We start from the raw sequence: 64,289 nt of genomic DNA, 5'->3' as shown, positions 1-64,289 counted from the left end.
ACAAAAGCCTTAAATATGCACAAATCTTCAGTAGATTTTGGTTTTATAATTTCATTAAAAAATTTAAATAAACCTTTTTTTTAGAAATAATAGCCAAATCAATATGCAAAAAGGGCAAAATGTTTAGTTATTTTATGTTATCCCCTTTGGATTGTAAAATTTTTTTTTCATCTGTTTAATTTTATTTTAAGTTAATTTGTCCTTAACCCAATCTCATATGACAAGGTTTTATATTAACGATGACAGGTAAAATTTGTAAAAAAGTTACATTGTATTTCTATGAATTTTTAAAAATTTTTTTATAAGGTGTTTTGTTTTGTCATATTCTTAATTAGTAGTAATATATGATAACTACTTACCTTACTACAAAGTTCATTATTGCGATTCTTGCATTGTAAGGATTATCTCCACTTTTAACTCTAACTTAGAAATCATGTAGTTCTAAATTGTAAATATTTATGATTATTGTAAAATGTTTAATAGTTTGTCTTTATCATATTTCCTACACTATAGTAATGTCACAAGGGTGGTAATTACTCCCATTTTCCACTTTCTTGTAGAAAATATGTTTATATTACAAACAATTCATCTTGACAACACAACTTACCAATTACTGCTTATACTTTTATTTCACTTTAATTAATATACATGTTATCTCATGTGCAATAGAAATCTACTTTGAAATGTTTAAACAATTTCTTGATAAAGATAAAATAAAAAATTTTTGTTATAGCTGATTTTGACTGTCTTTTTTATTGCAATAAAAAAACTAGAAATGTGTCCGTAGGACACTGGTGCCCCCAATACCCACTGTTTTGTCAATCTTATAACTCAAGGTCAAACATTTTTTGGGCTACATGTGCCACAAGTTGAAAACTAAAAATCTTTTAGTAAGTAAAGGGCAAGAACTTTACAAACACTTAATAAATCCACAAGCAAAACCCAAAGGTGCAAAAGTGCACATGCTGACCAAAATTCTTGTAAACGTTCAAGCCCACAGGTCAAAATTTTTTTTGAGCTATGCATGAACAAGTTGAAAATTGCATTTATACTAAGTCATGGGCAATAACTCACAGTGATATTGATCATTATTCCTGAAAAGTTTGGTTATTTTAACTCAAGGAACAAGTAACACAACATATTTGAATAATTTTTACTAAGTCAAGGGCAATAACTTTAGAAATACTGGATTAATCCACAAGCGAAACCCCAGGTGCACAAGTACACATGCTGACCAACATTCCTGTTAAGTTTCATGACTGTTTGTTAAATACTTCTTGAGCTAGTGCCAAACAAATTGAAACTTGCAAAAAAATTTCAAAGTCAAGGGCAATAACTCTGACAAAGCAGAACAAAATCCACATGAAAAACCCCAGGTGCACAACTTCACATGCTGATCAACATCCCTGTAAAGTTTCATGAACCTAGGTCAAATACCTTTTGAGCTACATGTGACACAAGTTGAAAATTGCAATATTTTAGGAAGTCAAGGGCAATAACTTTGAAAAAAATGAATAAAACCACAAGCGAAATGCCAGGTGCACAACTTCACATGCTGAGCAACATTCCTGTTCAGTTTCGTGACTTGGTCAAATATTTTTTGAGCTATGTTCAACACAAATTGAAAATTGCACATGTTTACAAAGTTAAGGACAATGACTCTGACAAAACTGAATAAATCCACAAGCGAAACCCAAGGTGCACAACTACACATGCCGAGCAACATTCCTGTGACATTTTATGACTCTAGGTGAAATACTTTTTGAGCTTCGTGCGACACAAATTGAAATTGCAAATTTTTACTAAGTCAAGGGCAAGAACTCTGACAAAACAGAATAAATCCACAAGCGAAACAGTACACCAGGTGCACAAATTCACATGTTGAGCAACATTCTTGTAAAGTTTCATGACTCTAGTTGAAACTTTTTGAGCTACATGTGACACAAGTTGAAATTTGCAAATTTTTACTGAGTCAAGGGCAATAACTCTACAAATACTAAATAAATCCACCACGAAAATACTCCGGTGCACAACTACACATGCTGATCAACATTCCTGTTAAGTCTCATGACTCCAAGTCAAATACTTTTTGAGCTACAGTGTATGTGCGACACAAATAAGAACGGACGGATGGATGGACGGACGGACAAGGGTAAATCCCCCTCCCCCCCAAAAAATGGGGGCACAATAAAATAAATGACCTGTCTTTTCTTATACATTTGTAGCTGTTGTTTAAAGATTACTGGGCCTTTTCTTTTTCTCTAACAAGTGGCAAAAAGGTTATATTGTCTTTGTGTTTCTGCATAAAATTGACAGAATATCAGGCTTTACCCAACAGACAAAACTGTTGAAAAGATAAGCTTAAAAACCTCCTTTTCTGAAGAACCAAGGCTTAGAGCTTTGATATTTGGTATAAGATCCTCTTCCAAAGTTGTTCAAATTTTGCCCCTATTGTACAAAGCAGTCTATATTTCTTTGTCTTTGACAGAGGGATAAAATTAATGTTTTTGGATTTAAAAAATAAAACCTACAGAATGGTCGAATTTTCAATAGTTTTTTCTATATTGGTCCCGTAATAAAACGGAGTTGAAAGTATCAAACAAATAATTACCTGGACAAGCTGACGTTTTAGACATACATGTTTGTTTTTGTCCCTGTTGTACGATTAAGAGAACTTTTAGAACCGTACAATAAAAAGTGAGATGATCCTGAATTTTACGTCGCCAAGACAGAATAGGTCATATGGCGACTTTCCAGCTTTACTAGTGGAGGTAGTCCCCAGGTTCCCCTTCTTGCGTTAATTCAGACACAAAGAAGCACCTGAGTAGAACCACAGACGTTTTATAAGCTTTCTCAGATGGACGCTTCCGCGTAAGGAATATGATGCAAATGCAGGCCACTATTTCAAATTCAAGGCCATGTAGATTTCAAAACCTTATGATCAGGTGTAAGAATGTGAGAACGTTCGTGCCATCATGACTCTTATTCTGTAAATCAAGATTTTTTTGTAGAGAAAAACTAAAACTGTTGCCTTACATTATCCAGGCATGCACAAATCAAAAGCTCGCAAAGCAAAGGTAAGTTTTGATCGTGTAATCGGGTCAATTTTGACAAAGCTCGAACAACCAAGACAGGTTACAAGGAGAGGATGTATTAGTGGTTAATGATCTATTACTGGATCAAAATTAAAGGCACATTATGCTCCACAAGTGCATTAATTTCTATTTCTCAAAGCTTTTTTTTTTTTTTTTTTTTGGTGTACTTTAAGTTTCTTTATCACACACCCGTGCCGATTTTGCGACTCCGTAAATATGGTATTGTAAGGCCGTGCATATATTTTGACGTGACGTCATTAGCATTAACAAACATAGTGTAAAGACGCGCTAAATGTTAGCGTTATACTATAGGCGCGTCAATGAAAAATGACTCTTATTTCACTTTAAACGGTCTTTATTTTGAGTATGTGATAAATAGAATATTAAATTCGTGTAAGTTCATTACTGAATTTTTTGCACTCGTTGAATAAAATAATATTATGCTCGCCAAGGCTCGCATAATATAATTTTATTCAACTCGTGCAATAAATTCAGTATTCTAACTCTCGCGTGATTTTGTCACTATAGACAAAGAAGGGAAAAAACTGGTGTTAAACTGACAATAAACACCGGTTAGGGACTACTTGTATATGCGCTGTTATGTTTTCACCCTCGATTGTATAGTTTACAAAGCATTTTAAAGCAACAATAAAAAGCATTTTTTATTTATATTTTCAGTTATTATAATGTTTTCTTTTCATACAATACCGAAATAATATCTCACATTACACTTAACGCCACATATTAGATCCATATCAGTTTAATAAAATACTTTGACAAAACCGGCGCCAATCCGTAAGAAGCGTAAATGACGTCATCGTAAGTAAACAACTCTTTCCTAAACAAGTTGACGTTATTTCATACATACAAGAATGATAAATGGGGTGCACTGATGTAAACACGATACGACGTAAGCTTTAATTGTTGAAAACTTGATAAAATAACGTTTTTTTTTCTTATTATTTCTTTTTGTTTGATAATTTCTATATCTTCGCAACCAGTAGGGTGCGAAAATCGAACAGCGTTTATACGAAAATCGGCACCGGAAGTTATTTCCGCTTGTAAAATTAGTTTAGTGATTTTCCTTATTTTATATACGTGTTAGAATCGAAATAACATCGGCCGGAGAGGTGTATATCGGCTATTTAACACCGGTTTTGTCGTTTTGATGCGATAAAATTAACCACTCAGGCCTACGGCCTTCGTGGTCAATTCTTACGCATCAAAACTCCAAACCGGTGTTAAATAGCCGATATACACCTCTCAGGCCGATGTTATTTCTTAATTGAACTTACACTCATTCAATATCCTCTATTTATCACATACCCGTGCCCATTTTGCGACTCCGTAAAAACGATATTGCACGACTTTGTATATGTTTTGACGTGACGTCATTTGTGCTATACAAACATAGTGTAAAGACGCGCTAAATGCGTTTTATCACACACCCGTGCCGATTTTGCGACTCCGTAAATATGGTTTTGCAAGGCCGTGCATATATTTTGACGTGACGTCATTAGCGTTGTAAAGGCGCGCTGAATGTTAGTGTTATACTATAGGCGCGTCAATGAAAAATGACTCTTATTTCACTTTAAACGGTCTTTATTTTTAGTATGTGATAAATAGAACATTAAATGCGTGTAAGTTCATTACTGAATTTATTGAACTCGTTGAATAAATTAATATTTTCTTCTGTTATTTGGCAATTAGTACACTTAAAGTGATATACATGTAGTATTTTAAATGGAAGTCAAAATTCTATTTGTTTACATTTTGCTACTTTAAATTAATGAATTAATAACTCTGGAGCATGTTGTTTTTAACCTGTTTTTAGCTGCACTTGATGTTCCCTTCACTCATGTAAATAGTCACAATTGTGCGACGATGCTCCAGAGGGGCCCAGCACATTACCCGGAAGAAGAAGAAGAAGAAAATCTCACATACGCTAGCTACTTTATTCAGACAATAAGTATTTTAAATTCCCCAAAACACTATTTAACAAAAAATGATGAAAAACCTTGGAATTACTCAAAATCTAGTTTTTCTATGTTAACACGTGGCCTTTCACCAAAATTTGATGAAAAGTTGTTGTTTTGTGGCATTTTTTAATTAAGGTTATAAAATTCATGTTAGCCCTTAAATTTCTGCAAAGGTTAGATTTAATTCGTTCCTAAGGCATATTGTGCCTTAATACAACACTATACAAGTCAAATCAGTTACAGTTTTCTGTCGTATATAAAGATAAACGGGAGAAACATGCAATTTCGAACTAAACTTGTGTAATTGAATAGCCCAGCTTTGAATTTGAACGATTTCATAGTTGTCAGCTTTAAGGAATTTTAATATCCAAACAAAAGCAAAAAAAAACAAGAGCACCGCTAGGCGGAGCATTATATGCCCGAAAGTAGTCTTTCTTTTAGTGAGGAAGACATGGGAATTAAATATAGTATTACCTCCTTCAAAAAGCAATCCTCCTTTATAGCTGAAGAACATTCATGTATATATACAGTTGCTGTTTTCAAAGCACCACCATCAAGTTGTTATCTTGTAAGTAAAAATGCTACAACGGATGGACACCAAGACGTCAGGGGTATAAAGCTGTTAATCCTATAAAATTTTACAGCTGTAGTTCGATTAATAATTGAGTTATTGAGCGAAAACTGTTTCTAGTTTAAAGGTGATAGTAATCCCTTGATCTTTGACCTTGTGACCCCAAAATCAATAGCGGTCTTCTACCCAATATGAACAATCATCCTATGAAGTTTGAATACTGTGGGCCAAATGGAACTTAGGTTATGCTCCGGAAACCATTTTCAGTATTAAGCTAATAGTGACCTTGACCTTTGACCTTATGACCCCAAAATCAATAGGGGTCTTCTACCCAATATGGACAATCATCCTATGAAGTTTGAATACTGTGGGTCAAATGGAACTTAAGTTATGCTTCGGAAACCATTTTACGTATTTAGCTAATAGTGACCTTGACCTTTAACCTTGTGACCCTAAAATCAATAGGTTTTTTTTTACCCAATATGGACAATCATCATATGAAGTTTGATACTGTGGGCCAAATGGAACTTAAGTTATGCTCCGGAAACCATTTTCAGTATTTCGCTAATAGTGACCTTGACCTTTGACCTTGTGACCCTAAAATCAATAGGGGTCTTCTACCCAATATGGGCAATCACCCTATGAAGTTTGAATACTGTGGGCCAAATGGAACTTAAGTTATGGTCCGGAAACCATTTTCAGTATTAAGCTAATAGTGACCTTGACCTTTGACTTTGTGACCCAAAAATCAATAGGGGTCTTCTACTTAATATGGACAATCATCCTATGAAGTTTGAATACTGTGGGTCAAATGGAACTCAAGTTATGCTCCGGAAACCAATTTCAGTATTAAGCTAATAGTGACCTTGACCTTTGACCTTGTGACCCCAAAATCAATAGGGGTCTTCTACCCAATATGGGCAATCATCCTATGAAGTTTGAATACTGTGGGCCAAATGGAACTTAAGTTATGCTCCGGAAACCATTTTCAGTATTTCGCTAATAGTGACCTTGACCTTTGACCTTGTGACCCTAAAATCAATAGGGGTCTTCTACCCAATATGGGCAATCACCCTATGAAGTTTGAATACTGTGGGCCAAATGGAACTTAAGTTATGGTCCGGAAACCATTTTCAGTATTAAGCTAATAGTGACCTTGACCTTTGACCTTGTGACCCAAAAATCAATAGGGGTCTTATACTTTATATGGACAATCATCCTATGAAGTTTGAATACTGTGGGTCAAATGGAACTCAAGTTATGCTCCGGAAACCAATTTCAGTATTAAGCTAATAGTGACCTTGACCTTTGACCTTGTGACCCCAAAATCAATAGGGGTCTTCTACCCAATATGGGCAATCATCCTATGAAGTTTGAATACTGTGGGTCAAATGGAACTTAAGTTATGCTCCGGAAACCATTTTCAGTATTTAGCTAATAGTGACCTTGACCTTTGACATTGTGACCCCAAAATCAATAGGGGTCTTCTACTCAATATGGGCAATCATCCTATGAAGTTTGAATACTGTGGGCCAAATGGAACTTAAGTTATGCTCCGGAAACCAAATTGCTAACAGACGGACGGACGGACGGACGGGCGGACGGACGGACGGACAGACGGACGCCAGGGGGTATAACATAATATGCCCGAAATTCTTTTGGGCATATAAAAACAAAAAAAAAAACGAGTTACCTACGAACCGAATGTGAAAAGTGGAAATAACGAAACCACGATGTTAAAATAAGTCAAAAGTACAATATGACAACACGAAATTACATTCACCATAATGGTTTCGTCATCATACGTATTTGTAACTGTTGTGTCGCGATGGCCGTAACGAGACACCGTTATTTAACGCATGTTTTGTTGAACCGTTTAATCCGATATTGTTCAATGGACTGAAAATGGCGAAAGGCTTTTACTTATGAAGTGGTTTTAATTTTGTTACAACATGACACTGAGAATGTCCATATTGATTTAGCGATATCGATTATCTATATACATATTAGATCTACCCGTATATATACAAGTAAATCTACAGTTCAGGTTACACGTTATATTTATTGATGTATTTACTTGTAGTATAAATATGACCAAAACATGAGTGTTTTAAACAGGGAATAATGTATAGAAATGGAGTAATACTTATAACATAGGATTGACGCATATAGAGAGGTATGAATTACTTACTATATTATACTAAGTACAAGATGTTAAATACAATTTGTCAGATTTTGGTATTAAACTAATCAAATCTGCTTATTGAAAAGTATGATATGTACATGAACATTAAAAATATGTTATAAATGTTGTTTTATCATATATGTGATGTATTTTAGTTATACTATATACATATATTTATATAGATCTATACGGTCCATTAGCAACAATGTTTATAACTGTTTATTCAGTTGTGCGTTAATTTATGCGCGGATCTAGAGTCGGTTTATGGAAGGGTATCGATTCATATCTGCTACACAATTTCCGATTTTTTCCCAGTGTACAGTTTTTCTTTAAACTCATGGTGCTTAAATAATGTTTGAATTGTAAAGAAATTCATTTCAATGTTTAAGGGAATGACATATTAGATATATCGATCTAGTGTATTGTGTTTATACAGGGTATTTAAAATTCTACAAAATTATCCCCTTTGTTCTATGAATATGAAATATCATCTGACTTAACAAAGTGAAATTTCAAAGGTTCCCCACATAATTATAAGCTATCATAGTAAATGATTTATACAAATTTAAGGAATGAAAATTACATTTTGAACTTTTGTGTGGTAAGTATAGTTTTCCTTTGCTTAAGACCACAGATGTTGGTAACAGTATATGTTTTTTTAGTACTAGGTTTCCTTAAGAACAAATGGGGTCCGGTAGTTCCAAGAGTCCTAAACCAAAGTCAGAGCCTGTCACAAAACCAAAGCCAGACACTGTATCCGTAAAAGCAACGGCGAATGCAGCGTCCATACCAAAGCAGGTCGATGACTCTGATGATATTTTAAAAGATAAAATAAAACATGACGCCGACGAGAAAGGCATTGCTTCCACGGAAACGGGCAAATCAGCTGATAAGGAAAACGAACCGGAAGTGTTTTTAACAGAAGTACCAGAGCCATGGATGGACATTTTAAATGAAGTTGCTGACTGTGAACTATGGCCCGAAAATAAAAGGAGTGAAAGACCAGAATGGCGGGAAAATCTAGCTAAAGCAGACGAACTATTTCGAGCTCCGAAAATACCGATTTCTTTAGTAAGATTTTTACTATAATAACATTTAAATTATTTAAGTTATATAAATTGAACACACATATAATGAGTAACAGAGAAAACAAGAAAAATGAAAATAACATACTCGTTTTATTAGTATTTTCTTTGTTTAGGAACTTTAAATATTGCTTGATTAATATGTTTTGCCACGCATTTATAATACCTTTCGCTACATCCATTGATCTTTCAGAAACGGGCTTGACAGCTTTCTTACATTAAAAAAGTCAAAGGCATTAAATTATTCGAACACATTGTGATATGTCTGACATTTTTAGAGACTGACCCCCAGTTTTCACCATATCTATTGATTTTTTTAGAAAACCAAAACAGCGGTCTACAATGGTGATCTAGTCATTCCGGATTTACCGGAAATGAATAAGAAGGTTCTCGTGTTTGTGAGTTCAACGTTTACAGATACAAAAGCCGAAAGAAATAATCTAATGAAAGGTGAGAAAATGTAACAAATTTTATATACATATAAATACGAGTAATTTATTGTTTATTGTTGGGTATCTGAATCTAATGAAAATGGAAAGAAAGTAATATTTCTCTGTTTTATACATAAACTTAATCCGCATACACTTTACCTATATAACAATATCTGTCATTATTTTACACTGTTTACCCACAAGGACTGATAAGTTTGCATTGCACTCCATGTCCTAGGCAAAGTTTTGAAATCAGTGAAAAGACGGTGTAAACTATATATTATGACGCCGAACTGTTACATTTTTTCTACAACATATATATTATTTATATTATGGACACATCGATTAAATAAACTTACAAAATGAAGGTTTTACACTCATCAAGTGTCTTCTTTATCAACACAATTTTAAAGAATTGCATTGTTTTTTTTAAAGACGTATACCCATATGTGAGAGAGGTTTGCAGACGACTTGGTTTAGAGTTTGGTACCATTGACATGCGATGGGGCGTCACCGACGAGGCCACAAAGCATCATTCTACAGTGAAAATGTGTCTAGATGAAATACAAAGGTAATGGACACGGTCATCGCTATCTTATTTTAAGACAACCTCCACTAAACGACCACTTTTAATTAACATGGGAGGGAACATGTCATTAATGGCATCATTCTTTATATTGCTTTTTCATGCAGTGTAAATGGCATGTATATTTTATCATTTTATTAAGAGAAATAATCAGCCAATAAAAATCACATTTTCAACATTAATTGTGGTCTTGATTTAAGGTGTTGGGTGATATTTTCTGTCTTATGCACCAGGCGTGTCCAATGTTTGGAGGCACTGTAATACATGTATTAATAGTAGATTAATTTGAAGAACAGAAATTTAGGAACAAATTGACTGTTCTATTTGTGTCAATAAACAATGAGTACATCACAATTACACTGTCTGTCCACCCGTACGTCCGAACAAGACTGTAACTTTTAATGTGCACAGAAAGATTTTAAATACATGTCTGTACATCCGGGCATCTCCAGATGTTGTGCCAAATGACGCAAATTTGAAAAGTCTCGTGTTGCGTGTGCACGGAACGGTATGTGAAAGTATCGCTGAGAGATACTTCAAGTACTGTGCTGAATTAAATTTTCAAAAATAGATCATTAGATTATTTTAATTAGCTGTCTTAATTAGATTGTCTCATGTATAATTATTTGAAAAAAAATTAAGAATCTCTATAAAATAACTTTTCAGATGTGTAAAGGAAAGTTATGGGCCAGCGTTTCTTTGCATTCTCGGTCATAAATATGGATACAGACCAATTCCTGCGACAATAGATGAATCCGAATATGAGAAAATTCTTGCTTGCTTGATTAACAACAATCACGACACAAGTTTATTGAAAAAATTCTATCATCTTGATAAAAATTCTATTCCCCCGGAATATGTTCTCCGATCTATGAGCGATGATGAAGACCAAACCAAATGGTGGCAAGATATTGAAGTTATCCACGAGCAAATCCGTGAAGCAGTTGCCGAATGTTTCCAGAACAAACCGGAGATTTACGACAAATATTTCGTATCAGTTACAGAAATGGAAATTCAAGAAGGTGCATTTAAAAATTCGAAACGAGACGATCAATCATATTTCATGATCAGAGAACTTAAAGATATACAAAACAGAATACACTATAATCGTCGATTGAGAGACATGAAAGGTTCGGAAGTAGATTTAGATGCGTATGAAAGGCTTCAGTGTCTGATACAAAAGAAACTTCCGGAAAATATACGGGAAGAAAACAGAAAAACGTTTATTTACGAATCTGCAAACGCTAAAGGCGGAATGCATTATGTGAGTAAATTTTGTGATCACGTGTGTCGCACAATGGTGGAGATGATTTTTGATAACTTTCAGAGAAAAGGTAATGTAGAGGACAACACAGATGTGATGGAAATCGTTCAGCATTTAAAGTTAGCAGGCGACAAAAGAACACTTTTTGTAGGACGTGAAAAAGAACTAATGGAGATAAACAAATACCTCATAGACAAATCGGGTAACGGCAAGCCCCTTGTTATCAGCGGAAGTTCCGGAAGCGGTAAAACGGCATTGATGGCTGTAAGCGCCCAGAAGGGAAAGGCCATTTCTAAAAATAGCGTATGCGTTGTTCGATTCATCGGAACAACAAGTCAATCGGGATCTGTTAGAAATCTGCTTTTAAGCGTTTGTAGACAAATCGCTTATGCCTACGGTCAAGATGTTGGATTAGTTCCTGATTCTACCAGGGAATTGGCAGATTATTTTAGAAAATCTCTTAGCAATGCTACAAAGACCTCACCTTTAATCATTCACTTGGATTCCCTCGATCAATTATCCGCAGACGACAATGGTAGGAAACTTGATTGGCTAAAACTTGACCAGGACTTACCGAAACATGTAAAACTAATTCTCTCCTCATTAGAAGCAGACACTCTTTATGTTCTTCAAAAGCACGTGCCGGAAAAGAATTTCATTAATATTATTAAACTATTACCCGGTGAAGGACCTGATATCCTTCAGAAAATGATGAAGGTCAAAGGTCGAAAGGTTGCCGAGTCTCAATTAAAAGTAGTCATGGATGCTTTTCTGAATACTCCACTTCCATTGTACTTGAGTCTCGCATCTGATATTGCATGTAAATGGAGGTCTTATGACAATATAGACGCAAACGATATTTCAAATACCATTAAAGGCATGATAACATTACTTTTTGAACGCCTGGAGAAAATGTTTGGCGCCATATTTGTCAGTCATGCGTTGGCGTTCATCACAGCTTCAAAAGATGGATTGTCACAGAACGAGCTTGAAGATGTTTTATCATGTGATGACAAAGTATTGGACACCTTGTTTCAATATTGGACTCCACCTATGCGTCGAATACCACCACTTCTTTGGTTGCGGGTACGCAAAGAATTAGGTCAGTACCTTTCAGAACGAGGCTCTGATGGCGTGACAGTTTTCACTTGGTTTCATAGACAATTCAAGGAGACGGCATATGAAAGGTATTTGGAAAAGTCAAACATGAACCACAACGCTCACATGGCTTTGGCAGATTACTTCGATGGTAAATGGACCAATGGCAAGGGATATATTGCAAAAGGTTTACAATCGAATAAAGATGCAAAACCTGTTTTGAAAGACAGGGGAATACCCAAACAACCTTTGACATTTGGCGATGGAGCTGTAGTCAACAATATAAATAGAAGGAAAATAAGGGAGCTGCCATATCATCTTTTAAAAATCAATGATATAACACGGATTACTGAGGTTTTCTTCAATCTTGAATTCATCTTAACAAAATTTACAGCTGGAATGGGCCACGAATTTTACTCCGAACTCACAGAGGCAGCTAAAATTTCTGATGACAAGAACCTTATAAAAATGGTGCGATTCATTGGTGCAAACCTGTCATTCTTACTGAGAGAACCATCTGCCGTTTATCAGCTTGCATCGCAACAGAACAAGTCTCACCCGGCTAGACAACAGCTAGAGCTTCTCAAAGAGCCTCCATTGACCATACTTAAAAACATCACAGATTCCAATGACTCGGAAAATGACGCATGCGAACTAACATTACAAGGGCATGAAAAAAGTCCACTGTCTTGCGATTTTTCACCAAAAGGTAATATTAATGTGCTCTATAGTTTTCTATCGTTTTTATCTAATATGAACGAATAAGTTTACAACTGAAAGATTCTGAACACATTTGTTAGCCAATATACTGTATTTTCTAGGATAAAATGAAGTTATTACACCCAAAGTATTTTGGATTTTCTATGCTCTTTTTACGCTGATACGCATGCAATTTGGACTCTTTTCGAATCAAATTATTATTAATACAGTGTTTTTGTTTGCATAATTTAACTTATGAAATGAGCATCTACGGTGAAAATGCCAAAACATTTTGATTTGTATCACTTCAATTTGAACGTACAATATACATGTATGTTATTTTTATATTTTTCATACAATATCATTTAATTCTATTTCAATAAGGAGACAGGATCGTGTCAACTTCTATTGATGGATGTCTAAGAATATGGGACGTCCTAACAGGTTCAGAAATAGCTGTGAACACGTCACTTCCGTCTCCAATGGATATGGCTAAAAAGGACGAAAGAGATCACGTGATGAATATGCGGGTACATACAGCCAACCCATGTTGTTTTTCACGGGACGGGAAAACAATTGTTGTTGGGACAGAAGACGCTGAAATTGTCCTATTTGATTCTGATGGAACAAAGGTAAACAGATAAACATCTGTCATTTTATTTGCGACTATTGAAATTGCCAAAGATCTGCAGGTATGATAATTGTCATTACATATGCCCCTATTGAACCCTATGAAATTGCCATTACATATAATAACCCTATTTCAATTGCCATAACATATGCCGCTTTGGAAATTGCCAATACATAGACCCCTAATGAAATTGCCATAACATATGCCGCTTTGGAAATTGCCAATACATAGACCCCTAATGAAATTGCCATAACATATGCCGCTTTGGAAATTGCCAATACATAGACCCCTATTGAAATTGCCATTTAACATCTGACTGCTCCTATCAAACTTATAATGAAATCTGCACATACTTAGTATTGAAATTGCCATAATCAGCCCCTATTAATTGTTAATTGAAAATTCCATGACATACATTCCTATTGAAAAAGCCAATAGGTCAGCACCTGGCAAGGCATTTGCGACTTCTGGAATGGTCAACTGAGATAACCATGACTTATGCCCCTATCAAAATAACTGCGACAACCACATTTGCAGACTATTGCAATTATCAAGACTTATACACTAAGCAAACTTACCATGATATTTGTAACTATTAGAATTGCCATGAGATTTGCAATTATAGAAATTGTCATGGGATTATAGGGCATACTCTCCCAAGTAATTCAAAAGTGATTTGAATCTGAAAGGGTAGTGGCTCGTCTAATCAGGGTCTATAAAAATTGTTTGATTGAACACGTGTTCTTTTTCGTCGTTTTTCTTTTTTCACTTAGAAATGAATACATATACTAGTATGTTTTTTTAGAATTTGTTGATCTGATAAATTGAATTCGTATTCCTTTGTAACTTGCTACCAAAACTACTATAAATGGTAGCTATTTATGAGTTTATGCGAATGCCAACATCCGTGCATTGATATGAACAGTATCGTAGATCTAGAAAACTGGTAACCTGAAAGCGTCAACAAAAAAAACAAACAAACAAACAAAAAGACCGGAATCTTTCAACTTTAAGTCAAAATGAATCTCATTCGTTGAAATACTAAACTTTCATGTGACGCCAGTGAATAGCCAGTGACAAAGCTACTTTTTTAATTAATTGAATAAAACATTAAAACACTTCTATGCACGTTACTCGCGACATTTTTTGACAACTTCATGTATATATTTGGTAGTTTAAGAGTGAACCGACAGAAAATGACGCGGTGACATGCCTGCAGTTCTCCCCTGACAATACGTCCGTAGTAGCTGGCTACAAGAACGGGAATATAAACGTGTTCATATTCAAATCTGAAATTACTATACGCGTCAAAGAACCTGTGGGACCGCTTCCCAACCTTATATTAAAATTGGCAAGTGTTTTGGGAGCCTTATGATTTTTCCAAAACGATGGGAAAATTCGGTGGCGGGTCGTAATGCCGGATATGGTGAGATTCTACAATTTACTTGTTCTCTGCGCCTAACCGGATTTGAGTAATCATAAAAAGCAAAACAAGTGGATGCTGACCATTTAAATATTTCTGTTTCTTTTCTGTAGTGTTATTATAATTTCAAGTAGGCCTAGACATCATCTAGGGATCAAAAAAGGACTTCAATGCTTAACGAATCCAAGTCATAATCAACGAGTAAACAATGTTAACATTTTAACAAATGCGCGACAGAACAAGCATATATGCGACCCTTTAATCGCAGCCATTATGTTAATGACCTTTATATTCAAACTGGTCACAATGATGAGATATTTTTGCAATTTTCTCGTTAAAAGTTGAAGGTATCGCAAATTATCTTTTAAAATTGATCCCTATTTCTAGACAACTTTAGTTTCTCTAACATCTATAAATCATTATTATTATCTAAAACATGCACATCTGAGACCAACATCTCAACTACTGCAGCTTGTTAGATTTATTACTTAAATTCAACCTATTTTATTACTAAAATCCATACAGAAGTAGCAAAAATACAAATGGACAATCTGACAATATCATGGATTGAACGAAATGAACCAGCTTCAATGAAACAAAAACAATCACGCCGTGCAGCACGGCCGGAACTTGTGCTCTGTTGTTGCTATCATCCTAGCGGTCGAAATGTAAGTATTTTTACACATTTCAAGTTCATTTATTGAAGGATGTGACAACATTTACTGTTGGAACACTGCTAAATGTCGCCCTTGCCACTAAATGTAGCAATGTCTGAGCGGGCAGGAAAATCGTGCCGAATATTTGATATTGCCATTGCGACAGTTAATGGCAAAAGAATTTGCGACACCGATATACCTATTTAGCGGCAATGCCACAATTGCATTATGGTGTCCGTCATCGGTAAATAAAAGAACTGCATCATGTTACTTCATCAGTGCTGATTAAAATATAAACAAATGAAATAAAATAAAATAGAGCTCTAAATTAAAATTTAAAATAAAATATGTCAGGAACGATTATACATTATTTTTATTAATCGTTTAAAGTTATTAATCGTTTAAAAGTATCCTTCATTAAACGTCCTAGAAAACGTCTAATAGTTTAAAACTCAAATGAATAATTGATAAAATTCACGTATGCATTTTAAATTTTACCTCTGAATAAGTATTTTATAGATAAAATATTGCACGGTAAAACATAAATAGTTTTCAACCGAATATAGAAAGAATTTAGAAAGACCCTTGGGTTTAATTATCCCGTCTCTGAATGTGTAGGTCGCAATACACATGTGTTGAAATGGCATGATACATGACCACCTGTCTATACCGAGCACCTCGATCAAAGGTCATACCAGAATGATAAACCTTCTAACTAAAGTCGCTTCTCTTAACATAACAATTATTTTGTACTTAAAACTGATGCATTTGCCAAATTTATATATAAACATTGCATCATTGATATTGTCTGATACAGATAATGACGGGATCGGCCGATAATCATATAACTGTATGGGATGCAGAAAATGGCGCATGCGCCGATAAACTCGGAGGCCATTCTGCTTGGATATGGTCTATCAAAATAACGAAAGATGGAACAAATATGTTTTCATCGTCTTCAGACCGGAGCATCAAACTTTGGAAGTACACTAAAGATAAAATATGGAAAATTATTTCAACATTTTACGGCCACTCCCATAGAGTTGTTTGTTCGGCCATAAACTCGATGGAGACCAGATTGGTATCATCATCTTTAGACTGGTGAGTACAAATAACGAATTTTATTAGTCATATGTGTCTGTAATCAAATATTCATTCTTGCGTTTTAATATGTTTCGTAGAACATTTCATAACACAGTGTTTGTTTTGATTGACTGTTACATTTTACACCCTCGTAAAACATACCGGATTTTATTTTATTTGGAATTGATTCATGTATTGTTTGATATAAAAAGAAAAATCATTAAAAATCAACGTAACTTCCTGAATTTTTTTAGCACAACCAGTCTGTTGCTATACATAGGTGACAAGAAACGCTTTCTTTATTCCAGTACTCTTAAAGTTTGGAACATCGATGTTATGAAGCAGACGACTTCTAGGAACGTGGATGTAAATACAGAACCTAACTTACATTTTAACACACTGGCTATTTCTCCTTCAACGTTACAAATTGCAATGTCGAACGGATGGTCGCAAACATGCAGCATCCGAAACATTGACAGCTCAGAAAATGACGGCTCCGTTGAAACAGAGAGACATTACGGTTTTATAAAAAAGGCGGAATTCACGAGCGACGGAAGTAAACTTGTTGTAATAGACCATGGTCATACTGGCGACTATTTGGTAAGTTAGATTTAACACTGATTAATATTCTTTACATTTCCTTTTTGGTAGAATAGCATTCTAGTTTATCAGATTTTGTCAGGTCACAGACACTGTGGGTCCGGGTCAAATTTATGATTCCCATTCCAACCGGGTATATGTCTTTAAAGCCAAATAAATTCCATTTTCGTTAACCCCAACCCATACACTTATGATGACTTATCATATATCGACATCTTATATAAAACTTTTTCGGTCTACATTAGTTGAAGAAAAACAAACACACATATCAAACACATTTTTTATCCAGATTAGTTGGAGGTCATAATTTAATGAGACGCAACCAAAACTATCACAAAACAATAATAACCAGACGTACATGCATGAAGTTATATATAGGGTTTTAAAGTCTTGCGTTACTTAGTGACCTAAACATTGAATCACAACCATTGTAAATGTTTTTATATTTTCTCTTTGCAGGCAAAATCAGCCCTTAAAGCTAAGTGTAGTGTGTACTATGCAATGGACTGTAAAAAGTTGCATGAACTAAGTGTAAGCAGTGAAGACGGCCCAACATCATTCTCTTGTAGTCGCTCTTATATAGCTGTCGGTGAGATAGTTTTCCTTTAATTAACCAGTGGCCTTCTGTTTTTGTTCGATTTGCTGTGTTTTAACTTTTAAGTCACGCCATCACTGTAAAGGCTATACATTGTATGTTGAATTTCCAGCTTTTCTTGCAAAGAGAGACTCTAGTTCGTTTCTCAATCTGATTATAATCAGCTCCTAATTAACGCAAGCATTAGGATCTGACAGACACCAATAGGAGATCACCTTCTCGTGACATTTCAAACAGCCAATCATTGGCGAGCTTTTGCAATTTTGAAAGCGATGCGGTTGTTAATTTTAACCGCTGGAAAATCAATACTGAGCAGGTAATTTTCACGATTTCGAGAATAAACATGGCGTTGTCCATAATCATATCTAACAGATAACCCTGCAAAACGATCTTGCCCATTAAAAATTTTGAGTCTGTTATTTTCAGTTTATTTGGTTCAAATTACTTCAAATTAAAATTTTAAAAATCTTTTACTTCCTTGGACAGCGATATTTTGACACTTCGTCTAATGCCTATCTGTAAAAGCTTGCATCCCTTAAAAAGCTTCCTTGGAAAATCCGAATCAATTTGAAGGCGAAACAAATAGGATGACAATCAGATCTACATGCTAGATATAATCTAAGTAGATCTGAACTGAAGTCAGATGGGCTCGTTTCTGTACATTGTTTCATGCACCAGCGGTCACCTGAGAAAAACCACCGACGTTTCCTAAAATAGCTTTAGAATCCAGTGTCTGGCGGGTATTAACCGGCTAATAGCGATGACCTTTGTACACGTAGAGTACCTCTTTTACATCTTAGATTAGTTAACATCACTATTACTATTAGCTGCCATTATCATTCATTTCAGGCACACATTTAGGCAAAGTCTTGTTGTTTAACATTGGTACCTACGACACTATTACGAGCTGGAAATGGGAGCCAAACATCGTGCAGATCGCGTGTTCTCTTGAAGGAGATCACGTGATTACAGCGGCGGGAAAAGAATGCTCTGTGTGGAAAATAAAGTAAGTAGCTTAAAATGCATGATGTATTTAACGATTGCGAATAGTTTTAAACTTTTCAGGAAACAGTAACAACAAACGATTGACGTACACTTTTGCTTGCACTGACTGTCTTACAGACAGACAGACATATTGGTTAGCGTCTTGAATATGGATAATTATATATTTATACCATTACTCGCCATCGGAAGCCCATATGGGTTGGTTGCATTCACAGAAAATCGTCAGACCTATTTTTAGAGTGCAGAATTCTAGAAATATCCGATGATTTGTAACGCGCACTATGTATAATAGCACTAATAATACACAATACCTCTAATACGAAAGACTGTTGGTAGTTGCAAGTGATTAAAATAACTTGCCATCCCTGAAATTTTCACACTTATGTTGCCGCTGACCTACGGTACCGTTCCATAAACTATACATCAATATTTCATCAAATCTGGGGTTTGCATAAAGGCACATTATGCCTGAGAAATTGTGCAGTAATATGTCGTAAATGTAGCAAAATGTAAACAAAGTATACTATACGCAGCATTTTGACTTCCATGGCATACAAAATACTAATGCACTATAACTGTACCAATTGCTATTAAAGTAAAAGAAGCATAGGTAGTTCATCTATAAGGCAACCGAGTATTTTTTGGGAACTGTAGCAAAATTCAAAAAAAAAAAAAAATAGAATGCGTTTGAGATATAAAGGATAGCAGTTCTGAGGCCTTTAATTTTGAGAACATTTTTGAACTAAAACATCAAATTGATAGAGCAATACCATCAACAATCATATGTATTGTGTACGTAATTTGCTTGGATGGTTTGCGGCGATAAAACATCTACTGTCGTTTGGTCCTTACAGTCTGTGTCATAGGTCTTAGTTTTTGCGGGTCAAATATTTGCCTCGTCAGAAAGGTAGGAGATAATATTAGCCATACTTTTTTCCGTTAGAAAGGTAGGAGATAATATTAGCCATACTTTTTCTCCAGTGACATTTTTGCTTTTATTTTCATTTCAGAGAAAACAAACACAGTCTTGTATTGGACTTGCCGGAACATGATACTGACATTACCATTGCAGTATTCTCACCAAGCGGACTTACTTTTATAACCGGAGTAGAGTCAGGAAAAATCTACGTTTGGAATATCTTAAACAGTTCCGTTAAACTGCAACATACCTTAACCGGCCATACTGCATCAGTTAAAGATATATGTTTTTCAAAGTCAGGGCGTTTCATGGTTACATGTGGGGACCTAAGCGCAAGGGTATGGGATGTAGAAAACGGATATGACCAGAGAGGGGTTTACTATGCACCTATAAACTGTGTAGTGTTTAAATCAGAGCAAGAAATACTTACTGGGGATGCAGTTGGAAAGCTGAATAATATTTGCTTCTAATGGAATTTAGTGTGAGAAATCAGGGTATGACTTGAGATGGGGGTTAAAGTGTCATATTTCAAAATATTGTGCAATAAATTAACATAAACCCCAAGGCATAAGGAATATTTCATTTGGTTGGAACCATAATTCAAATATTTATTTAACTTTGATTTTTATAAGAAGTAACTTCACATCGGCTCCCAACAACAGCAAAATAAAACCCTTCCGAAGTATCTAATATATACATGTACAAATATTTATTTACATTTGCACTGTTGATTGCATCCACCATGTGAGGTGCTACTTTCATGGTTAATTGTTAAAATAAATATATCATTATTCTGCTTACGAGAACAAGTAAAGCAACTCGCACTTCCCATGCATTTTTTTTTGCTAAATCTCAAATAAATTCATAACGCTACTTACACTGCAGGCGATATTTTTAACTTTTACCGAAACCCGTTTTCTGCTATTTATAAACTGATCGGTACTCTAGATGCAAATATCTTAGTAAAATTTTGCGAAACAATCTTGATTTCACACTTAATGAAACTAATCAATGGAACATACATGTATATCAAACTGGGGCTTTAAGTTCTAAACCAGCACGTGTCTTTCTTTCTGCTTTCATATTCTCATTTATAATCTATATACACGAATAGGATAGCTTTTTTACATGATAAAATTATAAATAATACGGGCGTTTTTGTATACATGTATTTTATACAAAATGTTTATATAAGAAAAAATGGAATAAAAACTTGTGAGGATCACTCATAGTATTTTGTTTCACGTTTCCGTGTTGGCACGAGTTCTTTATATTAGTCATGCACGAGCTATGCACGTACACTCACACACCGCCGTATTTATTCCATTATAATTGCAAGCATTAATTATTACGGGATATTGGAATGCTGTCTTGCAGACTGTCTTCACAATATATGCAATTACCTTTACAAACCGTACCAGATGTTTTGATGATTTTCCCTTGAACGTATATATATATGTTATCTTAAAGGCACAATATGCATCAGAAATCATATTTTTTTAATGCTTTAGAAATCTCAAACATGTGTTTAACAATGAATTTAGTGCATATTTTATGTTTAATAACTGAAGAAACTTGTGACAAATGTGCAGTAACGTGTCACAAAAGTTGTAAAATGTAATCAAAGTAGTATTTTGACTTCCATACAAAATACTCATTCACTATGATTATTCCCATTGCCAGCAGAGAAAAAGAAGTAAAAGATGGTTAATCTATGTGGCAAATGAGTATTTGTTTTTGAAACTGTAACAAAATAACCAAAAAAAAAAAAAAAAAATAAAAAAAAAATAAAAATGATAACATTTGTGGGGCATAAGGGGCCCTTTTAAAAATTTTTTGGATACGTTTTTCCTACTTAAACGGGGCGTAAACGACAAGAATTTGTACTAAAAAAAAATAAGGACTAAAAGATAAATCGCGGTATTTTTTTTTGATGTATAAATACCAAACATTGTTAAGAAGCGTTATTTAAGACATGCGTGATTTAAATATAGCCATCTGCATCCGGGTTACTTTGTGTAATTGTGGTCTGTTTAAATAATAATCCTTCATTAACGCCAGGAGCAAATAATGATAAGTTTCTTTTGAAATTATAAATGTTTCCATACATTTATTTTTAAAGCTGGAAGCGTGACTTGTACATTAATATAATAAGCTTTTAACTTTGCTCTTGTTAGTACAAAATGATGAAATAGTTTGAAATGGCGAAGTGGGATAGAGATATCCCCAAAAAGACCGGGAATTTCCCGTTTCCGGGCATTTTTCCCCCGTTTTGTCAAGGGGGACTCGATGAAACCCCCCGAAATATTTTTTTTTTTAAATTTTTTTAATTTTAAAGTTATTATTTTTGTTTGCAGGTTTCCCAAATGCGACGGGCTTAAACATTTTAAAATACCACCGAACATAACTAAAGGACCCCGGGTTTGGGGGCTATTTTTTGGGGCAATAGTCCAGGGGCCATTAGTCCAAAAATATTAAAAATTGTTGGGTTTTTTCCCCAACCCTCTTTTTTAACAACCCCTGAAAAAATTTTCAATTTTCGAGAAGAGGGGGGTGGGGGAGGGAAAAGGTTTTTGTGGCCCCTTTTTTTACGAAACAGAAGAGTTATTAAATTTTAAAAAGCCTTTTTTCTTAAACTGAAATTAAAAAAATAAAATCGTTTCTATCAGAGACGGGCGTTTCTTTTCTTACACATTCAGAGACGACTTCTCTTTTTTCATAATAAGTTAATTGGACAAAGTTCAATTACGGAACAAACTAAAAACACTTGATTAAAAGCCGTATTTACTACATTTAAAAATAATGAATTGCTACTTTTTTCCAAACTGCGTACGTGAACACGAAACGCTAGATAGCTTTGCACTTTAATCAGCTTTCCTGTTTTTTAAAGCTCTCGTTTCGTATATTAAGAATAAAATCGATATACACTTTGAACAAAAGTATTTTTCATAAATCTTACAAAACGAAAATTAATGCAATAGCTAGAAAAATCCTTTATTTACTACCAAAAAAAAATGCTGATATTATATTATTATCTAGCATATTTTTTGGAATGTTTATTCAAGCTTATTGCAGTGGAATGTATGGGTGTGTGTAATTTATGCTTAATGATGGTCTATCCGCCCTTTCAGGCACAAAATGCAGCTTTCGCAGTCGAGTACGGACCCCGGACATGTCACCAGTCATGTCATTAAAGACTTAATTTTGAAGCACAAAGTGGTGATAATTTACCTCCATGCAATTTCCACCGATTGTTAGCCAAATATATGAATTTTGATCCAAAAAATGGCAAAAATAGGTCACTGTAGGGCGGTCAATGAGAACCTAAATGTACAGTAACCTGAGACAATATGACAAGGGTAGCCATGAAAAGGAAGGGGTGTTTGTGCCAGCAAAATACCTGCCGTTCAAGCCGTGTAACCGCACTAGGGGCTCACGCACCCTAGCACACCATCCTCGTCGACTAAGAGCCTACTTTGTAGGGCCACTCCCCTCGGCTTTAGTCAGGACACCGGCATCTAGCTTCATGCAAGCTAAGTCGTGCCGCCTTATACGTAACCCCGAGCTGTAGAAAACATGCGAACTTGCCGTCTTACTCTTCAATCATCTGCCGGTGCGACGTACACGTACCGAGGGGAAGAGAGAAGATTGCATCGGAATGCATCCAGAAAAAGCTTTTATACTCCGCACTCTACACTTTTCTGTTCACTTAGACATCCCTTCGCGGCGTGCATGTCGCTCGGAGTACATAGATCACACCAGACTGGTGACCTAGTTAGGTCATGTGATGTGTGTGGCTCTATAAAAGATGCTCCCGGAAGAGGTGCCTTTCAACTTTAGCCTTCCTTTGTTCTGCGATAGGAAGAATTTGGTCCTGGAGTGAAGATCCGGCTCTAGAAGTCCTCCGTTTCGGCTCTACGATCAGCGACATATAGAGGCGATTGAACTAATTCCCCTGTAGCAGCTCTACGACCAGCGACGTGACAGAGGCTGATAGTCTGGGACATATGACATAGCCGGCGCCCAATATTAATAAACTTTAAACACACGCGAGTAACGTACAGTGTGTGATGGACAGTGAATGATGAAAATTAACCAATTGTTTTATGTGAACTTATTTTTCTTTAGCTATTTCAATTTCAAGAAATCCGTTGAAAACATATCTTAGTCCCTTCAATTTGCTTTCAGAAAATTTGCGAGGGAAAAGCTTTAAGTGGGTTTACTCTAATGTTTACACGCTGTTGCGGGAAATTACCTCTTATACTACTTCCTATTCACTTGAATTGTGGTCTAAGTGATTATTTAAAGTTGTGTTTACAATATTATACTACTATTTTCACGTTTGCTCGGGTCATTACGGCACGAGACATTTGTGAACATTTCTCAGTTTTAAATAACAAAAACAAGAGTAGAATTTATTTTTAAGCCTTAGCAGGTAAGCGTTTAATCTTTCGTTGTTTTTTCTTAATTATCTAATTATTTAATTATTTAATTTTATTATGCCGAAATAATGAAGAACAAAATGGTTTAGTCCGCTCATGTTATTTTATTCTTTATTATAGTATTATCAATGTGATACAACATATCATAAATAAATAAAAACAACATATTTATACATATTTAAAAAGCATATTGCCACTCTCTACAGAGTTATAAAAGACTTTTGTATCTTATTATATCATAATATATGCTTAAAGCACCAGTAGAAAATGGGGTATTTAAATTCGCTCGCTAATCTACATCTTGAATATGGTATAATATATTCAACTTTGTGTGAAAACCATTTTGCTACGAGTTATTACATTAACATTTTGTTTCTGTGTATATGTATGTACAAAGGAGCAATGAAACGAAATGTTTCATCATATTTCTTGATGAAATATCTTTAAAACATGAAGTCAAATGGAAAATATCTGAATTACTGAAGGAAAATAGAAAATTATCATTAATTATCATTACTGAAGGTGAATGGCAAATTATCATTCCTGAGTGTGAAAGAAAAATTATCATTATCGAAAGTTAATAGATATTTACTGGTGTATATTATATGTTAGTTTCTGTCTTCTTAGAAGTAGTCATTTTAAAGAAAGAGTCTAAAAGTTCATTTATTTGAATTTCAAATAGTTTTATTAATTTTATTTTCTACAATAAAATCTTTCTGCCTGGTTTTAATTAAATTGATAATCAATTTCTTTCGGATTTTTCATCTTTACAGTATATTCTTATAAATTTATAATTTTGTTCCGTAAGCATTCTCGAAACAGAAAGTAACGGAAAGAGACGAAGTTAACCGAAATTATATGAACTATTACTTATTACTGCAACTGTATCGGCGAGGGGTACCGAGTAGTCCTTCGGTTATTTAGTTAACGGGTAACAAGGAAAAATAGTTGCTTTTTGTTGTTCACACCAGAATAGAACCTCAGCCTGCAGCCTTGTCCTTTAAATATCTCCATCTAAAAGCAACGGATTTGAACCTAGGCAGCTCAAATCCTATTTAATTAACGAGTTAATTAACGAGTCAATCTTGGCTATTATCAATATTCTTATCATGATGCGATTGATTGACAACTTTGTACATTTTAGACTGATTTAAGGTAGCTAAAGTTAAAGTGGTTTTAGGTGGTCATAGAGATTACGTTAGAGGCAATATGAAAAAAAAGAAAACTTTTTTTCTTAACTCTCTCAAATCATTAACTGATAAAAAAATCGCCCAGTTTTATTTACAAAGTGATTTGAAATTTAGCGTGCACTAAGTGTATCCAGTATTCCTGAATATTGTAAAAATAGCATTTTGTCTAAAACAACAAAAAGGTTTATGTTAAAATGTGATAGAAGGTCTTATAACACTCCCAGGAAATTGCACCGCCGAGATAAGACCTGCGTTTTTTATCATACAATGAAAATTAATGTACATAGAAATGAAAGTCTGCTGCTTTATTATCATCCCTGAAATCTGAAGATAATGAAAACGAAATTAATTCATACCATCATATATTTTACTTTCATATAATAGTGCATTGTGATATTGAATGTGTGATATTTTCCTTTTTTTCCAGACATGAATGCCACGCTTGTTGTGCTTATTTGCCTGAGCTTCTTATTCGTCTTGTTCGTGCTTGGTGAAAAAGAAGACTTCGTCAGTGATCGAGAATGTCCGTTTCTTTGCACGTGCCACGAATATGACGTCAATTGTTCGAATACGAATATTTTCCCGGAAGGAATTCCTAAAATGACGGAAAGGTTTTTCCTTTCCGACTCTGTCATCGATTACGTTCCGATTAATGCATTTCTGGATCTACCCTTTCTGCAAGAGATACATTTCCTAGGCTGCAACATTGTAAAACTTCGCGCATGCTCATTCGCTGAATTAGAGAACATGACTAAAATTTCGTTTCAAAACTCTAGTATAGATCAAATAGAGGGAAACGCATTTTCAAATCTTTATAACATTTCGATTATCCAGTTTGCCGGATCAGCAATAGGGGACATGTTCTCGTATTCATTCCACAATGTGAACAATGTTGAAAGCGTTGATTTTTATAATACAAAGATTTCAACAATACATCCATTGGCAATGAAAACTTTTGCACACATTGGTGAGATAGGCCTAGTGGATTGCACCGTGGACAGGTTCCTCGTCAATGGATTCTCAAGTCTCACAAATATAACGCTCATGTACATGAGTAATTCAGTTATAAACGAATGGCAGTGTGGATCAATAGCAAGCGTCCTTGCGTCGGGCTATGACTTCGACATAACGAGATCGAGTTTTGTTTGTGACTGTAAACTAGCGTGGCTCTGGACAAAACATCCAACTCATGCTATTTTTAACGATCGGTTAAACAACAAGTGCAAGAAAACTGACGATGTCTTGTCAAAGGTTGATATCGACCAGTTTTGCCCAACAGAAAAGTCACGTGAGCAAGGCTGCCCGCCGCTGATTCCATCTACACCCCATATCTGTTCTCGAAGTTTTGATTCACCTATGAACCCCATTGAAAAAGTCACCTACCCAGCGTCATTTACTAGAACATCCACCTCATCGGCTGTATCTGTAGTGAAAATAAACCTCAAAGTAATTTTGACTATATTTTTCACGAAATCTTTCCAATGGCTTCTACATTAGAACTCCAGATTCTACAGCATTGCGCTTTAACAGTTCGCCATTAATATTACGTGATATGTGCAGACATATAAGGAACCAGCTCAGATTTGGAAATAAAATGGCGGCTTTTCCGTTTTGAAAAATGGTTCCTCGAAAAGTCATTTAACTTGTATATAATGATCTCCGAAAATTTGAAAGTCAGACTGGTAAAAACTGTGTAAAAAGGTGGAAATCTTTTAATTTGTTGAATTTCTTAAAGAATGTGTCATAATTCAAATTCATCAATATAAGGGAAGTTTAAAGTTTACGTGCCAATAGTATAGAGCCTGGTCAGTCCGGTGTCAAAGGTTTCAGCAGGTTAAGGATTGGTCAAATATAAGAAAGGGACTGACAATCTTTTCAAGACAGAAGAAACCACGACCAGACGTTTCCTTGAAACTCCTCTTCTACCGTTTTTTTTAATTTTTATTTTTTTATTTGACTTCTGAGAGATTTTCAGATCTACAAGAAGAGTTTTGATGAGCTAAATACATGTATTTTTCATGTATCTTTTAAGAGACATTATTACTGTTTCTTCATGACTCTGGGCGATTTTACGGTATGTGACATGAATGATTGATATGAATATGTGACATGAACGTGTGACATGACTTTGCGACATGAATGAGCAGCATGAATGTTTGATATGAACATGTAATATGACTATGTGATATGACTATGTAGAATATATGTGCAGCATGAATTTGTTACGTGACTAAATACATTGAAATGTGAAGATATGAAATTTTTAAGTGTTTATAATATATTTATAAACCATGGACAAGTGTGAATTGCATATATATACTTCCGTATATATTGTATTTACTATTTAGTTAGTGTGATTTTTTGGAATGTGTATGGTACAGTTATTAATAATTGTCACCGGAAACTGCCATACAGTATATACATTTGCAATTTCTTCAACAGTGTGTGTTTAAGTCTTTCAATAATATGTTTAAAAATTGGTAGGTACTGTAAAAGAGAGTGTTATCTATGTTCATATTATATATCAGTGTATTAAACATAAACCTAGCGAAATATCATGGTCGGGCACTCCCATTATATTTCCAAACAACAACAACAACAACAGTTCTCAAAGGTCTTCCTAAAATTTAATGGTGTACTGGTATGGCCAGTGCAATAGTCTCAATATTTCGACTGCAAAACCGACCGATTTTACAAAATGATATTACATAGATGTCGGTCTTTAAGAGCGGAGAGCGACCATCGTCTATATAACTAGAAATGTGTCGTCACGCTACGGATGCCTTCGCATGCAGCCAAAATTTCCGATGTAACAATATTTAGTTCCAAATGTGTATTCATTTTAAGTTCAAAGCCATTAAAACTATTCAATGTAAACAAAACATTTCCACAAAAGTATGAGTGCTGAAACTGAAAACTCAAACTTTTTCCAACATTCAAGAGAGATAACTTTGTCCAAAATCATGACCAAATTCGAACTTGAACTGCTTATTCCTAAGATGAATCTATATGTTAAATTTGAGTTCAATTTGTATAACCATTAGGGAGATAATGAACGGAAACTAAAAAGTTCAAGAGGGATATAATTCATTTTTTTGTAATCTATAACTCTGTCAGCTTTCATCAAACCATGACCAAATTCGAACTTGACCAGTGTATTCTTATGACATATCCATATTTTAAATTTGAGTTGAATATGTACAACTATTGGGGAGATAATGAACGAAATTGAAAATTTCCTATTTTCAAAGTGAAAGGGGCATAACTCTGCCAAAAATCATCGAACCATTACCAAATTCGAACTTGACCTGCGCATTCCTTTTACGTATCCATGAGTCAAATTTGAGATGAATGTGTAATACCGTTAGGGAGATAATGGACAGAAACTGAAAATTTCAACAAGGGGAATAACTCTGCCAAAAATCATCGGACCATGACCAAATTCGAACTTGACGATATATCCATATGTCAAATTTGAGTTAAATGTGTGCAACCGTTAAGTACTAAGATAAGAACGTAAACTGATGATGACGGAATGACGGAGCAGTGTAACACTATATGCCCTAGCCATTTTATGGCGGGGCATAATAATTAAAAAGCCATAAAGCGCACAATTTGTTGGGCGAGCCAGTGTACCAAACCAGTCCGTATCATCCCAACAGTCAATCGCAACTTTTCGGCATATTCCGTTAGTCTTATTGATAATAGCCGAAATGTTCCAATTGCGCTACAATACTTTATCCAGAAATGTTGTTCGTACATCCCAGTTTCTAGTGAAGATAAGTGAGCATTAAAAGGACACATACTTGTAGTAGCTTTAAAATGAATAAAGTTGAACTTTTGGAAGGATACTTTTATAAACACCAATCAATAGGGATACATATGTCTTTTTATTTAGTTAATGTTTCTTTTCAATTAACATTTGAAAAACGTAAAGCGGAAGAAAACCTAATTAATGAGCGGATTAAACAAGAAAATACCACAGAGATAAAAACAAGCTCAAAAACTTAAAAAAAATATTGAAAACAAAACCAAAACTCACAAATAAGAAACAAGTCTATAAATTAAAATGTTAATACTTACATTTTCCTTAATGACAACAGCACTGCATTGGTAGCTTTCGGTATACCAAAATTCATAGTGAAATATATTCAAAATCACTTTATAAAGAATATTTCAGCCGATAAATTCAAATTCACAATAAAACACTTGTCGTTTGTCCGATATCATGCGACAGGTGTCAAAAGCTAGCTTTATGAAATAGACATCATTTCATGTTAATTTCATACTAGAAATAACTAACGCGTGGTCAAAATGTAATTTTTATTGAAAAATGTATTATGAATATATTTATTATGCTGCAGAATCATTACACTCAATAACTGAACGAAAGAAGAAAATAAAAACAAATTTTAGATGGTTAATTTATTTTAATGTCTTGTGATTGTCCTCTGTAAATTTTTAAACAAATATTCACTGTTTATATACCTCATGTTTTTATCATGTATGTTGCACTGAGAGAAATAAAGAATTTGAAAGAGCGAGATAGTTATGTCATGGGTGCGAGATAACATTTTGTGAGTCCAAAAGTTCCATATATCCATATTGGACTCGAAGTTATGTATTCTTATTTTAATACAAATAAACTGTAGGTTTTTATTGCTTTCTTTAATTTAATGTGTTTACTCCAAAAGAATGGTTGTCTGAAATAAGGCTAGTACGATACTGATTCTATTGAAACTCGGACACTGCTGCAAAACCTATATTGGACCCGGCTCGTCAAATAGCCATGTATTTTTTCAACAGAATTCAGTATGTTACGCATCAAAGCATTTAACCTCATAGTATATGCTTAGTTATACCATGGTCTTTCAATAAGATTTATATTTGAAAGACCCTGGGCAGATGTATAATCACATACATGTAGTTAAAATGATCGATATTACTATTTTCTGGTGATGGTTGCACAGTTAAATATGACGTTGCTTTTTCTTGGCAGACCCGTACCGTAACGTCTGATATATTAGACTATTGTACTGCAGAAATTTTACTGTATTTATTTTAAATGTGGATATTAACAGTCATCTTGTAACACATTTTAGTTTTTTTTACGTTGTTAATCATAAGTTGACTTGAATTAAGTGACCCCCTAAGACAGACATTCTGAAGAAGAAAAAAAATGCTGCAAACTTATTTGTTGGTTTCAAACTAAAAATTCATATGAGTTTATTCGTAAGGTAAGCAACCAAATGTTTGAACATGTAAGGGAAAAGGACTAACGCAGGCATGCAAGCATATACCAAATTTTCAAAAGTCAAAAAGTATACAGCCTAAAATTAAATGAACCAATATTGCATCCACTGTGAGGTAATGTGTACAGACTTTTGAAACGATTTGCTTTGGTCACGCGACCGGAATGGAATAGGGATTTTACAACAATCGCGTTCCATAGTATTACTGCGAAATGAGCAATTATGCTCGTGATGGGAAATATAATATGGAAAAGTAATATACTTGCAAAGTTATCAGTTTAATTCATTTATCTATTATCTTAATTCATACAGGTCATTCTATTAAGCCGATATAGGCTACATAAAAATCACCAATCGTTATCAATAATCGGTCAGTGACACTTCAAAATATAGTCTAACTCATTACTTAAAAGTGAAACAATACAGTACTACTTATTGTATATAAACATAAACAAAGAAAAACATTAAAGTTAATTTCAATGATGATTTAGATACATATAAAAAGAAAAGATGATATAACAGTTCGGAAAGATTTAATACGTCATTGGTGGAAATCCAACTTTAATTGAGGTGGTAGTTTAAGATTTCCGCAGTGAACTTTTAAGCACGAAAGAAAACAAATACAAATGTACACTTCTTTATGTGAAAGAAACAACAAATCATATTAAATCGTGTTGTAATTGAAAACTTAACAAACAGACTAGGAATACGTTAGGGTAGAGGCAGAAAAATAAGCGACAGAGATAGACAATGTGAAATACAGACTTTAGAGACTACGAAAAAAAAAAAATACCGACAGAAATAGAAATTAAGAGACCATAACTGTGTAAGCGAGAGAAAAAATACCATTAAAATAAGCGTGAGAAAATAGAAGCGAGTCATTAGTGAAATAAGCGGAAGTAAATACAATAGCGCCAGCAAAAAGAATATGCGATAGTGCCTAATATAGAGACAACAAAATTATAAGCCAGAATACAGTGTCATGTATATAAAACACGAAAAGTAAGCGACAAACGTTCAATAGAGAGCATAAAAATAAGCAAGGAAAATAAGAAGAGAGAACACGAAAATTAAGTGAAAAATAAGCGAAACACAAATAGAAACGGAGAAAAAGCGTAATATAAGAAAAAAAGCAACAAAGACTTCAATAATATTAGATTTGTGTTTTAGTAATGTTATGTAAAAACTCATTACTATGGAAACAAAAATACAAATTATCGTAGCCACTGTAATAGGCATTGTGGGAATAATTGTTGGAGTTTCACTTATTTTATTTGCAGTGCTCTATAGGTAACGTTTCACTTTTATAACATCCATTACTATCTCCCTATATTATACATCAGAATTTTCAGTAAAAAAGTATGCATATTTCGTTTATCAAACTCATCTGAAATACAAAACCGTTACTTGCTATCTAATTTAAAAAGTTTGCAGAATGAAATGGACTTTGTTTTGACAACATTTTGTATACATGTATACTTATTTTAGTTTTTATGATAATGAAATTGCTAAATGGCCATTAACATCATACAAACAATATGTAAAAAGTTTCAGTAATACATGTACCTATTTATTGTTATCGTTATGACAATCATCATCATCATCGTTAAATTAATATTATCATCATCATCACCGTCATCATCATTGTTTGTTCTGACAATCATCAAGAGTGTTTACTTTGATTGTTCTATTTGACCTAGTGACCTATTTCTTATCCTTAATGAGCAATATATGACATTGACCTATTTTCCACCTTTGTTGGCCATTCAGTGTTCGAGCTGAGTTTGTGTTTGGCGTATAACGGAAACCGGCCACAAATTAAGAAGAAGAAAAGAATCGTTTAATATGATATATTATAAAGCTAAATTATTAACTAAATCCATAACCTTATATATGTATAGGTATCTATATTTCAGGCGAAAATTAGTAAAGAAAAGCAATGGATTTGCTGTAACTTACCGGAAGCGTAACCGGAACAGTGGAGCAGACGACCGCGTGAGCATAAATATCGGACAAAGACATATTATAAATTATGACGAATTCTCTTTAGCTAGTAAAAGCAGATGTTCGCGACCAGCTAGTTGGAAAAGTCAAAGCGAAGTACAGTTAAGGCCAAAATTACACCAGGCAGTCTGGAATCATAGATCGAGCAGAATTGGCGAACACATGTCCACCACACGAAAAATTTCTCAAGGACACAATGGCCATAAAATTCATGAAGATTTCAGTGAAAGAAGAAAAAGCAGTAGCAGAAGCCTAAGTTATAGTCCAAGTGCATGCGCAGGTCAAGAACTTGAAACTGTTCTAAGACACCATTCGGACACTGTGGAAATGCGACAAATTCCAAGACCAAATGTTCGGCCATATAAAAATGAACTGTATGAAAATATCGAAAGCGTATACGACCATATTAAACTATAAGTAGATTAGGATGTTGGACACCTCATGAAAAGGGTATTCAAAAGCATACACTTATTTCTGGAATCAAGGGGAGACTATAAAATTGTACTGTGTACATTTGTTCCTTTACATACTATACTTGCTCCTTGCTCCTGAGACAACACTAAAGTAACATATTGTCCATTGGATTACATAGTCCATTTATCAATCTGTACTAATTTTAGCTGTTTTACACTATTTATTAAAAAGATGTGTGATGAACAAATTTTTTTCTACAATTTAATATGATGTGGTCTTAATTGTATCTTTGATAAACTGCGATGTAAATATTGCCTTGTATCTTTTAAGACAATGTTGAAGAACGTTTGTTTTATTTTATTTTACTTATTAAAGATGTAATCTAATCTTAGTACAAGTGTTTTATCCTGATAGAGTCGCGTACAGTCTCAATGTACCTAACAAGAAACAATAACAAAGGCAAGTGGTATTGTGTAAATCATTTTACTTTATACAGTCCGAATTCTTATTGATGTCATTCGTTTAAATATAGAAGTAATTCATTATATAATAAATAAAAATATCAATAGACGGTGACCGAGAAAAGGTTAAATTATAAAATTGATTTTTTCCGGTGAAGCAGTCTTAAATAATCGATTTTGACCTACATTTGTAACAAATGGATTAATGATGCTTTAAAATAATATCAACCATTGGTTGAAAGTACTCTCTTTAACAATATTGCAGATATGATTATGTTTATTAATATCGACTGACAAAAAATAAAAAGCCTTTTTTAAGCTAATTAATATTTTTTTTTTTGCGTTCGATTTTTAATATTATGATTAAGCAGCGACATTCCAGCTTTTCTGTTGGTGAAAGACCTCGCAGACTCTTCTATGCATTATTTAACATTTAGTCTGCTGGTCGTAAATCTACCGTTAATCCGTTCACCCGTGCCGTCTGATCACTGTCTGAACTGTTAGCTCACATTTTGAAACTTTCCTAAAAAATTTGAATGGTTATGTCCAGACTGAAAGACGGACAAGTCCATTGTATGATATTTAGCGTGGTCAGGGTTAATGCAAGAGCGGGAACCTATGTAGCAGGATTCGAACCCATATAGTAAGAAACGGGCAATGTAATGCAGGGACATGTTCAAGCTATGGTGACCTATCGTCATTGAAATAAAATCGCATTATATTGTGAGGCGAAAATTGCACTGAAAATAAGGACATTGTACTCAAATTGCTGACTAACATTAAGCGTCGCGTATGACCTGTAATGAAGTTTGAACCTTACTTATTGTACACAATTACACTCACACTAGTAGTTTATCTCTATAGTAAACAAACACTCCCTATTGTACAGTTATCATTATAATTATCTTTAAAATTATCATTTTATGTTTACATTATCCAGGTGTACAAGTAATTATCACACTATAATCTATCATCTGATAACAAACATTTCTAATTTCATCTGATAATACACATTTTGAACTATATTTTTATAGGGACTGGGGATTGACCAAGTTTTTGACATTTTTTTTTGAAAAACATAAAACAGTTCAACAAAGTTTTAAAAGAGGAAATTCTTTCTTTGACATTGATAAAACGATAAAATCTCTGTGTAACTGAGTAAAAAACAAAACTTTCATTACCTTGATTACATTAAACATTATTAACTGAAGGTGCCCCACTGTGGTTTTTGACATGGGACTGGAAATATTTTTTTGCATAAATGTTCCTTTTGAGGTAGGTTAGACTGATTACTTGTGTGCAAAATATCAGATCATCCGCTCACTCCCTGTATACAGAATATTTACTCCAATTGTGAAAAATGGCTCAAAAATTGAAAAATGTTGCAATGCTTTTCACACAAAATTAGCTAAGAATAGCACAGAAATAACGAATTTCAACTTATTTCTGAGTATATTTCTTAATTATCTTTTACATATATAATATTTCTCCGTTTTAAATATTCCAGCCGAAATTTGTAAAAATTTGTAAGAAGTCCTCCAATACCATTATTTATGGAAAAGCTTTTTATTTCCGATGTCCTGCTTTAGTTTCCAAAGTTACTCATAGACAAATTACCATTCCTGTGGCTTTTTTGAAATTTGTACAGTTATTGAGATATAATATTGAATACTTTGTAACATTTTGTAACTTTTATGACAAATAATTTTGCTATTAGTACCACTTTCTTCTAGTGGTAAGAACATCTAACATGCTCTTTTGCAAATGTTCTTAGTAAAAAAAAAAAGAGAATAATTAAGCAATTTTTAGACACTTTTTGAGAAAGGTTCATATGTTTATATGTAATACAAGAGGGCCATGATGGCCCTGAGGTCGCTCACCTGTATATAGCCCCCCCCCCCCCGGGCCAATTTTTATCCAAGGGCTTTTATTTGTTTATTTGAACAGACTTGGTAGACACCCATAAGAAGATGTTTCATGCTAAACATCTAAGTTCTAGCTCATTGGGTTTTTTAAAAGAAGATTTTTTAAGTTTTTACTATACACATATAGTTAAAAACAATGACACCCCTGGGGCAGGGCCAGTTTTGACCCCCGGGCTTGTATTTGAACAAACTTTGTAGATATTTACTTAAAGATGTTTCATGCTTAATATCTAAACTCTAGCTATTTGGGTTTTTTCAAAAAAGATTTTTAAGTTTTTGCTATACACATATAAGGAAAATCAATGACACCCGGGGTGGGGCCAGTTTTGACACCAGGGCTTTTATTTGAACATACTTGGTAGACACCCATTAGAACATGTTTCATGCTAAATATCTTAGCTCTAGCTCTTTGGGTTCTTTAAAAGAAGATTTCAAGTTTTTACTATATGCATATAGGGAAAATAAATGACCCCATGGGGCGGGGCCAATTTTGACCCCAGGGCTTTAATTTGAACAAACTTGGTAGACATTCACAAGAAGATGTTTCATGCCAAATATCTACGCTCTAGCTCTTACGGTTCTTTAAAAGAAGATTTTTTAAGTTTTTACTATATGCATATAGGGAAAATCAATGACCCCCCGGGGCGGGGCCAATTTTGACCCCAGGGCTTTTATTTGAACAAACTTGGTAGACACTCACTAGAAGATGTTTCATGCCAAATATCTTAGCTCTAGCTCTTTGGGTTCTTTAAGAGAAGATTTTTTAAGTTTTTACTATATGCATATAGGGAAAATCTATGACCCCCTGGGGCAGGGCCAATTTTGACCTCAGGGCTTTTATTTGAACAATCTTGGTAGACACTCATTAGAAGATGTTTCATGCAAAATATCTTAGCTCTAGCTCTTTGGGTTCTTTAAAAGAAGATTTTTTAAGTTTTTACTATATGCATATAGGGAAAATCAATGACCCCCTGGGGCGGGGCCAATTTTGACCCCAGGGCTTTTATTTGAACAAACTTGGTAGACACTCAGGAGAAGATATTTCATGCTAAATATCTTAGCTCTAGCTCTTTGGGTTCTTTAAAAGAAGATTTTTAAAGTTTTTACTACATGCATATAGGGAAAATCAATGACCACCTGGGGTGGGGCCAATTGTGATCCCAGGGCTTTTATTTGAACAAACTTGGTAGACACTCATTAGAAGATGTTTCATGCCAAATATCTAAGCTCTAGCTCTTACAGTTCTTTAAAAGAAGATTTTTTTAAGTTTTACTATATGCATATAGGGAAAATCAATGACCCCCTGGGGCGGGGCCAATTTTGACCCCAGGGCTTTAATTTGAACAAACTTGGTAGACACTCATTAGAAGATGTTTCATGCCAAATATCTAAGCTCTAGCTCTTAGGGTTGTTTAAAAGAAGATATTTAAAGATTTTTCTTTCGGTTGCCATGGCAACCAGAGTTCTGCATGGAATTAAATTCTTTGAACAATTTTTAAAGGTGACCACCAAAGGAACATTCCTGTGAAGTTTGGATGAAATTGGCTGAGTGGTTTATGAGGAGATGTCATTTAAAGCAAAAGTTTACGGACGACGGACTGACGGAGAGACGGACGCCGGACGAAAAACGATCACAAAAGCTCACCCTGTCACTTTGTGACAGGTGAGCTAAAAAGGGGCAAAACTGAACTAAATTAAATTGAAGGTTACCAGCACTTAAAAAGTGCATTCAATTTTAAATAGAAGAAGTATTCCAAGTTTGAAGTGATTAATTTAGTTTTTGCCTTGGCAAATGCAACATGCCAAATTTCTCAGCTCTTGACATTGTACATGTTGTAGTGTCACACAAGAAACCTCAAATGTGTTTTCCATTTACAAGTCTGTATTAAACAAATGATCCTCTGGTGGCACAAATATTGATCCATAGGGCATAATTAATGTAACTTTTGCATAGGTCTACAAGGCAATGCTACATGCCAAATATCTAAGCTCTGGGCATGTAGTTTCACACAGTAACACTTCAATGTGTTTTCCTAGATGAGTCAGTGATCCAACAACCTATGCAGACACATATCTTATTTTAAGTAATACAATGTATTTCTGCTGTAATGAAATAGTTTTAATATTTTTCATATGTTCAAAAGATACAGAGTGAACAGGGAAGTTTAGAATTGAGATATTGTATGTATATGACTAATGTGAAGGTCAAACAAAAAGGTTACCAATGCTTACAAGAGGGTCATGAGAATAGCTCCACTTTTTTCTACAAAGGAGGAACTAAAAAATGTTTTATTTAGGATGACCTACTTTCATTTTTGCTTGATATGTATAACATATAAAAGAAGTATACTTTTTTTTAATCTTTAATATGGTGTGTATAAATCTTCAACATCTCAAAGTATATAATTATGTTTTAGATGAAGAGGAAAACCAACTGTAATCTTGAGTAAATATTTCTTGAAGATCTTCATCAGTCACTTTTTCTTCAAACATTTTTACTTTGTCCAATTTTTCACAAATTGCTGTTACAGTTGTTTCGTTTCTCAATTTATTTTTTGTCTTTTTCTTTATTAAAACTGCTGCCTCATTTTCATCAGAGTCACTTTCAGTCTGTAATTTGCTGTTATTTATAACTTCAACAGACTGTGTATCAACTGTGTCAACTTCCATATCAGATTCCAGACCAGAATCTAGAGACACAGTCTGATAGGGTCTAATATCATCTTCCTCTTCTGATAAGTCATCATCATCACTGTCATTTTGTCCTTGTTTACTGTAATAAAATACAATAACAATTTTTAAACAGTTTTAAATATTTCTCTTATATCTACACAAAATAAATCTATACATATACAAAGCTATACAATTGCCAAAAACTTAAAGTATGTCAGGTCATTTCACATGGCATCATAAACTCACAACAGCATGGTTCTAGTTTATCATAATGCCCCATTAAAGCAAAAAGGTACCAAGCGACATTTTGGCCAAAAATGACTTTTTAACATTTTTCATTATGTTTTAATGTTATCTTTAATCTGTAGAAATATCTCTATGGTATCATGTTTATTTACAGACATATAAGGTTATGTAAAAAGGTACTATGTCAATATTTTCCCATTTAGTAATGCAAAAAGGTACCATATGCACATCAGTTTGAGCAAAAAGGTACCAAGTGCCACATAGTACCTTTTTGCATTGTATGACTATATATGTTTTGAGCATTTATTTTAATGCAAAAAGGAACCATGTGTCACATGGTCCCTTTCTGCACAAAAAAAAAATTACGACCCTTAAGATTATTTTATATATTAAATTGTTTGCTTGGTACCTTTTAGCTTTTTAATGAAAACACAATCTAGATGTTGCTAAGGACATCAATTATAACAATAAATCCCAGAGTATTGTTTCTGTTTTAAATTGAGGAATGATAACAGTGCACAGAGAATGATAGTGTATAAATGACTTCTTCACAAAAACGTGGACATAAAAAGAAAAGTAATTGACTGTACTCTTGCCAACAGGATACATGGGTTATATGGAAGGAAGAGCATGACAGGGAAGCGTACATCTGCAAATAAACTAGGTTATGATATAGTTAAATTGGTGAAACAGCATAAAGAGTAATTTCCTAAAATGAAATCTCATTATACAAGAAAAAAAAACTGAAAGAAACAATACCTATCTCATGACTATGACTTAAACATTAAAAAGATGTGGAAACTGTAAACTATTGAAAGTGAAAAGAAGGAAATAAAACCTGTTAAGCAACATCAATATAGGAAGGCAGTAGGCACACTAGATGGCACGATCAAGGAACATCAAAAACAGAAAGAAAATTCACAAGAAGAAAAGATTTAAAATAAAGTTGTAGCAAAAGGTGACTCATGCGTTTATGTTGCCTGTTTTACGGGGACAAAACAGAAACTGATACATAGCTGCATCTCTTCTTTTATATTATCACAAGTTCCAAGTTTAAGATTGTTCATAAATTTGTTGTATCAGGTCACTCACAGATGGAGTGACAACTTGACTCTTGAAGGGGCAAAGAAAATAATTCCTGTATAATTATGTATCATTCAGTTGTGTTCTCTTTTATCTATGGCCAGAAAATCACAGCCATACATTGCTGTGCCAATGAAATATAACCATGTTTTTGATTTCAAATACTTCATTAATCAAAGCACAGAAGGCGCTGGATTTGTTTAGGTCTCAGAATGTCAGGAAGGTGAAGGTTGTGAGATTATAAACCAATTTGTTTTTGTATAGTGCCACCAATGCTTTCAAGTGTTTTAACTGTAGTAAAAACACTATATTTTTAGTCTTTGGCTATAAGACTAATTGCAACACTGATAGTCCATTCAAAGTTTATTTGACATAAAAAATGAAAAAAACTAGAACTGTGTCCAAAGGACACGGATGCCCCCACTGACAACATATATATGGTATATAGTGAAAAAATCAACAAAGGGCCATAATTCTGTTAAATTTGGTCGCAGCAAAAATTCCTTCCTTTACTACCTTCTACACATTAAGGTTGTTCATCCCTGGAAGTTTAAGCAAAATCTGCCATCCGGTTTAAGAGGAGTTGCGTTCACAAAATTTCTATATGGTATATAGTGAAAAAATCAACAAAGGGCCATAATTCTGTTAAATTTGGTCACAGCAAAAATTCCTTCCTTTACTATCATCTACACATTAGGGTTGTTCATCCCTGGAAGTTTAAGCAAAATCTGCCATCCGGTTTAAGAGGAGTTGCGTTCACAAAATTTCTATATGGTATATAGTGAAAAAATCAACAAAGGGCCATAATTCTGTTAAATTTGGTCACAGCAAAAATTCCTTCCTTTACTACCATCTACACATTAGGGTTGTTCATCCCTGGAAGTTTAAGCAAAATCTGCCATCCGGTTTAAGAGGAGTTGTGTTCACAAAATTTTTACATGGTATATAGTGAAAAAATCAACAAAGGGCCATAATTCTGTTAAATTTGGTCGCAGCAAAAATTCCTTCCTTTACTGCCATCTACACATTAAGGTTGTTCATCCCTGGAAGTTTAAGCAAAATCTGCCATCCGGTTTAAGAGGAGTTGCGTTCACAAGATTTTGGGACGTACGGACAGACGGACGGACGGACGGACAGACGTACGGACGGACAGACGGACGGACAAGTGCAACGCTATATGCTCCCACTCTGTGGGGGCATAAAAATGAGCTGCCTCAACGGCCTGAAGAAAACCATATTATTCTAAATTAGGGTTTGTAACTCTTATTATTTCGACGCTAAACCTGTTGTTTAAGACAAATGTAAATAATCATGCAGCTTACTGTAATTTGCATGTATATATATAAAGAATGAAACAATATTAGAAATATTCGACCATTCGGGAACTACTTTGCTTGAAAATTAATGCGCCTGTCATTTGACAATTCTAACGCATTGATCTCCCCTGAATTTTTCGGCGTTAGTGTACATATAAATGGAAGTAACCACTTCAAAAAAGTGGACTACTTAAGGCATTTGCAATTAACGGCATTAGGCTCTGAAACTTCGCTACCATTATTTGTTTGGTCTGACGACCCAAACAAATAAAAACAGTGTCCGAGACTCAAAACATCCATTGACGGACAAAGAGTAAACTGGTTACAAGTGGAATGGATACAGGTACCAAAAGAAAGCCCAAAGTCAGTATTTGTAAATTAGAGCTTTAATGGTGAAGATTTTATGGTAGTAGAAGTTCAGAATACAGAATCTAAAGTATAAGTGGACAAATGGTGAACAATATATGAAGTTATGATACCAAACCTCCAGTTTCTATTCAAAAGAAAAATAACTTGGTTACTTTGTGTGCAAAGAAAATTATCCAAAAAGAGTTCTATAATTATTATGCCACTTTAACCAACATAAAGGAAAGAAAAGGATTATGTCACAATGGAATTGGATGATAATGATTCTGATTTTGACTAACAATGTAAGAGATTTTGACATAGGCATTGAGATTGATCACAGAGGAAGACTTTCAAAACATGCAGTGTGATAGTTGTATCAGACATTTACTGAAAACACAAGATATTATTTGTATGATTGTAGAATAAAATTGTTACCAAATGATGCTTTTTGTTAATATTGTTGGGACAAAAAGGTGCCAACTGCCATATGGTACCTTTTTTTGATATATTCGACAGCAAATGTTAAAAATCATACAATGCAAAAAGGGACCAAGCGTTCATATGGTACCTTCTTGCATTTGTCGGTCATAATATTTATTAGTGCAAAAAGGAACCATTTCCTTTAATTGATTAATTATCACTAATTAGTAATATATAAGCTTTCCAACTTCTTGAGCATGTACATTCAAATATTATCTAAATATATGTGAAGTTTCTTTGCCATGTTGTTAAAACCTGATTTGATATGGAACTTCAAATCTTTAAACGCGATTTTCTCCAAAACATGAAAATGTCACTTGGTACCTTTTTGCTTTAATGGGGCGATAATACAGTTTACCGATTTTAGTCTCAAGTGCCATAAGAAATTTCTAAAACAACAAGTATCTGTAGTTATCTGTAAACTTGTGTTTTACATCACACCAACACAGTTTAAGTCATATTGCAACCTTCCAGCTTTACTGGTGGAGGAAACCTCTGGTGCCCCTCCTTGCATTCTGGCAGGAACGGGCATCTGAGTAGAACCACAGACATACCAAAAGCTATTTGAATAGCTTCCTCACATGAAACAATCCAAAGTCCCTGTGGGGATTCAAACTCACAGTAGCGAGTGTCAAGTGGTGTAAAGTCAATGACCTTAACCTCTCAGTCAACCCCCCCAACAAGTCTTCCTTATAGCATCACAAATGATAATATACCATTACTGCTCCATATAAGGAAAATATCTGGCATTAAAAAAATGTACCCTTTCTTCCTAAATGATAGTTTAGTGAGACTTTCACTATTTGTTAGACAGACAAAGATATTCAGTATACAAGAAGCGCCGCAATGCGACGAAAACCAGGTTTTCAACGACCACAGCAATCAATAGGTCAAACTGCACTGAAGTTATTGAGTAGAAGCTGAAAATTCTATTGTAAGAAATTGACCTTGAACTTGCTCCCAGATATCTAAGTGGTAATCCAAAGCTGCCACTCAGCAAGTTTGGTGTCAAAAGGTCAAAGCAAACTCAAGTTATAACATGAAAACTAAATACATTAACCTTGATCACAGACACCTGGGTAGCAATCCCAAGCTGCCTCTTGATATAAGCTACCCATTCATCAAGTTTGGTGTCAATAGGCAAAAGCAAACTAAAGTTATTGAGCGGAAACTGAATTTCATTTTTAGTAACAGTGACCTTGACCTTGATCACAGACACCTGGGTAGCAAACTCAAGCTGCCTCTTGATATAAGCTATTCATACACAGAGTTTGGTGTCAATAAGCCAAAGCAAACTCAACTTATTGAGCGAAAACTAAATTTCTATTTTTAGTAACAGTGACCTTGACCTTGATCACAGACACCTGGGTAGCAATCCCAAGCTGCCTCTTAATATAAGCTACCCATTCATCAAGTTTGGTGTCAATAGGCCAAAGCAAACTCAAGTTATTGAGAAGAAACTGAATTTCTATTTTTAGTAACAGTGACCTTGACCTTGATCACAGACACCTTGGTAGCAATCCCAAGCTGCCTCTTGATATAATCTATCCATACACCAAGTTTGGTGTCAATAGGCCAAAGCAAACTCAAGTTATGAGCGGAAACTGAATTTCTATTTTTAGTAACAGTGACCTTGACCTTGATCACAGACACCTGGGTAGCAAACTCAAGCTGCCTCTTGATATAAGCTATTCATACACAGAGTTTGGTGTCAATAAGCCAAAGCAAACTCAACTTATTGAGCGAAAACTAAATTTCTATTTTTAGTAACAGTGACCTTGACCTTGATCACACACCCATGGGTACCAATCCCAAGCTGCCTCTTAATATAAGCTACCCATTCATCAAGTTTGGTGTCAATAGGCCAAAGCAAACTCAAGTTATTGAGAAGAAACTGAATTTCTATTTTTAGTAACAGTGACCTTGACCTTGATCACATACACCTGGGTAGCAATCCCAAGCTGCCTCTTGATATAAGCTATCCATACACCAAGTTTGGTGTCAATAGGCCAAAGCAAACTCAAGTTATTGAGCGGAAACTGAATTTCTATTTTTAGTAACAGTGACCTTGACCTTGATCACAGACACCTGGGTGGCAATCCCAAGCTGCCTCTTGATATAAGCTACCTACACACCAAGTTAGGTGCCAATAGGCCAAAGCAAACTAAAGTTATTGAGCGGAAACCAAAAGTTGACGCCCTCCCGCCCACCGACTTCGGCATTACAATAACCCTGTTTTCGTTGAAAACCAGGTTAATAAAACTGTTAGTTATGAAAGATTATAATATTGTACACTCACCGTCTTTCTTCTGAAAGTATCATCAGAGACTGAATAAATGGTTGACATAGAGTGGTCACTGATGGTTGAACATGTGGTGCTGAACTGAACATCTGAAATATTCATAAATGTTTAAACAATAATTAGAAATGTTTCCATAGAAAACGGATGCCCCACCCATTAAACAGTTTTGTCAGCCTACGGATAGATAGCAGACAAAGGCAAACTATATGCCTCAAGAAAGGCAAACTCTATATGCTTGGAAGAAGTTGGAGCATAAAAACAATAAACAGTACAGAATGTTGTTTTTTTTTTATAAAACAAAGGTTTTTGTTAAATTTTCTTACTATGTTTAATAACATGTATATCTGTATCAAAAGTTCAGTATTCTATGCTGCCATGAATAATACACCATTCCATGAGAGAGTTTAAGGTTTTAACACAGGGATGTTAAGGTTTTAAATTGAAGTAGGTGTAATATCCTAAAGACAAATGGGACTGAAATGTCATTACTTGAATGTAATACTGTACATAACATAATCTGGTACTATTTTATGTTTCTCAAAGAATTTGCTGTAAAGCCAATTATTGTTAAACAAGAGGGCCATGATGGCCCTGAAGTCGCTCACCTGTATATAGGCCCCCAGAGCGGGACCATTTTAAACCCCAGGGCTTTTATTTGAACAAACTTGGTAGACACCCATTAGAAGATGTTTTATGCTTAACATCTAAGGTCTAGCTCATTGAGTTTTTAAAAAAAAGAAGATTTTTTAAGTTTTAACTATACTCATATAGTTAAAAGCAATGACACCCCTAGGGCGGGGCCAGTTTTGACCCCAGGGCTTTTATTTGAACAAACTTTGAAGACACTCACTAGAAGATGTTTCATGCTTAATATCTAAACTCTAGCTGTTTGGGTCTTTTCAAAGAAGATTTTTAAGTTTTTGTTATACACATATAAGGAAAATCAATGTCCCCCGGGGCAGGGCCAATTTTGACCCTAGGACTTTTATTTGAACAAACTTTGAAAACACTAACTGGAAGATGTTTCATGCTTAATATCTTAACTCTAGCTATTTGGGTTTTTTTAAAGAAGATTTTTTAAGTTTTTGCTTTACACATAAATAAATAAAATCAATGACCCCTGGGGCGGGCCAATTTTGACCCCAGGGCTTTTATGTTAACAAACTTGATAGACACTCACTAGAAGATGTTTCATGCCGAATATCTAAGCTCTACCTCTTTGGGTTTTTTAAAAGAAGATTTTTTTTAAAGTTTTTGCTTTACACATAAAAGGAAAATCAATGACCCCCGGGGCAGGGCCAATTTTGACCCCAGGGCTCTTATTTGAACAAATTTAATAGATACCCATTAGAACATGTTTCATGCTAAATATCTTAGCTCTAGCTCTTTGGGTTCTTTAAAAGAAGATTTTATAAGTTTTTACTATATACATATAGGAAAAATCAATGACTCCCGGGGCGGGGCCAATTTTGACCCCAGGGCTTTTATTTGAACAAACTTGATAGACACACTCACTAGAAGATGTTTCATGCCAAATATCTAAGCTCTACCTCTTTGGGTTTTTTAAAAGAATATATTTTAAGTTTTTTCTATCCGTTGCCATGGCAACCAGAGTTCTGGATGGAATTAAATTCTTTGAACAATTTTTAAAGGTGACCACCAAAGGAACATTCCTGTGAAGTTTGGATGAAATTGGCTCAGCGGTTTATGAGGAGAAGTCATTTAAAGTAAAAGTTTACGGACGGACGCCGGACAAAAAACGATCACAAAAGCTCACCCTGTCACTTTGTGACAGGTGAGCTAAAAACAATTGAAATCAAATCAGTCTGATACTATATACAAATAGTTTTAAGATATTGCTCTCATTGCTGAAAGACAAATATTTATGTTATTGAAGATGAATATCATTTTTTATTTGAATGTTCATTATACATGTACAACAATATCAAAGCTGTCTATTTCAAAGATACATGGTTACATCACCTTTACCCCATCATTCATTATATTCCCTCATGTCATCAACAATAACAGAAGTAATATTAATCACTAAATATTCATATCATGAATTACATGAATAGGCAATGAATATAAGAAACAAAGATTAATACTGTATAATCATTTCATAATTTAAGCCATTTCATATAGCTACAAATGTTTTTTTTTTAATTTATCACTCTTATGTTTGATTGTATTGTTGAACTTTGTATTTTGGGCCTGCGGCCTATATTACTAGAAATAAACTGTACTTGAATTTAAATATGCCAAAGAGTTAGGTAAGTCTTTTAAATTAACACCAACACTGCCTAATTGTTGTATTTATACTGAAACTTACTGGTACATTAAATCCACTTGGAAAATATTTATTTTTACCTCTTTCATAAATTTTCCGTCTGGTTGCCTAGCAACTTTGTTTAATGAAGAATGTGGTCTAAGCTTGTTGCTATGGTGCGACATCAATAAACTAAGGGCTGACTGTGGCAAGTTCTGCTCAAATGAAACCTGTATAATAGAAACAAGTCATAATTTTCATAATACATTGTAATAAAAACCTTTCTGTTTTACTTGGCAATACAATGGTACATTTATACAAAAGCCACTGCCTATTGAGGGTGACACCAGTGTTCAATCTAGAACTAATTCCCAGGGGGCCCTTCGGGCCCATAAACTTTACAAAAGGGGGTCATTTGAGAAAAAAGGGGGCCCACACGTAAAATGAACATCAAATTCAAATAAGGTATTGTATCTTTTAAGTTACTTGTTCACGTACCATATTTAGACCAAAAACGGTTGCAAAATTCCAAAACAACTCAACTAAAAAAAATGACATTAGCGTTGATACAGGCTCAATTTTAAGAACTGATTGGTAAAGAAACGCGATGACATACTGATCAAAGAAAAATATGAATCTTATTTTAATGTTACCAGGGATATTTGATAATAATGTTCAGTTTTTTAATCAGCGCCCGATATATAAAAAGGAAAATCATATTTTGAAATTAGCTTTGTTTATGAAGAATATAAACTTACAATAGTCGCTAAAAACATTTACCCTTCTCAATATATCCAAGCGAAAAACAAAGTGTCAACAGGTGCTAAGACAATGTATATTGACATACCGGTACCTTTGATCTATTGTCAGGGCAGCAGTTCTTACGTCACGCTTAAGATGTCTGTATTGATTAATGATATGCACAATGTTTTAGCGCCGACCAGCCAAAGACCAATCAAAATTAATTTACTTAATTGTCAGACACTCCCTAGCCAATCGTGTTTGATTGCTCCATCTTTAAGACTTTTTTAATTGGATGAAGGCGTGTTCGTAATAATTTATGCACACTTCTCTATAATTAACTCGCACTTTTCACAAATATGTATTTTTTTTTCCTTTGGAAAGTAATTACATATTTATTTGTTTTGACCGTGAAAAAACTATAACTACACGCACGTATTGGATTATCTGTGACAATTTGTTTTGCTTATAAAAACTGTGACTCAAAAGTAAGTAATAGTTACGGTACGAAGAACAAGTGTACATAGTATTTACGGACGCGGACCGAGAGAGCGTAGCGACAAAGGTTTTAAATGGGTTACCGAGTGCGGTAAACTATCTTACCAACATGCTCTTGTTTTTCAATACAAACTTCAGTTTTGAATTCAGTATTTATTAATATTATTCACAAGAAACTTCTTTTATGTACTTAATCAGGTTTAAGAAAGCATTCTAATGTCATTTAGGGCATTTTCTATGAGTGCGCCCGTCGGGCCCACAGTTGATTTTGTTTTGCGCCGGCGGCCTTTTCAGGGGGTCAATGGCGCAATGGCGCGCTCTAGATTGAACACTGTGACACTCAATTTTTTTTATTTCTGAAGTCAAACACATCAGGGGAAGAATATCATAATACACAGCATTCCAACAGAAGATAACTTTCTTAACAAAGAAATTTAAATTTCGTATATGACCTTGATGGTCAAGGGCATTCAAAGGTCAAGGTAACATTTGTCATTTTGTCAGTTTAGTAATAAGTGCTCCTTTGTAAAGTTCAAGAATGAATAAAATCCATGAATAAAGCAACAAATACAAAATCCCACATGGTTTCTGAATCAGAAGTGAGAAACAAATGACCATTAGACTAAATTTCTGAGATTGATTGTTGCGAAAAAATGTCGCCTCATTTAATAACCAACATGATGATCCGATGCTCTACCTATGAAGGTAAGTGGGCAGGATAAACAAAACAAAAAAAAGAAACTTACAACATCTTCCTTCTTCTTTGCCAATTTTCTATCTGTTTCCATGGACACTGCCAAAAGTTCTTGGTCTTTGTTCAAGAAATATAACTCTGATTGTGACTGCCATGACAGAGTTGTCTTTTCATACAAGCTCTTCTTTGAGTGAGGTACAAATGCTGCACTGAGTATGGTACTATCACTAACTTCAGCATGGGAGAAGAGAGGTGTTGGATCAATGGGTCTAAACACAAACACTGTAATAAAAAAAATACATTATTTTTTAACTTAAGCATATAAGACAATACAACTTAACATATAACAACAATAGTACCATATATATTATATAGGGTTGTGGATCATCGGATAAGTGACAATACTCAATTTGTAATTTAATTTCGACTTTTAGAGGGTGAGAAACAGTGAATGTATATAAACATATAAGATAGCCATCCATGATCTCTGGACTGACAAATATTAGTACTCAATTTTTCATTTTGATGTGTGATTATTGGAATGGAGTACTCGGATACTTGCCCCCCAGCCTTACATATATATATACCTGGCAATATAGGGGTATGAATTTTTTTTTAAAAGAGTATAATGAATATCTAGTTGAACAATTTGTCAGTATATTTGCCTTGTATGTTTAACATATACAATTGCTCTATATTGCATAGTAAATTTGTTGTTCTTTATTGTACATTATTTGACCTAAATATTGTACCTAAACTATTATAGCAATGCACCTATGTGTATACAACTCTTACTCAGTTCAGAATTATTTCCAAATTCTTAATTACACTACAGAACAGTACAACCTGTGCAGATTATCTCTCTGTAAAGCAATCACCTCTTTACCACAACAGTATTATTTTTTCCTCTAAACGTAAGACTTCACAATGAATTCAACCCCTGTAGAGCAACATCTTTCAGCAGCAACCAAAATGGTTGCTCTACGGAGGTTGTCATGTACTTACAATCCCTTGATGATGTGAAGGCAGCCACAATGTCTGTTAACGGGTCCTTTGTCAGACAAACTATCTGTGTTGATGCACTCCATAACACTAGTAAAAACAGAAAAACAAACATTACAAATATTACATTTTTAACACATTTTCCTGATGTTATCATATACATCATGTATAGATCAATTGTTTGTTTGTTTGGTTTTATGACACACAAACACAATATAGGTTATATGAAGGTGAAAGAGGAAAGGTTAAAACTACCTCACCAACTGGAGCTAAGAGATACATAAGACACCAAATAAATAACTAAAGTTCTTCAAGCAAAATGTTGTTAAACTTACTATGAATTATTACAAAATGAATAACACTTGAGAAGGATGAGTCAAATAAAGACAAAGTAACTTTTCTAGATCATAAGAGATTTGGGCCTTCAACCTAGGCAAAAGTATAGGCCCTGACAGATTATCACAGGGCCAAAACATTTATTATGCAAGAAAAACAACACTTAATTTAATGTTTTATTCGAAGCAACAACGTTCATTTTAACCACAAAGGCATGGAAAATCAGTCCGGCTTACGATCGTTGGATTTCTACAGGCCCGAATGAGATTTTACACGCCTTTGGCATCGGACGTGTAATTTATTTCGCAGACCAAAGATGAAGGATATATAGAGGATTTGTTTATATCAGTGTAAGATTGGAATATATTTCACTGAGTGAGCACCAAAAGGTATATTTCACGAGTGGCGCAGCCAAGAGTGAAATATGGACTTTTGGTGTTCACAAGGTGAAATATATTTCGATCTTACAATAAACTAAACAAATTTTCTTTTTATTATATGCAAAGAAACGTTTTAAAAAGACATTAAACCAAATACTGAATGAAAAGCGCGCCAAATAATAATACAACGTGACATCCTTTACGACGTCACGTCATTAAGTTGGTACCCAGTACTGTGAACGCTGGTATTTCACTGAAACGACGTAAGGGGCTTAAATGCAAAACAGTGAAATTTTATTTCACCAATATATTTCTATAAACCACCGAAAAGCATGTAATAAAAACTTTTAATACCTGAGCAAGATATAAGACTCCAGACTGTCAGAGTTTTCTCTGTTGTACTAACTAGACAGTGACTGCTTCCATGGTTCCCAAATACAACATGTCTGTAATAAACAGTGAATAATATCACATACAACAAGTCTGTAATAAACAGTGAATATTATCACATACAACATGTCTGTAATAAACACTAAAACAGTGAATATTATCAAATACAACATGTCTGTAATAAACACTAAAACAGTGAATATTATCAAATACAACATGTCTGTAATAAACAGTGAATATTATCACATACAACATGTCTGTAATAAACACTAAAACAGTGAATATTATCACATACAACATGTCTGTAATAAACAGTTAAAATTATCCCTGGTGATGATTTAAGTCATATATAAAAGCAATAAAATATACTATCATCTATCAAACATAAAGTGTTAAAGCGGAGAGATGGCCTGGTGGTGAAGATGTGTCAAACTGTTCCACACAAACATGGAATTGCTGGTCTAAGCTCTTCAAGGGTTTCAATACTGAGCCCAAGGAAGCATTAAAATCTACAGATGGAAAGCAGGAGTTTGATTTTAAAACAAAGGGCACATCTATATCTGGCTCTACCCTACCAAACAACAAAGTGAGGGCGGTACAAAAAACAATGAAAAGAACAAAATTAATGAGTGTAAATGTTAATAAATACTGCTAAAACTGTTATGATATATGCACCAGCCAGTTATAAACTTAAAGGACCTTTGTGTAGATCCAAATGACACAAGATTTCTTTAAAGTAACATGAAAAGACATGAAAAAATGCTGCCTGCGGCCCTGGATAAATGAATGAATCCTTAAAATAATAATCTGCTGTTTCTTTTTTCTATACTTAAAACTCAAAAACAAATCTTACTTGACAGTGTCTTGGAGCATTGTATTATGTAACGCCACTTTGAATAGATTATTTTCTGGATTCCAAACTGTTATACAGGAACCAAACAACACAGCAAGCAGGGAACCATCCTCAGAAAACGCTGCTTTCCCAGCTGGCAAGTTCCGGTAAAACCCAACTGACTCGCAGGTCCATTTCCTATTGCTTCCTTAAATAACAAAGTAAAATAAATTAACTTTTATTCTGTGTGGTTTTGACTTACACTGACAATATTTTGTATGGAAACACTTCCTTTTATCTCTTATTGAAAATTCAATGTCTGATTCGCATTAAGACACGAGCTCTCCTTTAACACTGGTATAACAATTTTGATTATTAGGCCTGTCATACTTTAATGTCTGTTAGTTTGGTTTTACGACATTTTTCGTTTATATGTGTTTAGGTTAGTGCACCTAAATGACTTTATTGGATAACATACCAGAAATTGGCTTTTCTTGGATAATTACCCAGTAATTGGCTTTTCTTGGATAATTACCCAGTAATTGGCTTTTCTTGGATAATTAACCAGTAATTGGCTCTTCTGGATAACTTAACCAGTAAATGGCTTTCCTGGATAACTAACCAGTAATTGGCTTTCCTGGATAACTAAACAATAATTGGCTTTCCTAGATAAATAACCAGCAAATGACTTTTCTGGATAACTAACCAGTAAATGACTTTATTGGATAACTAACCACTAATTGGTTTTTCTGGATAACCAACCAGTAATTGGCTTTATTGGATAACTAACCAGTCATTGGCTTTCCTGGATAACTTACCAGTAAATGACTTTTCTGGATAACCAACCAGTAATTGGCTTTATTGGATAACTAACCAGTAATTGGCTTTCCTGGATAACTTACCAGTAAACTAGACCTATCACTGAAGGTGATTAATACCCCCACCAGCAACTTTGACTTTTGAAAAATAAGTTGTCTGAAGAAAAATTTGAAATAAACCTTCAGTAAATAAAATTTCAATTTATTGCAATCCCAACTATCGTGATCTTGATATAAGCTTGCTATACACCAAGTTTGATAACAATATCTCATTCCTAACCCTAGTAATTGTCTGGAAACCATTTTTATATTTTTAGTAACTGTGACCTTGAACCCAGGGAGTCCAAATGCAATACCAAGCGCGGTCTTCATGTAAGCTTGCTAAACACCAAGTTTGATTACAATATCTCATTCCTAACTTTAGTTATTGTCCCAAAACCATTTTTCTATTTTTAGTAACGGTGACCTTGACCTTGGCCCAAGGGGGGTCCAGATGCAATACCAACCGGGGTCTTCATATAAGCTTGCTATATACCAAGTTTGATTACAATATCTCATTCCTAACTTTAGTTATTGTCCGAAAACCATTTTTTATTTTCAGTAACTGTGACCTTGACCTTGGCCCCAGGGGGTCCAGATGCAATACCAACCAGGGTCTTCATATAAGCTTGCTATATACCAAGTTTGATTACAATATCTCATTCCTAACTTTAGTTATTGTCCGGAAACCATTTTTCTATTTTTAGTAACGGTGACCTTGACCTTGGCCCAGGGGGTCCAGATGCAATACCAACCGGGGACTTCATATGAGCTTGATGTACACCAAGTTTGATTACAATATTTCATTCCTAACTTTAGTTATTGTCCGGAAACCATTTTTCTATTTCTAATAACAGTGACCTTGACTCCAAGGGGTCCAAAAGCAATCCCAACCAGGGTATTCATATATGCCATGTACAAAGTTTCATTACAATATCTTATTCCTAACAGTAGTTTTTGTCCTAAAACCATTTTTCTATTTTTAGTAACAGTGACCTTGACCTTGATCCAAGGGGGTCCAAATGCGATACCAGCCTGGGTCTTCATATAAGCTTTCTATATACCAAGTTTGATTACAATATCTCATTCCTAAGTCCTAACTCTAGATGTTGTCCGGAAACCATTTTTCTACTTTTAGTAACAGTGACCTTGACCTTGATCCAAGGGGGTCCAAATGCGATACCAGCCTGGGTCTTCATATAAGCTTTCTATATACCAAGTTTGATTACAATATCTCATTCCTAAGTCCTAACTCTAGATGTTGTCCGGAAACCATTTTTCTACTTTTAGTATTACGGTGACCTTGACCTTGGCCCCAGGGGGTCCAAATGCAATACCAACCGGGGTTTCCACATAAGGTTGCTATATACTAAGTTTGATTACAATACCTCACTCCAAACTCTAGTTATCGTCTGGAAACCATGATGTGGACCGACCGACGGACCGACCGACCGACCAACCGACAAGCTGACTCCTATATACCCCCCCTAAACTTCGTTTGTGGGGGTATAATGACTTTTCTGGATAACTAACCAGTAATTACAAAAGTCTCAAACATACAATTACAATATTTATCAAAATACAACCTTTGTTCCAGTAAATGAACACTTACTGTATATGTCAGTGTCATCAACCAAAGCCCAGATTTTGAATTTTCCGTCACTGCTGGATGTGACTGCCATATGCTGCATGCCTGGTGTTGACGTGGAGGAAACAGGCCTGAATACGAGGGAGTGCACTGTATCTTCATGCGGCATTTCCACAGACGTATTTAGAACAAAACTGAAAAGATCCACCATAAAACAAAATGAAAATAAACAAATGAAAGTACAGAACAAAAAACGATTCACACAGAAATCTGTTAAAAAGGCCCATTATCAGTTATGTTTCTGCTTGTATAACAGAGGCCTATAAAAGGCCTATTCCCAATTGAAATTTTCTTTAAAATCAAGCAGTTTTCAAAATTTAGAACTTACACCAGCTTTTTTACTAATTGTAGCGATGTATACTGCTTGATAATATACCTTTAACCATTTGTAATTGACTAACTGTTCAATTTTTATCATTACTTCTTATATAATTCAGGGATTCAAAAGATTTTTTGAGATAGAAGCTTAAAATCTCATGATCAACTTGATATTCCATGACATATCCATAATATATTGATTTTTCATATATGATAGGCCCATGCCTACTCTCTTAAATTTTTAAATACTATACTAACTAACTCCACTGTCCACATAACCATTCATAAAAAAATCTGTACTTATAACTAAAGTTTGGTTTCTGTTTTGTTTTCAATAAAGTACATGTATAATGCAGAATTATGATTACAACTTTCAATATAAAAGCCCACAAACCTCTGTTTCTCTGTATTAAACTGCCAGAATTTTAACCTCATCTCAGGGGTCATGACCCCATCATTCCAGTATTCTATGGTTGCTAGCCACTCTCCATTGCTATCAAAGCTGGCCTGTATAACCTCAGTTACTTCCAAAGGTGTGTTTAGATTCTCTGGCGAAATATAATTCTGACACACAATGTCTAGCTATAAATAGAAACAATAAACATGTTGCTGTTAACATTAATTGTTGTAATTTTACTAAGGTACAGTATAAGTGGTAAAGTTAGCGATGCCGATATATAGGAGAATTTCACAAATCTGTGATGAAAATCACTAAAATTTCCTCTACCTTAAATATCACATAACTGGTTTTCAGTTTTTGAGCTACTCCGATATCAGTGATTCCCTAATATTTCCACATGTGAAATTTCTGGAATTTTAAATTGCTAAAGGGGAAAATTTTGACATGATATTTATAGAAATTTCAGATTATTGATTATTTTTGCAATGTAAAATATAGAATTGAATCGAATATAATTATGCATCAATCGTAATAGCTTGGTCTTTTGTTCGAAACAGAAAAGCTAATAACAGTAAAGACATCTTTAAATTTGTTTTTTTATGCTAATTTCAACAAATTTTTTGTCATAACTAAGCGGTCAGTCCACCTAAGAGGCTTTTCTGGATAATGAATCAGCGGTGAAAAGAAAATGACCGTTAAGACGCAATGTCCAAGATTATAGAGGAGAAACTTTGCTTTGACGGAAAACTTTAAAAGCAATCTAGCTACCCCTGGATTGCAAATCCTTTATTTTTCTATTGAGTAAAGCAAACAGGTACTTCTTAGAAAATAGGATTGTAATATGTGTGAAATTGAATGGACATTTGCACTTCAACATACAGCAATGAAACTTACATTATATAGTTGTTTGTCCTCTTGCACTGAATAGAATTGTATGTGTCCAGGCTTTCCATTGAGTACCAGGGCTTCTGATCGCGGGTCATAGGTCACACCTGCTGGGAATGGGTTTGACGTGTTGCTTACATGAGGGCTCCTGGTCAGTCCCTGATAGACATTCTGAATGTCAAAATTACTTGTCACAAGCTGGATGACTGAAACAAAGTTCTTCAAACATAAATAATTGTATTCATTATAAGGAAAGAAAAAGAAATGTCAAAATACTTTTATATTTGGTTTTGTTGGGTTTAATGTCGTATCAACACAGTACAGGTATTTATGACACTTTTTTAGCTATACTGGTGGAATAAAAACCTCAGGCGCCCCACCATACATTACTTCAGGCATGAACAGGCACCCCGAGTAAAACCACCGACATACTGTGAGCTAGCCGGATAGCTTCCTCATATGAAAGAATCGAAAGTCCCTGGTGAGACTCACAAAGGCACCTTGAAAAAACAAACTTTTCATTTAGGCATGTAGCATGTAAAAAGTCATCATAACCTTTTGGATATGAAGCATATTAAAAACTTACACAAGGCATGTAGCATAATAAAAACACACCAGTATCATTTAAACATGTAGCATAATAAAAACTAAACATTATCATTTAGGCATGTAGCATTTTAAAAACTAAACAAATGTTCACTTTTAGGCACGTAGCAAATTAAAAACTGACACTAGGCATGTAACATATTAAAAACTCACCATTATCATTTAGGCATGTAGCATATAGAAGATTATTTGGGGAGCAGACAATATGGTTGAGAGGAGCACCAAGCCTCGGCATGTAGTCCTTGTACGAGGACTCGGGATGCCATTTCACTAGCACGCACTCGTGACCTCCACTCAGAAGGTACGAACCTGGAAAACAAGTAAAATTTAGAAATACTAATTTTGATTTAAATATATATATTATTTTAAGGCATGAATATATGGTCCTAGATAGACAAATAAGCTTAATAGTTTTAAAAAGCTTTTCCTTGTTGGATTTTAACATTCAAGTCCTCCCCATACTGTTTAGGTCATAAAGCAATTAACCAAACTTTCCTGGTGGAGGGAGTACAAAGGGTGCACAAATTTTTCATTTTTATTTTTCCAGGCACTAACTGAAACTGGTGTAGTACCAGTAACCTTCAATAAGCATGTCAGATAAATTCCTCACAAGAAATAATTAAGAAACCCACATAAAAGTAGTGATTTAAAAAAATAAATTTAAATTTAATTAAACAAATGTATTTTTATATTATGTGCTTATTTTAAAAGTCTAATAACTTGTTACAAGTTTAATGCAATTGAAATCCTAGGAAATAAATCCTAAACAAATTTAAATACAAAATAGTCTAAGAAATATATTATGGAAAAAAATTATTTACCATCTTGCGTGTAACACAATTCCCTTAATGCCAATGAATGCCAATGAAGTACAGTTTTAACTGCTCGATCTTCAGACAGAAAGTTATACCAAAGAAATATTTTGCCATCATTACAGCCAGTGGCTATACACTGACCATTGGGATTACCTGCCACACATGTGAACTCCTGCTTTCTGTCTATTCTATGTCTGCAATAAAAAAGCATATGTCCGTAAACAAATAAACAAGAGCACTGCAAAGCACCCAAAATGAAAATTTGATTAAGTAATCAAATATATCATTAAATATGCGAATGAACTTGTCACAAAATGTTTATCTTTCATTCACCCTTTTTGAAAGAAACCCCCCCCTCCCACCCTCAGGGATAGGGTCATTTATTTACCCAAAACGCAATTGTTTATAACAATTAAGAATGCACTTGTCTTCGGTACTTAAAATCCATGGCGCAAATTACCAAGAAGAGGTCAAAATGTGCAAAACAGCAAAATGCAGTAGAAATATTATGAAAAATACTGCAAAAATCTCTTGTAATTATTACTTGAATCTAGATTTTTCTTAACATTATATTCTTAAACTTTGAAGTTTGATTTTTATGAAATATTTTTTGGTGCATCTGGAGGCATACAGTTTTAAGATGAAATATTAATCAAACTGTTGTATAAAAGTTTGTATATTGTTCTCTTGTTTAATCATTCAATTAAGTAGTTCAGTGTGTAACAATCTATTACTATATTTCTACATTAGCTGTAAAGATCATTATCTCCCCAGTGATATAATTATGATAGGTAGACACAAATGTGACTTACTTTACAGGCTTGTTTTTTGGCAAATTCTTTACAATCATCTCCTTTTTGTTCACCATCACACAATATGAACCCTGTCAAACAATAATAGTTTCATATTGATTTATACTATACCAGAACTAGTACAAACATGATTCTTTTTTCTGTATATATTCCTCTCTCTGTATAATTTAACCCATAAGCTAAAACCTGGATTTCTAACATATTTTAATGTGAAAACTGGTTCTAAAGAATAAAGAATTCAAATCAAAGGTGATGAGGACCTCAGGATTTCAGTTTATAAATTACTACCTTTGCCACATAGGCCCTTTATATCTTTAAACAAGAACTGTCGGAGGACAGTAACGCTCGACTATTCAACAATTTGTCACAAGGGTGTTTCATTGAGTATAATAATGCTTACCTATATGAATACATAAAATTGTCCGAAAAGGTACAAACTCTTCAAGTTTTCAATACATTCCTTCAGTAGTTATTGAGATACAAGCTTACATGCAAAAACTCTACCAAGAATTCATGAGTCGAACAAGGTCATAATTATGACAAAAAGCAAATCAGAGGTAATGGGACTTGTACCAATCATCTAAGCAATAATCACACAGACCAAGTTGTGTGAAGTTTCATCCATTCCCTCTTAGTTATGTAATGGCAGATTACCAGCTTACAGCGCCAAATAAACTTAATAAGAATTCTAAGTCGAAATAAGCGGGCATAATATGTAAAAGCTGTAAATAGAGTTATGGGACTTGTGCCAATCCTCTTAGATAATCACAAGAACAAGTGTGTGAAGTTTCATTCAATTCCCTACAGTAGTTATGGAGATTACCAGCTTACATGCAAAAACAATGCTAAGAATTTCTAAGTCGAAAAAAGAGGCGATAATTATGCTTAAAAAAAGCAAATCAGAGTTATGGACTTGTGCCAATTATCTTAATAATCACAGAGAACAAGTGTGTGAAGTTGTTCAATCCATTCCCTTGTCATGTAGTAATGGATGAGACCAGTACTGACAATTATATACAAAAACGTTAACCAAGAGATTTCTAAGTCGAAAAAGGCGGCATAATTATGAAAAAAAGCAAACCAGAGTTATGGGACTTGTTGCCAATCATCTTAGTAATCACAGAGAACAAGTTGTGGAAGTTTCCAATCCGATTCCCTTCAGTAGTTAAGCGAGATACCAGCCTTACATACAAAAACTTAACCAAGAATTTCTAAGTGAAAAAGGGGCATAATTATGAAAAAAAGAAATCAGAGTTATGGGACTTGTGCCATCATCTTAGATATCACAAGGAGAACAAGTGCCTTGATGTGAAGTTTTTCAATCGCATGCCCTTTCAGTAGTTAAGGAGATACCAGCCTTAACATACAAAAACTTAACCAAGAATTTCTAAGTCGAAAAAGGGGCATTAATTATGAAAAAAAAGCAAATCAGAGTTTATGGACTTGTGCCAATCATCTTAGACAATCACAGGACGAATCAAGTGTGTCGAAGTTTCAATCCATTCCCATCTTAGTGAGTAATGGAGATACCAGCTTTACATACAGAAAACTTAACAAGGATATTTTGCTAAGTCGAAAAAGGGGCATATTATGAAAAAAAAAAATAAAAAAAAGGGCAAAAAAAAAATAATCAGAGTTATAGGGATTGTGCCAATCTGATCTTAGATAAATCACATGTTAAACAAGTGTGGGAAGTTTCAAATCCATTCCCTCAGTAGTTATAGAGATACCAGCTTACATACAAAAACTTAACCACAGGGACGCCGACGCCGACAAATGGGTGACTTAGCTCGATTATTCTGCAAATAGTCGAGCTAAAAACTACATGTAAATTACATAGTATTTTGTCCATATAATCTAATGGAATTTTAAAGTCATAAGCGGACAACTGCTAAAATTTCATTATGCGCAAACTTGTGCATCGTATGATTATAAAGGATCTCTTGGCCAGGCTATATAAGGGCACGACAACGTACATGTGTTCAGAAGGACATTATACTTATTCATTACTTTTTTTGACATATTTGTCAAAATGTAACTTCCATTCAAACTTTGAGCTGTACTTCTTTTTAAAGTACTTTGTCCAATGTTTTTTTTGATTGCACAACTAACATTTATTCCTGAGTAATGATCATACAGAGGATGTTGTCAAAACTGTTTAAAATTCTTTAACATTGATTCTCTTACCTTTGGACCAATGCAAGCTTTTCCTACATCGTTTGAACATCTTTGAAATAAACATGTACTTCTGGGTGGCCCTTTCAATTTCTTAATAGTCATCATAACAAGGTCACATGCTGTAAATAAAAAAGGTAAAGATTTGTATTACACCACTATTTCATTAAAGGCACATTTTGCCTCAAAAATGAATAAACTTTTCCTCTAGAAGGAGTGCACATAGGTTATTTTTTCTTACATTTAAATAATGGTTTTAGAGCATGTTAGATGCTTATCACCTGAAGAAAGTAGAACTGAATGTGAAATTATTTGCCATAAAAGAAGCCAAATGTAAACAAAGTAGTACTTGACTTCCATAAAAAATCCCTTTATCTGTCACATTGCCAAAAAGCAACAAAAGCAGATGGCTTATGTAATTGGCAAATGAGTAGTGTTTTGGAATTTATAACAATGCATCAAAAATAAAAAAAATTTGAGAAGTGAAAATGAAAAATATTTCTTAGGCATAATAGACCTTTAATGATCTATACACTGTAGGCGTTAAAGTACTGGTTAAAGAAGATCTAGGGTTTCCCTTCAGGCATAATTTCAGTTTATAGCAGGCACCAGACAACAACCAACCTAGATAACTAGCTAACATGAGAAAAATTCATTATCCTTTGAAGAATTCTAACCCAATGCAGTGACTGAGTCATCATGCTTAACCACTCGGCAATCTATAAAACTGTATGTCAACTTGTGTAAAAGACATGCACAACTTAAAAATCATTTTGGAAATGTACATAATTAGTTGTTTTTTTGATAGGATTATAAAATTGAGCAGAAAACTTATAGTTTTGACAGACCAGTAAGAATATGTTTATACCAGTTTTTGTTAAGGGTAAAAGCAATTGTTAAACAGTATTTTGTCATACAAGAAAGGGGCAGATTGTCAGGTCTTTCTGGGAAGGGGGGGGTGATTCATCATATTTTTGAAAACCCCCCCTATTTTCAAGGGGGTTTTAAAAAGAAAAAAATTGTAAAAAAATTCCCCCTTAAAAAACCCCCTTTTTTTTAAAATCCTGTAGCCCCAAAAAATTTTTTTTATTGTTCATTGATTTCCCAGGAAAATAAAAATGAATATTCAAAAAAAAATCATCATAAAAAAAACAAATCATCCTCGACCCGGGGCCCCCACAAATTATGACTCCTTGTAACTAAGCGGGGAAAGTCATTTAACCTGTTATGCCCCTTTAATGAACAAATTTTATTTTTTGGTTTTTATCAAAAAAATTTCAACCTTGTGATGTGGATAACCCCCCGTATTATTAAAATTTTTGGGACTCTGTTATAATACAAACTAAAAAACTTGTGTAGAACTTCCCCTGTAATTTAAAAAAATTTTTGGGCATTGATAGAAAATCAGGTTACTCAACTCAAGAATGGGTGCTTGAGTAGAACCACTAGTGCTTGCTCACATTCATGGGGGGCAAGTGCTTACTCCACACATGCTTTCACACTGCTTCCATTACAATGTTTATAATAAACTTTAGTCATCGATGTGAACCACCATTACTTTTTTTTCTAATTATGATTTTATTCAAACAATTTTAGATTGCACGTTTGAATGACGAATCTTGGTTGACACTTTAGATCATGTTATGAGTAAGAGAATTCAGCATCTTAATGATGACTTGTTAATTATCTACCGTGTTATTAGATGGTGTTTGTGAAGCAGGTAAAGATTTCATATCCTTGATTTTTTTTCAGTTTTAGCTTAACTGATTCCTGTTTATTCAGTTGAAATACTAGCATTTTGAAATGAGACTTTATTTATTTTTATAAGGAGTATGGTGTGTTCTGTCTGATAAGATTTTACAATGTTCAGACTACCCTTTCAATAGACTTAATGTGCCGCGAAGAGTTAAAATTTACAAGGCATACTACATTTTTGTAAAAATCTACAGTTTTGAAGTCCCCATTTGAATGTCAAACAATAATCTTTTGATCCAAAGAGGAGCAAGCTGGAATATTTTATATTGTTAATTATTTGATATTCTTGGTGAGTCTTGTACAATAAAGCCATAAACGATGCCAAAAATAATTTCTGATTTTCAGAGTATTTCTCATTCTTTTATCCCAAATGTATGAATTGTGTTATGCCTTCTCGTAACATATGAGTTTATACGGCCCACATAATGACGTTTATACCCCAAACATATGACTTTCATACCCACATAGTGCATTTTTGTGTTTTTTCATTTGAGCTTTATACCCCAACAAGATGAATATATAATTTGTTTTATTTGACTTTTTTTTTCTGACATTAACTTTGTTCCAAATAACAGGTTTGTTATGTATTTAAAAAAATTAATATGTAACAATATGTAGGGTAATAGGTTTTTAATGCTCATTACAGAACAATTATAGTCAATCATATGACTTTTCCAGTGCATTCACACATCTCGATATATAATACTAAACATGTGTTTCTTGCAACTAAAGACTGCACTGATAAAGTACAATAAGGATATGGAAATTCACTGAGGTTTTTTTGAGATGAGAACGGACTTAAAAGTATTTTCATTTTGTTTTTGTTTCACTAATACTTTTTTGCTAATACTTATCATTCCCTCATCCGTTTTTTATTGACATTGTTTTATGTGCTCTTGTTAATGAATTTTTCTTGCATTTGTTTGTCTTTTATATCAGGCTAATATGCAAATATTTTTCTCATTATTTTTGGTGTTTTTTTCTTTCCCAGTTTTAATTACCGGTATTCGATTATAGTGTTTTCTTCTTATGTTATGCGGTACTTCTTTCATATATATTAGTATTTGGCACTTTTTATTAAACTGAAATTACATTTAAAGATTTTTGTTAATTACTGGAGTTTTTATGTGTTTGGTATGTATTCCTTTGTTGAATAGTCATGTGTCATAATCACGTACACTTTCACTGATTTTGAAATTTTGGATTACTGTATTCCAGGCCTACAAACAGCGTACCTAAAAAAATGCAAAATCTCAACAATTTTCTATGATCTGCGAATTTGCGGTTCAAATTGGTTTTTGACAGGAATCACCTAATGTTACACAAATCACTATACTCTACATGTAGTATATATAAAAAGTTAACTACAAACCACCAAAAATTTATGTCCAATTACAAGTTAATGTGCAAGGAAGGAAAATACTTAATTTGGGCACGCTTAAAAATATGTTTGTTTATGCGGGTTGGGTTTAGTGAGTTGCTTGTTGTGTGCGACTCACAAAATTAGCCTACTCAAATTTTTTTTCATGCGAGTAAAAAAATTTTTTTTTTTGAAGCAGATTGCTTGTGCTTTGTTTTTTGTTAAATGATAGATATATTTATTTATATATGATATGTTATCTTCTATTTGTTATATATGAAATCAGTTATCAATTTATTAATTGTAACCAGATTATAAGCATATATTGTCCAGCATTTGAAATCTTTTATTGGGATACAGATTCAGTAAAAATAAATAAATATTATATATTATTATTTTTATTTGTTTGGTTCTCTTCGTTTACTCTATCCCTGTTTTAATAGTTTTTTGGGTCGGGTTACTGCAAAAATTTTTTAAGAGGGCTTACAGTTGAGATTACTTCTTTTGCAAAAATTCATAATTAGTAGTTTTAATAAATATTCTGACTTTTTTTTTGTTACCAAAAATAAAATATTAACAACTTGAGTATTGACCATGTCAGCAAAGATTTCCAGATAATGAGTAAACATACATTATGATCAGGTGCATTTGCATGTGAAAATTAGCCCTAAAATGATGTGATGGTGAAAGAGTATAGTAACTATGAGATGATTCATGGAATAATTATCTTTATCTCATAGTGTGACTCGAATGTACTCAGATGGGTCTTACCGTCTCTTGTGATAAGTTGATTTTAATAAATGTGTGTAGTATGTGTGGTATATGCGAATTTGGATGTTTTTAGTATTGTGTTATTTTGGTTAATGTTGATTGCGGGGTCGCGTGTGCTCGCCTTATTTTTATTGTTTTTGTTTTGCCGAATTTAAATTGTATATTGGGATTCTCGGTATTATATTTATATAGGTCTACATTATTCTTTTTATGTGTTTTTCTATATATATAATGTCTTTCTCGAGTGTGAGAGTGTTATTGGTGGATCGAGGTGGATGCAAAGTCAGGAAGGGTTATTTGAGATGTGTGGGTTTGGTGGAGTGTGTGTGTGTGTGTGTAGTCTATGCTGTTAGGCAGTAAGTTGTTTCTTTGGTTTTTGTTTTATTGATTATTCTGTTAGGACAATATCCTTGCGTTTTGAATAATATTTTGTTCATTTTTATTATGTTAGATAAACATAAAATGTTTGATGCAGTACTGAAGGTCTGTTCTTTTTTATTCTCTCAGCATTAAATATATCTCTAATATTTTTCTATTAAGTAAAGCAGTTTTCAAAGTGAATACTCTTAGTTCTATATGATGGAATTTACTAAAATTGGGTTGGTTAAATATTGCCGCCCCAATTGTTTACATGGTACGGGTTAGATTGATAATAGTCGCGCTTGTTCATTATTTTCATCCAACCTATTTTTTTCTTTCTTTCA

General features: G+C 34.1%; 5 protein-coding genes across 5 annotated transcripts; 4 read left to right on the top strand and 1 right to left on the bottom strand.

The window, feature by feature from the left end:
- Positions 1-7,539: 7,539 nt before the first annotated feature.
- Positions 7,540-14,999, top strand: LOC132735408 (NACHT and WD repeat domain-containing protein 2-like). Its single transcript, XM_060722354.1, has 7 exons — positions 7,540-7,821; positions 8,493-8,901; positions 9,236-9,365; positions 9,782-9,917; positions 10,599-13,003; positions 13,378-13,625; positions 14,799-14,999. The coding sequence occupies exons 2-7, from the start codon at positions 8,515-8,517 to the stop codon at positions 14,997-14,999; spliced, it is 3,507 nt and encodes a 1,168-aa protein (XP_060578337.1). The 5' UTR covers positions 7,540-7,821; positions 8,493-8,514.
- A 578-nt stretch (positions 15,000-15,577) lies between these two features.
- On the top strand, positions 15,578-21,130 carry LOC132735515 (uncharacterized WD repeat-containing protein all2124-like). Its single transcript, XM_060722476.1, has 6 exons — positions 15,578-15,715; positions 16,521-16,804; positions 17,095-17,386; positions 17,846-17,975; positions 18,831-18,987; positions 19,997-21,130. Exons 1-6 carry the CDS (start codon positions 15,590-15,592, stop codon positions 20,373-20,375), a joined length of 1,368 nt encoding a protein of 455 aa, XP_060578459.1. The 5' UTR covers positions 15,578-15,589; the 3' UTR covers positions 20,376-21,130.
- A 3,053-nt stretch (positions 21,131-24,183) lies between these two features.
- On the top strand, positions 24,184-29,431 carry LOC132735505 (slit homolog 2 protein-like). Its single transcript, XM_060722464.1, has 2 exons — positions 24,184-24,340; positions 25,965-29,431. The coding sequence occupies exon 2, from the start codon at positions 25,967-25,969 to the stop codon at positions 27,032-27,034; it is 1,068 nt and encodes a 355-aa protein (XP_060578447.1). The 5' UTR covers positions 24,184-24,340; positions 25,965-25,966; the 3' UTR covers positions 27,035-29,431.
- Positions 29,432-31,180: 1,749 nt separating this feature from the next.
- Positions 31,181-34,334, top strand: LOC132735360 (uncharacterized). The gene is made up of 2 exons (XM_060722302.1): positions 31,181-32,079; positions 32,706-34,334. Exons 1-2 carry the CDS (start codon positions 31,985-31,987, stop codon positions 33,208-33,210), a joined length of 600 nt encoding a protein of 199 aa, XP_060578285.1. The 5' UTR covers positions 31,181-31,984; the 3' UTR covers positions 33,211-34,334.
- Positions 34,335-37,913: 3,579 nt separating this feature from the next.
- Positions 37,914-59,819, bottom strand: LOC132735493 (WD repeat-containing protein 75-like). The gene is made up of 14 exons (XM_060722454.1): positions 59,712-59,819; positions 57,525-57,595; positions 56,719-56,906; positions 56,051-56,206; positions 55,301-55,497; positions 54,401-54,588; positions 53,653-53,822; positions 51,205-51,391; positions 50,316-50,407; positions 49,249-49,335; positions 48,296-48,525; positions 46,412-46,540; positions 44,039-44,130; positions 37,914-38,366 (listed from the first exon to the last, which is right to left on the bottom strand). Exons 1-14 carry the CDS (start codon positions 59,805-59,807, stop codon positions 38,000-38,002), a joined length of 2,250 nt encoding a protein of 749 aa, XP_060578437.1. The 5' UTR covers positions 59,808-59,819; the 3' UTR covers positions 37,914-37,999.
- Between the last annotated feature and the right edge of the window lie 4,470 nt (positions 59,820-64,289).

Source organism: Ruditapes philippinarum, unplaced genomic scaffold (assembly GCF_026571515.1).
Source record: "Ruditapes philippinarum isolate M1 unplaced genomic scaffold, ASM2657151v2 ctg814_1_1_1_1, whole genome shotgun sequence".
Taxonomy (NCBI): domain Eukaryota; kingdom Metazoa; phylum Mollusca; class Bivalvia; order Venerida; family Veneridae; genus Ruditapes; species Ruditapes philippinarum.
This window is presented reverse-complemented; position numbering and strand designations above follow the sequence as displayed.

What these genes read in the sequence shown, in the direction of transcription:
- LOC132735408 (XM_060722354.1), top strand. Translation starts at nt 8,515, where the DNA reads ATGGGGTCCGGTAGTTCCAAGAGTCCTAAACCAAAGTCAGAGCCTGTC. An exon ending in TTGCGATTTTTCACCAAAAG is followed by an intron (nt 13,004 to 13,377) that starts GTAATATTAATG and finishes TATTTCAATAAG; the next exon opens with GAGACAGGATCGTGTCAACT. An exon ending in TTGATTCTGATGGAACAAAG is followed by an intron (nt 13,626 to 14,798) that starts GTAAACAGATAA and finishes TATATTTGGTAG; the next exon opens with TTTAAGAGTGAACCGACAGA.
- LOC132735515 (XM_060722476.1), top strand. Translation starts at nt 15,590, where the DNA reads ATGGACAATCTGACAATATCATGGATTGAACGAAATGAACCAGCTTCA. An exon ending in GTATCATCATCTTTAGACTG is followed by an intron (nt 16,805 to 17,094) that starts GTGAGTACAAAT and finishes TCTTTATTCCAG; the next exon opens with TACTCTTAAAGTTTGGAACA. An exon ending in GTCATACTGGCGACTATTTG is followed by an intron (nt 17,387 to 17,845) that starts GTAAGTTAGATT and finishes TTCTCTTTGCAG; the next exon opens with GCAAAATCAGCCCTTAAAGC.
- LOC132735505 (XM_060722464.1), top strand. Translation starts at nt 25,967, where the DNA reads ATGAATGCCACGCTTGTTGTGCTTATTTGCCTGAGCTTCTTATTCGTC.
- LOC132735360 (XM_060722302.1), top strand. Translation starts at nt 31,985, where the DNA reads ATGGAAACAAAAATACAAATTATCGTAGCCACTGTAATAGGCATTGTG. An exon ending in TTATTTGCAGTGCTCTATAG is followed by an intron (nt 32,080 to 32,705) that starts GTAACGTTTCAC and finishes TCTATATTTCAG; the next exon opens with GCGAAAATTAGTAAAGAAAA.
- LOC132735493 (XM_060722454.1), bottom strand. Translation starts at nt 59,807, where the DNA reads ATGATGACTATTAAGAAATTGAAAGGGCCACCCAGAAGTACATGTTTA. An exon ending in CTTCACATCATCAAGGGATT is followed by an intron (nt 48,526 to 49,248) that starts GTAAGTACATGA and finishes TTTTTATTACAG; the next exon opens with TGTTTGTGTTTAGACCCATT. An exon ending in ATACTTTCAGAAGAAAGACG is followed by an intron (nt 38,367 to 44,038) that starts GTGAGTGTACAA and finishes ATTTTATTACAG; the next exon opens with TAAACAAGGACAAAATGACA.